The sequence below is a fragment of the Xenopus tropicalis genome, chromosome 1 (assembly GCF_000004195.4).
Source record: "Xenopus tropicalis strain Nigerian chromosome 1, UCB_Xtro_10.0, whole genome shotgun sequence".
NCBI classification, from domain to species: domain Eukaryota; kingdom Metazoa; phylum Chordata; class Amphibia; order Anura; family Pipidae; genus Xenopus; species Xenopus tropicalis.
Genome location: NC_030677.2, coordinates 2,884,151 through 2,956,239, shown reverse-complemented (window position 1 = coordinate 2,956,239; position 72,089 = coordinate 2,884,151).

The window sequence follows — 72,089 nt, the reverse complement described above, 5'->3', positions numbered from 1 at the left end:
GGATTCATTCAAGTTTGGAGGCTGTCTTTGGGCCGGGTTGGAGCTGCAGAGTGCCATTGAGCCCTATGGGAGACTTTCCTTGGGCCGGGTTTGAGCTGCAGAGTGCCATTGAGCCCTATGGGAGACTTTCCTTGGACCGGGTTGGAGCTGCAGAGTGCCATTGAGCCCTATGGGAGACTTTCCTTGGGCCGGGTTGGAGCTGCAGAGTGCCATTGAGCCCTATGGGAGACTTTCCTTGGGCCGGGTTGGAGCTGCAGAGTGCCATTGAGTCCTATGGGAGGCTTTCCTTGGGCCGGGTTTGAGCTGCAGAGTGCCATTGAGCCCTATGGGAGACTTTCCTTGGACCGGGTTGGAGCTGCAGAGTGCCATTGAGCCCTATGGGAGACTTTCCTTGGGCCGGGTTTGAGCTGCAGAGTGCCATTGAGCCCTATGGGAGACTTTCCTTGGACCGGTTTGGAGCTGCAGAGTGCCATTGAGCCCTATGGGAGACTTTCCTTGGGCCAGGTTGGAGCTGCAGAGTGCCATTGAGCCCTATGGGAGACTTTCCTTGGGCCGGGTTGGAGCTGCAGAGTGCCATTGAGCCCTATGGGAGGCTTGCCTTGGGCCGGGTTTGAGCTGCAGAGTGCCATTGAGCCCTATGGGAGACTTTCCTTGGGCCGGGTTTGAGCTGCAGAGTGCCATTGAGCCCTATGGGAGACTTTCCTTGGGCCGGGTTGGAGCTGCAGAGTGCCATTGAGCCCTATGGGAGACTTTCCTTGGGCCGGGTTTGAGCTGCAGAGTGCCATTGAGCCCTATGGGAGGCTTTCCTTGGGCCGGGTTGGAGCTGCAGAGTGCCATTGAGCCCTATGGGAGACTTTCCTTGGGCCGGGTTGGAGCTGCAGAGTGCCATTGAGCCCTATGGGAGGCTTTCCTTGGGCCGGGTTGGAGCTGCAGAGTGCCATTGAGCCCTATGGGAGACTTTCCTTGGGCCGGGTTTGAGCTGCAGAGTGCCATTGAGCCCTATGGGAGACTTTCCTTGGGCCGGGTTGGAGCTGCAGAGTGCCATTGAGCCCTATGGGAGGCTTTCCTTGGGCCGGGTTTGAGCTGCAGAGTGCCATTGAGCCCTATGGGAGACTTTCCTTGGGCCGGGTTTGAGCTGCAGAGTGCCATTGAGCCCTATGGGAGACTTTCCTTGGGCCGGGTTGGAGCTGCAGAGTGCCATTGAGCCCTATGGGAGACTTTCCTTGGGCCGGGTTGGAGCTGCAGAGTGCCATTGAGCCCTATGGGAGACTTTCCTTGGGCCGGGTTGGAGCTGCAGAGTGCCATTGAGCCCTATGGGAGGCTTTCCTTGGGCCGGGTTGGAGCTGCAGAGTGCCATTGAGCCCTATGGGAGACTTTCCTTGGGCCGGGTTGGAGCTGCAGAGTGCCATTGAGCCCTATGGGAGGCTTTCCTTGGGCCGGGTTGGAGCTGCAGAGTGCCATTGAGCCCTATGGGAGACTTTCCTTGGCCGGGTTTGAGCTGCAGAGTGCCATTGAGCCCTATGGGAGACTTTCCTTGGGCCAGGTTTGAGCTGCAGAATGCCATTGCCACAGCTCCAACCTGTCCCAAGGAAAGTCACCATACCGAAACTTGAATGAATCTGAAACTTTCCTACTCAGCGCGACAATACGATTTTGTTGCTCTCTTTTTTACAAAAAAGTCACGCAAATGAATGAAAAAGTCACAGAAAATATGTAAAAGTTGTAACCTAAATACAATTTTTTTGTATTCGGACCTGTTGTACTTTGATGAATGTGCCCCAAAGTAAATCTTGGAAAACTTTTTTTCTGAATTAAAAAAAAATTGATGCTGAGTGGGGATTGTATTATTTCCAGTGTTAAGATGCCATGAGTGCATATTAATACACTTTTTTAGCCTAAAATGGTCTTGATGGGTCAACTTAAACTGAGCAACCTGCCCCGTAGTGAGATAAGAACACTATATAGCCAATTAATAACTTCCTTCCATTGATCATCATCCAGAAAACCCCAGGTCCCGAGCATTCTGGAAAACGAGTCCAATACCTGCAGTTATTAAAGTCTTGATAGACCACTAAACATATTGTAGGCAGTGAAGCCTAACAGACCTTCTCAGCAGTAAATGGACATCATTAGAGATTGACATCGTCTTTTGTTAAACAGTAAATTCCACAGATATTAAAAGGTTCAGAGATCCCAGATATTGTAATACTTACATGTCTACTGTGATGTCCACAAAACACTTGTAGAAAAGACATTGCTTCTCAGATATTATATATCATTATATTTTACTTTTTTATTGTAACTTCTAAATAGCTCAGCCCACTTTCCCTCTCATAATGGTCAGACTATCAATGTAATCTGTATGCCTGATATATACTGTAACCTTCTTATACTGAACTGAGGATTATGTTGGTGTTTCATAAACAGGAGCTAACAGTAATAATGTTATTGTACAGTTACACCGATATCTAAGGAACGTGCGCTTCCCCGAACCTTGTGGAACAGAAATAGATTTCAGCAAACTCAACAAATCTCCTGTGATGTATGAAATTCTAAGTTGGCCTCTTTATTTGGACTCCAAAACCAGTCAAATAACAGTTGGTCAATATTTCTGGACAGCTTCTAAAAGTTTTCTTTACATTGATACACAAAAGATATTTTGGAAAAAAAACACCAATAATCAGGTAGGAAAAAAAAAATCATATGATGCTTGTCATTAAAAATTCAACACAGCCCACTGGGGCCCCGTGTAGCAGCGCTGTACAGTAGAATGCATTAATACAAACAGGGTGTTAAGATAATAGATAAATACAAAGTATAATAATAAATACAGATAAATACAGCTGCAATAAGTTAAGAGTCAAAGACACAAGAGGAAGGAGGTCCCTGCCCCGTAGAGCTTACAATCTATATGGGAGGGGTAACTAACAGACACAAATAGGCAAATATAAGTGCTGTAGGTCACAGTGGGTGACACTACAATATAAGTGCCAGTTCCCAGATCAGGTGCTGGGCGAGTGCTCCAAAAGGGAGTCTTTAACCTTAGTTTTAAAAAGACTGGGGGAGGATTCTCTCCGGAGGAAATCAGGGAGGGCATTCCAAATGTAGGGGGCAGTCAGGCAGAAAGGTTTAAGACGGGAAACCGCAGTAGTAGTGGGGGGCGCAACCAAACGATTGCTCTGCGAGGAACGAAGGAGTCGGCCGGGAACATACGGAGACACAAGGGACGAGATGTAGTGAGGAGCAGAGGAATGGAGGGCTTTAAAGGTTAGGAGAAGAAGTTTGTAGGATATTCTTTGTTTGATAGGAAGCCACGATAAGGACTTTAGCAGGGGAAGGGCCTGAACTCTCCTGGATGAGAGGAGGAGAATTCTGGCAGCAGTGTTTAATATAGACTGTAGGGGGGAAAGATGGGAGTTAGGGAGGCCGGTTAGTAGCAGGTTGCAGTAGTCCATAGGATAGGATGAGAGCATGCATGAGCAGCCTGGCTGTTACAGTAGAAAGGAAAGGACGGATTTTGGCAATATTGCGTAAGAAAAAGTGACAGGTTTTGACAATGGAGTTAATGTGGTTAGAAAAGGAGAGACTGGAGTCAAAGATCACCCCCAAACAACGCGCCGAATCGACGGGGTTGATGAGGGTGCCATCAATAGAGATAGAAAAGGGGGGGTAGGACCAGGCTTAGGCGGAAAAATCATTAGTTCAGTTTTTGTTAGGTTGAGTTTGAGGTGGCGTTGGTTCATCCAGTTAGAGATAGCCAGGAGGCAGTTAGGGATTTGAGTCTCAGTTTCAGCTGTTAATGAAGGGGTCGACAGATAAATTTGGATATCATCAGCATACAGATGGTATTTGAAGCCAAATGAACGGATGAGATCTCCCAAAGACAGCGTGTAGAGGGAGAACAACAACGGCCCAAGTACAGAGCCTTGAGGTACCCCCACATTAAGTACAGAGCCTTGGGGTACCCCCACATTAAGTACAGATCCTTGGGGTACCCCCACATTAAGTACAGAGCTTTGGGGTACCCCCACATTAAGAGGAACTGGAGATGAGGTTTTATTAGCATAGGAGACAGTGAATGAACAGTTAGAGAGGTAGGAAGAGACCCAGGATGCAGCCTGACTGCGGAGACCAAGCGAATGCAGAATTTGCATCAGGAGGGAGTGGTCAACCGTATCAAACGCAGCCGATAGATCTAGGAGGATTAGTACGGAAAAGTGACCTTTGGCTTTGGCAACCTGAAGATCGTTTGTAACTCTGCACAACGCTGTCTCAGTAGAGTGCGCAGGCCGAAAACCAGATTGCAGCGGGTCTAATAAATTATGGTAATTGAGAAAGTTAGTAATACGGGAGAAGACAATACGCTCTAAGATTTTGGAGGCAAGCGTAAGAAGTGAGACAGGGCGGTAGTTAGAGAGGCAGGACTGGTCCAGCGTGGCCTTTTTTTAGGATGGGCTTGACACAGGCCTGTTTGAAGGAAGAGGGGAAGCTTCCAGAGGTCAGAGAAGAGTTAAAGATGTGAGTAAGAGCCGGAGTAAGTTCAGGAATGCAGTGTATGAGCAGAGAGGAAGGCATAGGGTCAAGAGAGCAAGTGGTGAGCGGAGCAGACAAAAGAAGGTGGGAGACCTCGGAGACAGTTAAGGGACCAAAAGACATACAGCAGGGGGCTGAGGAAGGAGGAGCTGGTCTGTATTAGTAGAGGGGGGAATCTGATTGCGGATGGACTCCACTTTGTTCATGAAGAACTCAGCAAAATCCTGGGGAGAGTGCATAGGGTGAGGTAATGGAGTCTGCGAGGGACGCAGAAGGGTATTGAAAATAGAAAACAGGCATCGCGGGTTGGATTTATTGTGGTTTATGAGGGTGTTATAGTATTCCTGTTTAGCCTTCAACAGGGCAGAATTGAGGCAGGCCAATAGGAATTTATAATGTATAAAGTCTGCTTGTGTACGGGATTTCCTCCACATACATTCCGCAGACCTCGCACAGGAGCGTAAGAATTTGGTGTGCACATTCAGCCACGGGCGTGGGTTATGGACCCGAGTACGCTTAGGCTGATGGGGTGCAAATAGGTCAATGGTGGAGGCAAGTATACTGTTGTACTTGTTAACCAGGGTACCAGGGTCCGACATCTCATCAAAGGAGGAGAGACTGGACCTGAAAGAGGAAGCTAAGGCCGGGAGATCTACGTCGCGTGTATTTCTAATTAATACAGTGGGGGAAGGAGAGTGAGAGATAGAAAATGTAACCAGGTGATGGTCAGAGAAGGGGAAGGGGACACTGTTAAAATCAGACAGGGACAGATTTTTAGTAAAGACTAAATCCAGAAAGTGGCCATCCTTATGAGTCGGAGCGTTTGTCCCACTGCTGGAGCTCAAAGGAGGAGGTTAGGCGGAGAAAACGTGATGGCCAGGGTTGCGAGGGATCATCAATGTGGGAGTTGAAATCCCCAAGGATTGCAGGGCCGTCAGTAGAGAGGAAAAAGGAGAGCCAGGTTTCAAAATCAGAGAGGAAGGTAGCAGGGGAGGAGGCTGACAGGGGCCTGTAAATGACAGCCACCCGTATGGAGAGAGGATGGAAGATTTGAAGTGCATGCACCTCAAATGAGTTAAAAGAAAAAGCTGGGGGAATAGGTGCAAACCGGCAACGGGGGGAGAGGAGAATTCCAACTCCCCCACCGCGTCCAGTGGTCCGGGGGGTGTGTGAGAAAGACAGACCGCCATGAGAGAGCGCAGCTTCAGTGCCGGTGTCATTCTGTAACAGCCAGGTTTCTGTTAGAGCGAGGAGATGGAATGATTTAGAACAGAACAGATCGTGGATTAGTGTAGCTTTGTTAGTCAAGGAACGGACATTAAGAAGGGCACAGGAAAACGGAAGGCAGGAGGAGGGAAGAGTGGGAACCTGAATAAGATTAGAAACAGCAGAGCGACAGGTTTTAGGCAGGGGGGCAGAAGGCCGAGGACGGATATAAGTAGGTATGGAGCAGGGCCCGGGGTTTGGGGAGACATCCCCTGCAGCCAGTAATAGTAGGAAGAGGAGTGAGAAGACGTGAGCAGAGGATTTGAAGTGATTGCGCCTCCGCATACGGACAGTAGGTGTAAGAGAGGGGGACAGAGGTGTAAGTAGTTATAGAGGGTAAAGGAGCCGGAGTATGTAGATGGGAGCAGGGAGGAGGAGCCGGAGTATGTAGATGGGAGCAGGGAGGAGGAGCCGGAGTATGTAGATGTAGCAGGGAGGGGGATATGTGGATGGAGTATGGACAGGCAACAGGAGGGTTAAAGGAAGAGACAACCTTAGGGAGCAACATGCATACAATCAACAGGAATGAAGTGATTGTAGTCATTTTGAGGCGAAGTCCCAGATGGAGTATGTTCAATGCTGTTCCAACTGCTGTCCAACTCTGTCTAACTCATTAAAGTATACTTAAATTTGCTATACTTTAAGTTGCTATACTGCCAAGCTGCTACCCCCAGCCAAGCTGCTCCCCATCTACTAGGGTGTTCTGCTGCCATTCTTTAAACAAAATGAGCGGAAAAGGGCATCAATAATATAATATCTGATTACATTAAATTGTTATAACATTGCTGATCCCTGATATCCCATAGGTCATATTGGACTGGAAATGAGCAACCTAAGCCATATCTAAGTTTATAAATAAAATAAAAGTACAAACACGCAGAGTCCCTTCAGTTGTATGTACTTTGACTATATAATGCTTATAATGAGAGGCTCATTATATCTTTGTATAATATATGTGGCTACATGGCTTCTCTCACTTTAAATTTTCAGGGCTCACCCTCTATAACTGCCCAGCATAGCGCTCAGAAGCTGAATGTTTCCTTGGAGAGACCATATTAGATAAACAGATATGGAGATGGTCTTTCTCTACCAAGGAGGATACACTGGGTAGGCGCAGCATATGAAGATCCTGGAAAGGGTATAGGCAGGCTATGGCTTAGAGCAGTGATCCCCAACCAGTGACTCAGGGGCAATATGTTGCTCCCCAACCCCTTGGATGTTGCTCTCAGTGCCCCCAAACTAGGTAGTTATTTTGGAATTTCTGACTTGGGGGCAAGTTTTGGTTGAATTTTGTTTTGAAAAACAAGATTTGCTACCAAATAAAGCCCCCTGTAAGCTGATAGGGTGCATAGAGGCCCCTAATAGCCAATCTTAGCCCTTATTTGGCTCCTCCATGAACTTTTATGGTGCTTGTGTTGCTCCCCAAGTCTTTTTACATTTGACTGTGGCTCACGAATATGAAAGGTTGGGGATTCCTGGCTTAGTAGAATGGGTTCCAGGAGACGTCAGACCCATTGTAACTCCAGGACCACAGGGGTTGAGGGGCTGTTATTAATAATAATAATAATAATAATAATAATAATAATAATAATAATAATAAAAATAAGGAGCACCAGTCTCACTCTATGTAAGGTGGATTCTGTAAAGCTTCCCGATGGCCTGCCATCCGTAGTACAGACATGGGAAACCCTATTTTGTTTCCAAGGTTTTTCCAACCATGACTAAACTCACATTAATGAAAAGCACAAATGTTTTGTTATTTATTAAACCGAAAAATGTGGACACCAAAATGCATAAAAAATGTGAATACTTCAAATTGTGAACTTTACATCACTTTCATAGCATGAATGGCTCCCAAAGTTTTTGGAAAAAATCAAAGGATTACAGGATTACAAAAAAAATTCCTAGGGCAGCTCCCGTTAACTTTTATGTAACCTCATAAGCTTTTAGATGGTTTATAGTGTACAGTTGGGCTGACATGGTTCCGACACATACAATTTGTGTTTTTTAATAGAAAAAAAATAGCTGTTGCCGGACTACAAATCCCAGAATAATGTAACATATAATGAAGGGTGACTAGTTGATATATAACAGCTGGATAATTACTAATGCAGTAAATATTATTTTTGTTCTGATTTTGTAGATTCTAAGGTCCCAGTGCTCTACAAACTGCCTCCCTGGATACAGGAAAATCCCAAGGGAAAGAGCGCCGCCCTGCTGCTATGACTGTGCCAGATGCTCCGATGGAGAAATCTCCAACTCAACTGGTAACTAGTAATGTTGCAAACACTCATGCCCTCCAACACCCATCAATTTTTTTAATAAAATGTAACAATTTCTTCAATCAATTATAAGCCAAGATCTGTCCAAATCTTTGCAACTCAGGAAGGAAAGCAGCACATATTTCAGAGTCTAGTCCTCCATCAGTCTTTGTCTTGAATACATTAATATTAAAGGTTAACAAATAGAATACTCGGTCTGGAAACAGGAACCTTTAGAATGTGGAATTGGTAGACTAGACATACAGATAAAGGATTTTCTGAAACATTAGAAGATCATAACCCTGACCACTATACAAAAAGAGATGGGGACGACAACCCCAGGGACACCGGGTGTTACCAACAGTTATGCCATTTCCAAGCCTTGGAGTGGAACAGACCATTAGCAGACAAGGAAAAATAATAATAAACACCAGTTTACTAAAGCTCCCATTATCCATATTATACAATCTAATACTCCAAAACTAAGAATCCCCTCTATCACAATACTACAAATGTTGGGAACCAGAATTGGACATTCAAGGGAAGCCTGGTCAAAAGTGTTCAAATCACTCCAAAGATTCGGTTTTCACCTGGACAGCCCAGTTTTCAGAAGGGTTGCCTGTATGAAAATTGCTTGTCCAGATTTCCAAATTAGGAAGGGTGACTAGTTGATATATATATTTTAATAACTAACCTTGATAACATTATTCTTTGCTTGCAGATATGGAAAACTGTATAAAATGTCACATCTATGAGTGGCCAAATAAGGAGAAAACCATGTGTATTGAGAAGCAAACTGAGTTCCTCTCATATGGAGATGATTCCCTTACTCTGGTCTTTATTGTCCTCTCTTTGGTGTCTGTTTTATTAGCGACAGTTATACTGGGAATCTTTATTTCATTCCGAGACACCCCAGTAGTGAGAGCCAATAATCGCAATCTGAGCTTTATTCTGCTTGTCTCCATCAAGCTGAGCTTCCTCTCTGTGTTTCTGTTCCTCGGTCACCCTGTGGATATAACCTGCGTTCTCCAGAAAACAACTTATGGAATCACTTTCTCCATAGCGATGTCGTCTGTCCTGGCAAAGACTATCTTGGTATGGATTGCTTTCAAAGCTTCCAAACCTGGCAGTCCCTGGAGAAAATTGTTAAAAGGCAATCTGGGACATTATATTGTTGTGATTTGTTCATTTATTCAGACACTTATATGTTTTATCTGGTTGGCCCTTTCTCCTCCATTTGTGGAGCTGAACATTCTGTCTGATCCTGGAAAAATCATCATTCAGTGCAATGAGGGCTCAGTAGTTGCCTTCTACATTGTCCTCTCCTACATGGGACTGTTGGCATCTGTGAGCTTCATTGTAGCTTTCTTGGCTCGGAGCTTACCGGACAGTTTTAATGAGGCCAAGTACATCACTTTCAGCATGCTGCTCTTCTGCAGTGTTTGGATCACAATGATCCCGGCCTATCTGAGCACCAAAGGCAAATACATGGTGGCAGTGGAAATATTTGCCATCATCTCTTCATCCTGTGGCCTTCTCTTCTGTATATTCCTACCCAAATGTTACATTATTATGTTAAAGCCAGAGATGAACACAAAGCAATATTTACTGGGGTATAAGAAATAAAGAACTGTAGAGGGCAAAGTAGGTTTATTTGATGCCATTTATATAAGGGTAATGATGTATCTTTAGACTCTGCATTTGCATGTAATAACAATACATTTTAATAAAAAAAAAAAATAGTCTCAAATGCTCTTGGAAACAAGTAGAAAAGTATGTGTACCCAATATGTTATTAGGTAAAAGCTCTGTGTTACAGGGATAATTGGCATCAAGTTCATTGTGATATTATCACCTTTAGGGGCTGATTTATTAATGATCATATTTTCTCCTGCAATTCTTATATTTTTTGGCAATAAAGATCCAAATTCTTCTTTTAAAAAATGTAAATGTTTCACCATTTCTTATGGGCCAAATCACATAAAAAGCAAATGTAAATCTAAAAGCATGCAAAGTTATGTAGATATTTGATATTTTCGGCTTTGGGGGGGGAGCTATTCACGTAAATATGTCAAGTTGATGTAAATGATGAAGAGTTCACCATTCGAGGCTTTGGCTTTTTAGATTCATTTTTCCGTAATTCCGTGATTTTTTTATATTGTTTTTTTTTTTAATAAATAAGGAAACATTTGCGCTTTTCCAAAATATGAGTTTTGTTAAGGTTGACAAAGCACCTCTAAAACTGCACAACCTTTGATAAAAAGACCTTCATGTGTGATCTTTGGGTGATCTCTGAAGTGTGTGCACTTATTGATACATGCCGGTTATAGGAACCCTGGAATTGCCCCGATGTTCAGGGTGACGGCAGCTGCCAGGGAGCGATTGCTATAATGCATACAAAGCTGGAACCAAACCTGCTACCACACAATGACACTGCTTTGTGGGAAAATCTGGAAATTCCCTTTTCCAACAGTAACTTAAAGGAGAAGGAAAGGCAAAATCTATTAGGCACACTATTAAATAGTACTACTATTGCTGTGTAAAATCGCTATATTCCTGGCTTGCCTAATGAAAGATTTACAGGGATACACATACTAGAACTTACATGCTTGTTTCAGTGAACGGCGCCGCCATCTTATCCAGCATGTCTGTATGGGCTGAAAAGCACAAGCCGGCTCCCTGCTCCTGTCACAAAGTTTCTGCAGCTCCACAAAACCCCCCCCCGCTCCTGCCACAAACCCCCCCTCAAGTTCCACAAACCCCCGCTCCTGCCATAAACAATCGGCGCTCACAGCACCAGCTGGAACCCTTCCCCCTCCTCCTGCTGCTGCTTGTGAGAGAACTCGGCAACGCTGCGTTGCCATGGCAACCGGACGCTTCTGCTCTCTGCCAATGCGCTGCCTGTAGAAACAAGTCCTCAAGTCCTGGAAAAAGCGAGACATTATGGGAATCTTCTCTACCCAGCTCAGCATTTTTTTCTCTGTTTGGCTTCTGATCGGGTGAAGTATGGGGAGACTTAAGGGCACTATTGAGACAACTGGAGGTATGCCTGCAGCTTGGGATTAACTCTTTATTAGCCTTTCCTTCTCCTTTAAGAGATGTATGTGGGATATAATGCATATTTTTGCCCCCGCCCTATCCAGACACGGCATTCCCCTCCCTGGGTTTGTGCACCTGCAACTGGATTCAGGATAAAGTTTAGAGAAGGGAAGTACAAGGTGCAAGATGAGACATCCCAACCCAGAGACATTACTTGATGGGACAGGAGCCCAAATACTTGTGTAAGAAATACATATTGTAGCTTCTCAATTTATATATATGAAGGGATGAAGAGCTTCTCTTGCATCCATGGCTTCCATCCCTGTATTTATGGGATGTACAAGTGAATTCAGGATAACATGGGGAGCAGGGCCGGAACTAGGGGTAGGCAGAAGAGGCAGCTGCCTAGGGTGCAACGATTTAGGGGCGCCAGGCAGGAGCCTCTCCTGCCGACCCCTAGTGCTAATTTGTCATTGCCTCCGCCGCTTGTCATTCGCGGCGGAGGCAATGACCGATCTAACCGCCCCGCCCCCCCTGCACATCTGCCTGTGCATTGGCGCGCATGCGCCGTTCGGGGGCGGGGAGGTGGGCGGAGTTAGCAGACCGGGTTGCCTAGGGCGCCCGGTTGGCTTGGCCCACCCCTGATGGGGAGCAGGAAACACAAACACTTTTTAGAAGTTTGATCATTACAAGGATTTCAGGAAATCATTATCATTAACTAGTTAAGTTGTTGTACTAAGATGATTCAAAGTTCCTTACAACTCATCGTTCTTGCTCTACTCAATACCTACTTACATTTAGCTTGCCTATTGGCTGACCAATCCAGGGTTAATTGGAAATTGATTCAGGCAGTGTATGATTGTAGGGCAGAGAAAAAATTACATGGTAAAAACCAAGGTGACAAGACAAAAAGGCTGTGGATTTGTTGTGATGGCCCTAATACTGACAATTCTTTGGGGCAGATTTATCCAATCACGAATGGGAAAAATTCGGATTGGATACGCAAATTTCCAAAGATCAAAAATATCACGAAAACGCTTACGAAAAAATCGCATTAGTCATGACAATATCGTATTGGCGATCCGAAAGTCACAAAATTTTCGTACCGAACTATTGTGAACAGCGGGAAAACCTTTACTGATTTTTTCACGCAAGCGCCAAAAAAGTCGCGGAAAATACGATTGGACCGATCGAACGAACGCTCAGAGCATTCGTGGATAAGTAAATGTGCCCCTTAGTATAGTTCTAAATATTAGTCTAGGAATGATCATAAAAACAAATATTTGTCAACATAAAATGCCTAGATTTTCTATAAAAACAAACATCTGGTGTTTGTCGAAGTGAAACAGGGACAGATATGTGCATATTAATATTTACATTGTATGGTTTAGTTACATACATGTAGCTGAATGTACAAAAATTGGGGATTTTCGAATGTAAACGCAAAATCTTCATAGGAACGATGCAAGCATTATCAAGCTAATGCTTGTATTTATAAAATGTCGAGACAATGCTTGCATCGTTCCTATGAAGATTTTGCGTTCACATTCGAAAATCCCCAATTTTTTTGAGTTGCAAGGATTTTTAGATGCAAAATCTCTTTGTGCTTTTTGTCAAAGGCTGTTTTAATAAATAACTTGGCATTCGCGGTTTTAGTGAAAACGGAAAACTTGTTTCAGAAACCACTAATATCAGAATGTTGATAAATAACCGCCAAACGTAAAATCTCTGATCCATACGTAAGATTTGCATAAGAGGCACATTATCTGTATTTGTAATGCTATTGATTAACACTATAATGCAAGATGTTCATATATCACTTTATTTCAGTGTATTTGTTGCTAGAATGTATACGTTCTGTTAATATTATAATTTATTTAGTGCTGAATGCGTTTTTAAGTTATGAATAACATCTAATTTAATAAAAGACTTTCCAACAAAAAATACAACTCAAATAAATGAATTTTAATAATATATCATTCTGGGTTTATTTGTAGAAAGCTGAAATGGACATGGGGGCTAGAAATAATACAATTACAGATTCTACGCACAGCACAAGAGAAATATCACCAGGCAGAGAATATATATAAGGAGACTGATTCGCAGATACTTTTCCATTATCAAAGGAGCAATAGGTTTTCTGTAACAGAGAACAAATCTTATGATTGTGGTTCTGTACAAAGCAATGACAAGTGCTTCATGGTCTTTTACCAGAGATATTTCATTGGCTCAGATGAGAGTGCTGTTCTGCCTGGCAGTGATATGGGTGAGACCCTGCAGTACTGAGCTGAGTGGGTCAGACTCACCGTGCCGTATTCCCCTGACCAAGCCTAAGTATGAATACAAATACTTTAAGGATGGAGACATCATCATTGGAGGAGTCCTCTCTGTGCACGCTGGGGTGTATCATATACCAGATAACGATGTGAAATACACACCTCTCTGCATACGGTAAGGGTTCATCTTCATTCCACAAAATATGTTCCTTATTCTGATTGATTTGCAAGATTCATAAAACCTATTTTATACCAGGACAAAATTACATTTTCACCACAACAATTACAAGAATTTAGACTTGGCTTTACAAATTTGTCATGGTCACCAAACAAGTGGATCTTTACAGGCAGGGTCAAACATAATTTGGTAAATCTATGCATATTGGGCATCAAACTGTTTAGTAGACCCCGGTCAATCATTTTTAGAATGTTTTGTGTTGATATGTTCAAATGTTCAATGTACAAAATGAGGGGTTATATAATGATGTAAAATGCAAGCTTTGTGACGATTTTCAGAAATTTAATAAAAGCCACTTTACCATAGCTTTGTAGTTTGGTAGTTTGTAGTAGGAAGATGTATTTACCCATTTTGGTTTCGTCAGAATGTGTACTCACAGAAAATATATGGTTTTCTAAGGTCTCCAAACTACACATATTGGGAGCTTATTATGCAGTGGCCAGAGCATCAGACATGAAAATTCATATGCTCTATTTTTATTTGGGTGCCTCTGTACCCTACAGTTTGGTAAATCTATGCATATTGGATAGCAAACTGTTCAGTAGACCCCTAATGTTCATATTTAGAGTGTTTTATGTTGGCAGAATGTGTATTTTCTGGGGTCAACTTATTTATTTCCCACTTTTACCAAAAAAATACACCACCTGATTTATATGTTATGAAATATGTATGCACTAGCTTCATTTTGGGGTCTCTAAATACCAGATACTTTGGTGATCCTATGCACAATGGGCATCAAACTGTTCAGCGGACCCTTGGCTTTCATATTTAGGGTGTGTTTTCTTGGTACCTAATGCTATGTGGGAGATAAGGTGTTTGAAAGTGGAAGCTTTGAGGCAATTTTTATGTATTTCATGAACACCGTCAATTTTGGGAAAGCATTGCAACTCCACAGTTTGGAGAAGAAAAATATCTTGAATTCACCCAAATAAGTAATTTCCAAAATATATGGTTTTGGGGGGGATCAATGTATATATTTGTGTTTTTACCCCACAAAAATGCAGTTAATGTGTTGAACTCAGCAGCTAAAGTAACCCCTTTTGGGGTTTCTAAATGCCAGATACATAGGTGATCCTATGCACAATGGGTACCAAACTGTTCTGTGGACCCTTGGCTTTCATATTTAGGGAGTATTTTCTTGGTACCTAATGTTATGTGGGAGATAAAGTGCTTGAAAGTGGAAGCTTTGAGGCAATTGTTTTTATTTTAGAATTTTTATAAATTTTTAATGAAACAGTTCAGAAAAGCATTGTTGTTTGGTACTTAGGAGTTGAAAGACATGGTTTCCCATTTTGGATTCGGCACAATATGTATTTTTCAAAATTAAATGATTTCCTGGGGTAAACCATAACATTTCAAGATTTTTGGCTTTGGAATCTACAGTACAGTATTCTGCTGTAATGCTTTGAAAATCTAGTAATTTACTGCTGGGAGTTTTTGATCTATAGAAGTCAGAAATCTCCATAAAACGATACATATCAGGTATTGGCACTTTCTGAATCAGTTGAATTTTTGTCCATAGAATAAAATATTTTGCTGGAATAAATCCCTATATCATAAAAAAAGAAAATTTCCGGAAGTAAAAATAGAGAAAAATAAATAATATATAGTTTTCCTACTTAAACTAACCCCCCCCCCAGTAAATGCCTCTAAAATGAGAGAGCACAAAATGTTCCAAAAACGTGAATGTTTTTTATTAATTTAAACAGAATTTCTAGTCACTAGTATGTAGTCTCCCCAAGGTCCGTGCTGGGACTTACTGTTAATCAGTACAACAATTAGTAAAGTTTAAAAACCCTTTCTACATAATGCTACACTAATATTCATGATATTTTCCCAGCCCCAATTCTAATTACTACCAGGATATAATTTCCTTGTTGTTTGCCACTGAGGAAATCAACAGGAACCCTGATCTGCTGCCCAACGTCACTCTGGGATATCATGTATATGATTCTTGTTTGGACCCAAGTCTTGCTATAGGCAATGTACTGCAGATATTATCAGGCCCAGGGGAAATGGTGCCTAATTACTCCTGTGGAGACTATGGGAAAGTTGCTGGATTTATTGGAGATCGCTCAGGTGTCACATCCCTGCCTATAGCCCAGTTACTGAGCCCATACGGATACTCACAGGTTCGTTGGCTCATTATACACTATTTTTGATTACATACAATCCAGTCTCTTCCCTATTCTGCTTATGTCTTAGGGGAGTATTTACTAAAACAATAACTGCAATTTTTTAAACTTGTCGCTTAATAATCTCAGTTTTTTTGGATTATTGCACAAAAACCACAAAGCAAAAAAAAGAAATCTTCCAGTTGTAAAAAGGACATTTGTCATTGGCTTCTACATGATTTTGACAGGTTTTGGCTGGTGGGTTTTCAAATTATGACTTAATAATAAATAATACATAAATTTCAGAAAAGTCACAACTTTTTTAATGCAACTTTTTCAGGATTTTTAGGGACAAAAATAATAAATAATAAATAAATAAATGCCCCCCTAAGTGTGTTCCATCTGAATCTGGCTGGCATCATTCAGGAAGTTTCCATTACAGCCAATGTGCGGCAGCAGAACGTGTTCTCCATTTCACTGTGTTTACTGCCAACCCATGGCAAGTGTAAGGTAAATTGCCTTTGTGACTAGAAATATGGTGACACAAATGAGTAAAATCAGTTATCCTCTGGAACAGATTTATCAAAATATGAGTTTAGAGCTTAGTACATAAAAACTCACCATCGTTCTATTCCTATGGGATTTATCAAATGGTAACTTAACCCATTGATAAATATTCTTCTTAAAATCCCATTGGAATGAATAGAACATTGGTGAGATTGTATTTATTAAACTCTAAGCTTACATTTAAATAAATCATCCCCTAAGGGGCATATTTACTATAACTCAAATGTTTCTCTCTTTTTTTTATTTTAAACTTGACTAAACTCACAATCATGACTGTCAGGCATTTGCTAAAAAAATCAGACCAAATAAGAACCTGTGAGAAAAAGTTTAAACTTTTTTGACTTGTCACTCAAAAACCTCAACTTTTTCGACTTGATGTCCAAAAATGGCATCAAAAAGCTAAAGCTTGAAAGTTTTGAGCCAAAAGAAGGCTCTTCAAGGAAAGTGAAGGGACATCTGCCATTGACTTCTACATGACCTCGGCAATTTTCCAGATCTGGATGCCATTTTGGACATAAAAGTCGCAACTTTTTCGGCTTTCAGCGACAAAAAGCCTGAAAAGAAAAAGTTTCGGTATGGTAAATCGGCCCCCCAAGTGTCTAATTCCCATGGCTTTTTTTTCAATCTATTGGGTGTTGACAATTTTGTAAATGAAGTTGATTATTCCATTTTTTAAAGTGATACTGACACAAAAAAACTACTTTTCAAAATATTACATATATTACATATGTACATAAAAAGTTGCCTATAGGTTGCGTTGATAATTTTTCACTGACAGGTTTGCTTTTGCAAGTTATTGTCCTGAAACCTGACTGTTTTGCCAACCTGACTGTCCCTTCTCAGCCTGTCAGTTATAGCTTCTAATGCCAACGGCCTCCTGCTGCACAAATATGGCCGCCCCCTCATAGAGGAACATGGGGGATCAGAAAGCTAATGTAACAGCACTGGGCATATACTTTTAAGGCAAAATCATAAACAGCATGCTAAGACATTGTTATAATATATTTAAACAGTCATTTCTGGTGTCACTTTCTCTTTAAGGGCTTCCTCTGAATCATTTCAAAGTAAGTAAGGGATTAAGGAAGTATTGGGTTAAATACAGGTATAAAAACACTCCCCAGAAGCCATTTGAGTTTGGCAAATACAGATTATCCTGGAATAATTCCAGACCTGATTCCTCTGCTTTCTCTTCATTAGTGATGAGCGAATCTGTCCCTTTTCACAAAAAATTCGCTAAACAAGGAAAATGTTGCACATCTAAAAAAATTGTTGCGTGTGGCAATACATTTGACACGAGAGACAATTCTTTTAATGAGAGAGAAAATTCTTTTTGACACAAGATAATTCTTTTGATGAGAGACAATTCTTTTTGACGCGAGAATCAATTCTTTTGGTGAGAGAGACAATTCTTTTTGGCGTGAGACAATTCTTTTGATTAGAGACAATTCTTTTTGATGCAATGGGCAATTCTTTTGATGAGAGATAATTCTTTTGATGAGAGACAATTCTTTTTGACGCGAGAATCAATTCTTTTGGTGAGAGAGACAATTCTTTTTGGCGTGAGACAATTCTTTTGATTAGAGACAATTCTTTTTGATGCAATGGGCAATTCTTTTGATGAGAGATAATTCTTTTGATGAGAGACAATTCTTTTTGATGTGAGAATCAATTCTTTTGGTGAGAGAGACAATTCTTTTTTGCGCGAGACAATTCTTTTTGGGGTGAGACAATTCTTTTGATTAGAGACAATTCTTTTTGATGCAATGGGCAATTCTTTTGATGAGAGATAATTCTTTTGATGAGAGATAATTCTTTTGATGAGAGACAATTCTTTTGATGAGAGACAATTCTTTTGATGAGAGACAATTCTTTTGATTAGAGACAATTCTTTTTGACGCAAAGGGCAATTCTTTTAATTAGAGACAATTCTTTTGATGAGAGACAATTCTTTTGATTAGAGACAATTCTTTTTGATGCAAAGGGAAATTCTTTTAATTAGAGACAATTCTTTTGATTAGAGACAATTCTTTTTGATGCAAAGGGCAATTGTTTTGATGAGAGACAATTCTTTATTGCGCAAAACAATTCTTTTGATGAGTGACAATACATTTGATGAGCGAGACAATTCTATTTTGATGTGCGACAATTCTTTTGACGCTCATGACAATTCTTTTGACATGCGCAACAATTTTTGGACGTGCAGTGAATTTTTTCCGCAGCGACTTTAGACGTCCGTTTTGTGAAAACCTTCAGCAATGGCGAAATGTGAAAATGTCGCAAATCCATGCTTGGCAAATTTGATTGCTCATCACTACTCTTCTTGTTCCTTTTTTTCAAGAAAGGCAACATCAAAGGGCAGAGGAGCAGGTACTCAAGGCGCTACTGCCGCACTCACAAAGGATCATTTCCTTTCCCTCAAACAAGGCAGAGTGAAGAAGATTAAAGCAGGACTTTAACCTCATTGGCCATTTTCTAAATTGCCTGGGAGCCATTGACTGCACTCATATTCCGCTTGCACCACCTAGATGTCATCAGAAGTGCTACCGTAATAGGGAGAGAACCCATTCCATCAATATCCTGGTGGTGTGCGATTCCCACCTGTGGATCATGCATCCGTGTTGCCACTATCATGCGTCAGTCGGCTCTCTACGACCGATTGACCCTAGAGGAAATGCCGCGGGCCTGGCTGGTGGGTAAGCACTTTTTCAACATCAGCTTCCAAGACTCACATCAAAGGGACGTGCTGCATTGGAGGCAATGTATGTGACTGCTAGTTATGTGACTGCTAGTTACAGTCTATTGATCATGGCAGCACACCTGTCACTCATATTTGCATACAATTGGCCTAATATTATTTTATTTCTAATTGCAGTCAGTTGTTAATAGTAACAACATTCACATCCAAATTCTGCCCCAGGCCAGTTCCCCTTGTTTGTGTTTGAATTAATTATTGAAAATTCAACATGTGAGCGTGAATATTCATACCTTTCATTGACAGACTGACCAGACATCTTGGGACTCATAGTTTTGTAAAGCTATTGTTTGTTTAGAGTTGTCTCTTTCAAATTAATGGACTATGGTGCTCAAGTTGCACTTCTGATGCCTCAATCACTGGGGGAGCTCGTCTTTATTCCCCAATTAAGGTTTCAGAGGTCATTGTTGTCTGCTCCATTTGTGGCACAGCATCATGGCTTACCTGCAGACATCAATGAGGATCTCGAACCTGAAACCTGTAAAAACACATAAACCAAGACCACAAAACCCCCAGAAATTTGTTCAAACTTTACATAACCTGCCAAATTTTGTAAAATGGGTGTGGTATTTAGGGGGTGTGGTCACAACATGGGCAGGACCAAACAATTTTGCCACGCTACATGCAGCATTTCTTTTTGTCCTTGTTTACATTTTTAAAATGTTGGGAGTTATGGTTGAATGTATCAATCACTTGATCACAATTTACTTCATATGTTTAAGTTGCCCTTGATAGTGTGTGAAAAATGTGTTTAAGTAAAAGAATGTGAACCAAAAGACAATGATGAAATGTTTGTTTAGCAACTGTGTGTCTTTAGAATAAATGCTGGTGTGTGCCAAGTGCAATAAGAACTCTTGTAGCTGCTAGGCCCTGATATGTAGGGATTTCAGGGGGCTTACAGTTAAGGTGTAGAACAGTTATTTGTGACACCAATCAGATTGGCCATTACCATCTGCTAACCATGATATTTATTAAAATGTACCCAATATGTTCCTTTCTTACATATACAGAGCCACCGATTGTGATGTGCTGGACCTATCTAATGGGACATCTTCTGGTGTAAGTAGACAGACTTACAATAAAAAATCAATGATCTGAAATTGGGAGTCATTTTGTTGGTTTCTGGGATCCTGCTGTGTCATGTTTGCCTAGCCCCATTGCCTTCTTCTGGTTTGGAAACTGTGCCATATCAGATCGTAAGTCTCTTCAGTGGATAGTGAGGACAGCTGAGAAGATCAATGGGGTCTCTCTTCCCTCTATCGATGATATATACACCATGCGCTGCATCTGCAAAGCCATTAGCATTGTGGCTGATCGGTCACACCCCTCACACTCATTCTTCACCCTTCTGCCATCTGGAAAAAGATACCGAAGCATTAGTGCAATCACATCTAGACTGTGTAATAGTTTTTATCCACAAGCCATCCGCCTTCTCAACTCAATGGACCGGTCACACATAAAAATCACTCAGACGAACAGAATAACATCAGGTCTGAATTGACAAACACTGAACTGCTCTTTGCAATCTGCAATTATTTGCACAATATTTTTAATTTATTTATGTGGTTATTTTTATATCTTATATCTTATGTTGTGTTGCATGTATGTAGCATCTTGGCCCTGGAGGAACGCTGTTTCGTCTCACTGTGTACTGTACTGTATATGGTTGAAATGACAATAAAAACCTACTTGACTTGACTTGACTTCTTTTGCTGCTGCCTTGGCTACAGAGAAGCCCAAACCTCAGTTATGTCGCTTGGACATGTCACTCACATGACCCACCTTCTGGGAGACGGACCTACTGAGCAGAACTGACAGATGTTGTTTGGCTCTGACATTCCAGCCATTGCTGCTAGCTGCCACATTTGTGTGCCTACCACTTACTCTGCTTTAACAAACAAATTAATGTAGTTCATATAAACATTTATTTTTTTAGGCTATGTCTAATTGACACCAACAACTGGACTTCCCAGTAGGATCGGACTGTCCCAGGTCCTGGCTATCTAATCCCCTTGCAGTTGCACAACTCTTATGCTAAGACAGCGCTAGTCTAAGGGGACCTACAACAATGGCTGGGTAGGAATTTCCGGGTAAGTGACTGTGTTTAGCCTTGAACAGACTTCTTTTTTTAATTTTTTTTTTAGAAAACTTCCCATATCCCCTTGGCTCACAGTGGAAGAGGACGGCACACTGCTGAGACTGCTGTTTGCTGCTGATACTCAGATGTGACTCTTGCCCAGCGTGTGTCAAATCCCATTGCCTGTGTTCCCTCCAATCAGTGGCCCCTTACTGACTGGAGCAATAACTTTTACCCCTACACCTTCTCGTCTTTCCCAACTAAATGTATCTATAAAATGATCATCTTGACCAAAAATAAAGAAAACATTACACATTTTAAAGTAAAATTGTTCATGAAAAATAATAATAAATATGAAATGAATACTCAAAACATCCATCAAGATGACTGACAACAAATGTATATATTTTTTTTAATATTTTGAACATTTCCACAAGAAATAGTTACCCTATTCCCAGTCTGAGCATGATTTTCAGCCTATAACAGCCCCCCTCAGTTCAAGACAAGCGTGGACAAGGTCTGGCATAAGAGTCCAGCTTGGTGTTCTAAAAAATATAAACAGTGCATAGCTATAAGAATACATTGCAGAAAACTGCTAAAGGTACTGCTTTATTAAAAGACTAGCCAGATAATATTTACGTGGAGACTGAATGGGGTCTGGTACATCTGCCCCACTGGCATCCAGGGCTACTTCAGTGCCTCTGGCTCAGGTCTGTCAGCTGCTGCCTCTACAGGGTCTCTTGCCTCCCCTGGGCTGTGGGCCTTTGGAGCGGCACTTGAGCTACAAGTTCACAAAAGGAAAAAGTAAAGGAATGCTTAACAAGGTTTGGAAACAAAGGACAAAGCCAAAACAAATGTGCAAACAATATTCTGGATTGTCCAGTGATTCCACAAGAACGAAAAATAAACAATAAAAAAGCTGGAGGTAAAGCACTTTCCATTAATGAAGGTGGTGTGATCCAACCACAAAAATGAGGCCTAACAGCTGCAGTTCACGTGATCTATTTGAGGGGCAACAAGGGTACTAGTAAGTCTCTTATGTTGAACCCAAGCTGCAAGTTCAAAATTAAAGGGTTTCTTTAAAAAATTGTTTATGTGGAGGTTAAAATCCTAATTCAGCTATATTGGGGTGCCATTTTGGCTTTGACTTAACTGTATCACATCTCTGTAGCGCTGTTGTGCCCAAAGGCTCAAGCAATATTAAATAGGTGCCTTCAGTATAAGTAACAAGCCATAAGTAACAAGCCAAGACATTTCAAACTGATAAAAACATGATTTACAATTAAAAAATAAAAAAATACGTCTCCTGCATCCATATATTTGCCAGGCAGCCCTCCATAGACCTCCTTACTAACGACTTACTAACCTCAAAAGGTTTGAGAGGAGGCTGGGTGTTGGCCCTCCTGCCTTCTGGATCTTTGATCTACAGGCCACAGACTTCTTCCTGATGGGTCTCTTCAAGTTGCTGAATTGAGTTTACACCATATATCCATCATTGATCCGACAGGACTCAGCACCAAACAACAAGTCCATCATTCCAGTACCTCATTAACCAGTGCAGAATTTTCCTCACTAGTAAATCAGGGGCTGATTTTCTGGCTGGGGCCCTGCTGCCTCCTCCTCTTCTTCCTTCCTCCTCCTCCTCATTCCCTAACAAATACCTTCCCCCTGGGGCTCAGGACTTGTCTGAGTGGAAGCCTCCTCTTGGCCCCCCTCAAACAAGTCCCGAGTCTCCCTCCCCAATCCATCCACTCCCCCCCTCCTCCCACCACTCTTCTTCCTCTCCCCTTTCACTTCTGGCCATGTCTCCTCAGAAAATATTGGTTTTGGCAGCACTCCTACAAAGCCCCCTTCCTCTTTGCTTTCCAAAATGCAAGTGAGGAAAATGAGTGTCAATGCTCCTAAAATGCCCAATGAAGGACTTCTCGTTTGGGGAAAAAAAGAATTAATGAAATGAGGTCTGTTTAAATTTCATGAATTTCTCCATTTTTTTTTAGCAAACTGCTGCATTTCCAAGCATTTTTTTAATAAAATGATATGTCATTCGTGATTTTTTCAAGAAATTACGATAAATTCGATACATTAAATTTGGGATTTTCAGAACCTAAACTTGATTTTTCAGTGCGAGCATTTTCATTAAAAAAAGAATGATCATGATTTTAGAAAAAAAAGAGTCACATGAGTTTAAACGAGTTTAACCCTTTTACTGCCAGCTGTTTTAGTCAAAGCGGAAATTGTATCGCCAGACAGTTTTTTAACATTTTGCACTGTTTCCCTTTAGGGGCCTTTCCTCTGGGTGACTTTTAGTTTACCCAGAAAAACAATATATCGTTTTTTTCAGGACAACCTAAGCTTTCAAAATATGGTAGAATTTTTGTGTAATTCCAATTATGTAACAAGATATAGGCTTCTAAATGTCTAAAAATGAAAAAAAAAACAACAAATTTTCCATAATATACACACATACTAGAAACAAAAATTATTTTATGCATGAATATACAACTGATTTGGAAAGTTCCATGTCTCCTGAACATGCCAATACCAAATATATATAGTTCTATGGAGATTTCTCACTTGTATAGGTCAAAAACTCCCAGCAGTACACTACCAAATTTCCAAAGCACTGCGCCAGAAAGCAGCATACTTTAGATTTCAAGGCCAAAATTTCCACTAACAGAAGGTTTATCCCAGAAAATTATAGCAAAATTAGAAAGAACAGATTCTGGGGAATCCAGAATAGGCACAACTGTCTGTCTACTCCAAACTATCAAGTCGCAATGCTTTCCTAAAGTTATTGTTTTTTATCAAAATTTGTGATTTTTTTTAAAAATCACTTCAAAGCTTCCAGTCTATAGTATCTTATCTCCTACAGGTCATAAAGTAACCAAATAAAACACCCTAAATATGAATGCCAGGGGTCCACTGAACAGTTTGATGCCCAATATGTATAGGTTTACCTAAGTATGTGGCATGTATGGGCCCCAATGTAAACATACCCCCATATTATCAATCATTTCTGTCATTTCAGCTCAGGCAAAATCAACACATTTACATCATTATATGTGGGATAAAGCTAGTATAAAATACGCTCACCCCAGAAAGCCATATATTTTTGGAAAGTACACATTCCCCCGAATCTAAAATGGGTACCCATGTTTTTCTACGCCAAAGTATCAAGCCGCACAGCTTTTCTAAAGTTAGCAATTTTGATGACATTTCCAAAAATCCCCTTAAAGCTTCCACTTTGCAGCATCTTATTCCAAGCATAGTGTTAGGTACCAAGATAAAATGTATAGGTTTACCTAAATATGTGGCATGTAGGGCCCCCAATGGGAACATACCCCCATATGATCTATCATTTCAGCTCCTGCAAAATCAACACATTTGCATCCTTTATGGGGGATAATGCTACAAAAAACTACACTCACCCCAGAAAGCCATATATTTTTGTAAAGTACACATCCCCCCGAATCTATAATGGGTAAACATTTCTTTTTGCTCCAAAGTACCAAGCTGTAAAGCTTTCCTAAGTTTGCAGATTTTTATGACATTTCAGAAAATCGCATAAAAATGTTGCAATTTGCCGCATTTATCTGTCACAATTTCTTGATAAAGATCAGATAAAGACAAATCACCCCAAATAGGAACACCTATGGTCTACTGAACAGTTTGATGCCCAATATGCATAGATATACCAAAGTCTGTGGTATGTACTGACCCCAAAATGAAAATAGCGCATATGGATTTCTCGCTTGCCAGCTCAGCTTTTGCACACAGAGCCCCCTGTCAGTGTATTATGTGCCAAAACTTTCCCTAACTATACAGAGACCCCCAGAAAACCATATATTTTTGGAAAGTACACATTCTGACAAATCCAACAAAAGTAAAGAGTCCTTTCTACACCAAAGTACCAATCTGCAAAGCTTTCCTAAAGTTATTGGTTTCTATGACATTTCAGAAAATCGCCTAAAAATATTGCAGTTTGCCGCATTTATCTCTCACAATTTTTGCATACAAAGGCAAATCACCCCAAATAGAAACACCAGAGGTCCACTGAACAGTTTGATGCCCAATATGCATAGATATACCAAAGTCTGTGGTATGTACTGACCCCAAAATGAAAAAAGCGCATATGGATTTCTCGCCTGCCAGCTCAGCTTTTGCATACAGAGCCCCCTGTCAGTGTATTATGTGCCAAAACTTTCCCTAACTATACAGAGACCCCCAGAAAACCATATATTTTTGGAAAGTACACATTCTGACAAATCCAACAAAAGTAAAGAGTCCTTTCTACACCAAAGTACCAATCTGCAAAGCTTTCCTAAATTTATTGGTTTCTATGACATTTCAGAAAATCGCCTAAAATGTTGCAGTTTGTCGCATTTATCTCACACAATTTCTTGCGTACAAAGGCAAGTCACCCCAAATAGGAACACCTAAGGTCTACTGAACAGATTGATGCCCAATATGCATAGATATACCAAAGTCTGTGGTATGTACTGACCCCAAAATGAAAATAGCGCATAAGGATTTCTCGCATACAGAACCCCCTGTCAGTGTATTATGTGCTGTAACCCCCCTATCTATACAGAGACCCCCAGAAAACCATATATTTTTGTAAAGTACACATTCTGATGATTTCAAAATAGGTAAAGTTATTTTTGTACACCAAAGTTACACCTGGCAAAGCTATGCTAAAAACAGATCAGGAACACTTATACAGGGATAAAAATGCGATAAAACCACACAAATTGTGCAAATCAGTGAAACAACAAATTAAGTCACACAACAGTGTAATTAGTGGTCAGAATATCTGATCCAATAGTCACCCTGTCAAAAGAAACAGTTTTTAGGGAAACTAAAAACAAAGTGGTAAAGTGAAAAAAACAAAAACAAAGTGTTTGTGTATGCATGTGTGTACATGTGTAAAAGTTGTGTGACAATGTGTAAGTGTGTACATGAGTGTATATAAGTGTGAAAAATGAAAAAAAAAACTGCTAAATTGTGTGCTGTAAGTGTGTGAAAATGTAGGTAAGTGTGTATAAATGTATGTAAGTGCGTGTGTAAGTGTGTAAGTGCAAAAAAAGATCAGCCTTACCTGTCCTGAAGATCAGATCGCTGCTCTGTCCTACTTCTGCAGTCCTGAGAGCAGGAAGTCAGTGGGCCGGCGCTGGGGGGAAAGAGGAAGCAGGAAAAAGCAGCAGACGCGATGCGATCACGTCTGCTGCATGTAAGCCAGTCATGCGACGATCGCATCGCAGGACTGACATGACAGCACCCCTGGCTCATGCCGCCGCTGCAGAGAGAATCCTTCAATCTGCAGACGATGTATGGGACACGTCGTTGGCAGTTAAGCCCTTTTATTGCCACGACGTATCCCATACATCGTTGGCAGTAAAAAGGTTAAGGGGCAGATTTAGCAAAATGTGAGTTTAGAGCTCAGTACATAATGGGGTGATTTATCAACAGTCGATTTTGATTTTTTTCTCGATACTAGTATTTTTGCATTTAAAAAACTTTAATTCGAGTTATGATTTGGCAATAAAGCCAAAAACACGAATGTAAAAATTTTCCATGTAAAAGATTACAAGTTTCTACAGAAGCCAATGGTAATTGTCATAGGCAAAGTCAAGCCATGAACTTGAAAAACTTGAGATATTCCTGTTTTTTATTCAAATGAGATTTTCTTATTAATAAATAAGCGAGCATTCGATATGCAGGTTTTTTTCGATTTACAAAAACAAACTCAAATTCACAAACCCGAAAATTGATAAATAAGCCCTTACAACTATAATATATATTTTAAAGTTTTCCCCATTTTTATCCCAGTTTATTGAATTCTGTTTATCGTTATTTCTTTAACTTTTTAAAGCCATGTTCCTATGTTGCAGATCAGTTATGGCGCCACAGACCCAGCGCTGAATGACAGAACCCTATACCCACACTATTTTAGTACAGGACTGAATGAGCACATTCAGCACATTGCTATAGCAGAGCTGGTGGAACGTCTGGGTTGGACCTGGGTGACCATTCTGGCACCGGGTGATGACCACGGTGAAGTTGAAAGTAAGAACCTCAGGAACGAGATCACTAAACACGGAGCCTGTGTGGACTTCATTGGCCGTCTAACAGAAGATGAAAACACAAATATAGAAACATTAAAGAGGATACAAAAATCTTCTGCAGAGGTTGTTGTCTTGTGTGGGGGGCTTTTTATCCAATCTTTATTAACCCTTGCAGAGACTATAATAAAAGACAAGACTTTGGTCGTTCCACAAACGTGGCTTCAGTTTTATTCCCACATGCTATTTAATGGCAGCCTCCTTTTCAGTTTTGCAAACATGTTGTGTTATAAGGGAAGTGACTACAAACCGTACGCATTGGATGTTGAAAAAAACATTTTATATAAAGACCTAACCTTTTATACACATGGATGTCTGACACAGGATAAAGAGAAGGATGATTTATTTCAGCGGGTTTATGGGGGAGAATTGATGGATTGTTCTGATTTACAAATAGAAGATTGGCCACATGAACCTATTGACCAAGTGTACAGAGCAGCAACGGGATTGGCTCAGGCAGAACATATCATGCTTTCCTCATCTGGAAAATCCCATAATAAAGATATCCCCAAATATATTCACAGGGAACAGGTAACAAATATGATTCATAAACACCATGGTAAGAAGGTAAATCTATAGCACTGAATATGCTGCACGTGTGAATTATTTTATTGCAGATGCACTAAATCTAAGCTTCAATTTTAGTTTTGCTTAGAGACCAGGATTTCCCCTCTTACAGGTATGTGATATTAGGGTAGGATATTGTTAAGAAAACAAAGCTGTGCCCAAAGAATTTTTAGTCAATCCAATTCAAATATGCAGATTAAGTCTTATTCATTTTGAATATGAAAACGATGGTACCAGTTTGATTTGGACTTCAGTTGTGTATTAGGCAAGCGTTTAAGTATGAGATTAGTACTTATGCCTATGGCTTATGGGTAGTGATGAGCGAATCTGTTCCGTTTCGCTTCGCCGAAAAATTAGCGAATCTTTCAAAAGATCCGCGAAACGGCGAAAAATTTGCGAAACGGCGAAAATGTCGTGCGACAAAAAAAATTGTCGCACGCGGCTATTATTTTGTCGCGCGGCTATTGTTTCGTCGCCCGCAGCTATTGTTTTGTCGCACGGCTATTGTTTCGTCGCCCGCGACTATTGTTTTGTCGCACGGCTATTGTTTCGTCACACGCGGCTATTATTTTGTCGCGCGGCTATTTTTTCGTCGCCCGCGGCTATTGTTTTGTCGCACAGCTATTGTTTCGTCACCCGCGACTATTGTTTCGTCGCGCGGCTATTGTTTCATCACACGCGGCTATTATTTTGTCGCGCGGCTATTGTTTCGTCGCCCGCAGCTATTGTTTTGTCGCACGGCTATTGTTTCGTCGCCCGCGACTATTGTTTTGTCGCACGGCTATTGTTTCGTCACACGCGGCTATTATTTTGTCGCGCGGCTATTTTTTCGTCGCCCGCGGCTATTGTTTTGTCGCACAGCTATTGTTTCGTCGCCCGCGACTATTGTTTTGTCGCGCGGCTATTGTTTCATCACACGCGGCTATTATTTTGTCGCGCGGCTATTGTTTCGTCGCCCGCGGCTATTGTTTTGTCGCACGGCTATTGTTTCGTCGCCCGCGACTATTGTTTTGTCGCACGGCTATTGTTTCGTCGCACACGGCTATTATTTTGTCGCGTGGCTATTGTTTTGTCGCACGACTATTGTTTTGTCGGACGCGGCTATTATTTTGTCGCCCGCGACTATTCTTTTTTGACGCCGGCGACAATTTTTGGATGTGCGGCGAATTTTTCTGTGGCGAAATTTTTCATCCGTTTTGCGAAACAATCCGCCAATGGCGAAACGCAGAAATTCGCCACGAATCCATGCCTGCCGAAACTTTTCGCCCATCACTACTTATGGGGTATTTTGTCCACCATAGAGTTTTAGCCAGAAATAAAATAATCCAAATGACTAAAAAATATATCAACACTTGCAAAACATGAGAAATGCCCTGCCGATGGCTTACAGAAAGGTACCACTTTGGGAAAACTGAGCAGTATCAGCCTGTTATCCCCTTGTAATAACAATATTACAACCCTATGGGGCACATTTATCAAAGTACGATTGAGTCCGAATGCAAAAAATTTGTATTTGTCCATACTGTGCGTATTTTCTGCGACTTTTTCGTACATTTGCGTGACTTTTTCGTACTTTGTGACAGAATATGTGAGACAAAATTGTATTGTCGCGCCAAGTACGAAAGTTTCGAATTCATTCAGGCTTCATTATCGTGACTTTTCTTGGGCCGGGTTGGAGCTGCAGAGTGCCATTGAGCCCTATGGGAGACTTTCCTTGGGCCGGGTTGGAGCTGCAGAGTGCCATTGAGCCCGATGGGAGACTTTCCTTGGGCCGAGTTGGAGCTGCAGAGTGCCATTGAGCCCTATGGGAGACTTTCCTTAGGCCGGGTTGGAGCTGCAGAGTGCCATTGAGCCCTATGGGAGACTTTCCTTGGGCCGGGTTGGAGCTGCAGAGTGCCATTGAGCCCTATGGGAGACTTTCCTTGGGCCGAGTTGGAGCTGCAGAGTGCCATTGAGCCCTATGGGAGACTTTCCTTAGGCCAGGTTGGAGCTGCAGAGTGCCATTGAGCCCTATGGGAGACTTTCCTTGGGCCGGGTTGGAGCTGCAGAGTGCCATTGAGCCCTATGGGAGACTTTCCTTGGGCCGGGTTGGAGCTGCAGAGTGCCATTGAGCCCTATGGGAGACTTTCCTTGGGCCGGGTTGGAGCTGCAGAGTGCCATTGAGCCCTATGGGAGACTTTCCTTAGGCCGGGTTGGAGCTGCAGAGTGCCATTGAGCCCTATGGGAGACTTTCCTTGGGCCGGGTTGGAGCTGCAGAGTGCCATTGAGCCCTATGGGAGACTTTCCTTGGGCCGGGTTGGAGCTGCAGAGTGCCATTGAGCCCTATGGGAGACTTTCCTTGGGCCGGGTTGGAGCTGCAGAGTGCCATTGAGCCCTATGGGAGACTTCCCTTGGGCCGGGTTGGAGCTGCAGAGTGACATTGTGCCCTATGGCACAAACTTAGAAAATATGCAAATTTTTTGTATTCGGAAACAATCGTACTTTGATAAATGTGCCCCTAAGTGTATATTTTAGGGGCATATTTACTAAAACTCAAAAAAAAATGAAAGCTTTAAAGTTTCGAATCAAAAGAAGGATCTTCCAGGAAAGGAAAAGATTATTGACTTCTACAAAATCTTAGCAAGTTTTAGCCTCAGCATGATCAGATTTAGACTTTTACTGTATCAACCCATAGTAAATCTTGGAAAACATTTTTTCAGGAAAAAAAAAATGGTGCCCCCCTAAGATTATAGGATGCAATTTGTAAAATTTGGGGGGATTACATTATTTCCGGTGTTAAGATGCTAGGAGTGCATATTAACATACTTTTTAGCCTAAATGATGTAATATGGTCTTGATGGATGAACTTAAACTGAGCAACCTGCCCCATGGTGAGATAAGAACACTATATAGCCAATTAATAACTTCCTTCCATTGATCATCATCCAAAAAACCCCAGGTCCCGAGCATTCTGGAAAACGAGTCCAATACCTGCAGTTATTAAAGTCTTGATAGACCACTAAACATATTGTAGGCAGTGAAGCCTAACAGACCTTCTCAGCAGTAAATGGACATCATTAGAGATTGGCATTGTCTTTTTTTAAACAGTACATTCCACAGATATTTAAAGGTTCAGAGATCCCAGATATTGTAATACTTACATGTCTACTGTGATGTCCACAAAACACTTGTCGAAAAGACATTGCTTCTCAGATATTATATATCATTATATTTTACCTTTTTATTGTAACTTCTAATGAGCTCAGCCCACTTTCCCTCTCATAATGGTCAGACTATCAATGTAATCTGTATGCCTGATATATACTGTAACCTTCTTATACTGAACTGAGGATTATGTTGGTGTTTCATAAACAGGAGCTAACAGTAATAATGTTATTGTACAGTTACACCGATATCTAAGGAACGTGCGCTTCCCCGAACCTTGTGGAACAGAAGTCGATTTCAGTGAGCTCAACAAATCTACTGTGATGTATCAAATTCTAACTTGGCCGATTTATTTGGACTCAGATATCAGTCGAATAACAGTTGGCGAATATTATTGGACAGCTTCTAAAAGTTTTCTTAACATTGATACACAAAAGATATTTTGGAAAAAAAACACCAATAATCAGGTAGGAAAATGTTCATATGCTGTGACTTTGTAATGCTGAAAAGAAAAACTGAAACTCAGCCCCCTGGGGCCCCATCCACTAGGGTGTTCTGCTGCCATTCTTCAAACAAAATGAGTGGAAAATCAATAATATAACATCTGATTACATTTAAACTGTTATAACAACACTGATCCCTGATATCCCATAGGTCCCCCACTCATAGTGGACTGGAAGTGAGCAACCTAAGCCATATGGGAACACATCTCAGTTTATATATAAGTACAAATACGCAGAGTCCCTTCGGTTGTATGTACTCTGTCTGACTATACAGTTTAATGCTTAGAATGAGAGGCTCATTATATCTTTGTATAATATATGTGGCTACATGGCTTCTCTCACTTTAAATTTTTAGAGCTCACCCTCTATAACTGCCCAGCGTAGAGATCAGAAGCTGAATGTTTCCATGGAGAGATCATATTAGATAAACAGATATGCAGATGGTCTTTCTTTTCCAAGGAGGATGTACTGGGTAGGCGCAGAATATGAAGATCCTGAAAAAGGTATAGGCAGGCTATGGCGTAGAGCAGTGATCCCCAACCAGTGACTCGGGGACCTGGATGAGTTCTTGAACAAGCATAGTATCCAAGGCTATTGTGATACTAATATCTACAGTATTAGTGGGTGTATATATAGTTTATTTATGTGAGTGTATAGATTGGTAAGTATAGGTTGCGTGTGCTGGGTTTATTTGGAAGGGTTGAACTTGATGGACTCTGGTCTTTTTTCAACCCTATGTAACTACATAACTATAACTATGTTACTTACCAACCCCTTGGATGTTGCTCACAGTGCCCACCAAACCAGGCAGTTAATTTTGAATTCCTGACGGGGTAAGTTTTGGTTGAATAAAAACAAGATTTGCTACCAAATAAAGCCCCCTGTAAGCTGATAGGGTGCATAGAGGCCCCTAATAGCCAATCACAGCCCTTATTTGGCTCCTCCATGAACTTTTATGATGCTTGTGTTGCTCTCCCTGGCTTAAAGGGACAGACAGAGAATTCTTAAAGTATGTAGAATGGGTTCCAGAAGTTAAAAGACCAGATATCAGACCCATGGTAACTCCAGACATACAGGGGTTGAGGGGCTGTAAATAATAATAAGGAGCACCAGTCTCACTCTATGTAAGGGGGATTCTGTAAAGGTTCCTTGACCTAGTGGCCTGCCATCCCGTACAGACATGGGAAGCCCTATTTCGTTAAACTCACATTAATGAAAAGCGTAACCAAAAAATATGGACACCAAAATGCATAAAAAATGTGAATACTTCAAATTGTGAACTTTACATCACTTTCATAGCATGAATAGCTCCCGAAGTTTTTAGAAAAAAATCAAAGGACTACAAAAAATTCCTAGGGCAAGCTTTTAGATGGTTTATAGTGTGCATTTGGGCTTACATGGTTCTGATTAGTGATGAGCAAATCTGTCCCGTTTCGCCATAAAATTCATAAAATGGCAAGAAAATTTGCGACTTTTTTGCTGATGTGAGTAAATCCGGCTCCCTGTTCTCTGTTCCTGCAATTGGAGTTGGGAGCAATAAGCACAGTTTCCCAGCACTGAACAAGTCTGTCCCTTTATCCCCATGTCTGATTCCTGTGCCATATAATGAAGGGGGGGGGGGGAAATCCAATTTTTTAAATTTTAATGAAAGAACCACAAAAAATTGCGTAGGACAGCTCCCATTGACTTCTACATAAGGTCACAAGCTTTTGAAGCAAAACAGAAAATTATAAGTTCATGTAAACTTGCTGAAGGATACAAATAGCTGTCAACCTAAATTATAATGTAACCCCTGAACCCCCTTTTTTACTAGTTGATATATAACAGCTGGATAATTACTAATGCAGTTAATGTTATTTTTATTCTGATTTTGTAGACTCTAAAGTCCCAGTGCTCTACAAACTGCCCCCCTGGCTACAGGAAAATCCCAAGGGAAAGAGCGTCGCCCTGCTGCTATGACTGTGCCAGATGCTCAGATGGGGAAATCTCCAACTTAACTGGTAACTGGAACTGTCTAGCGATGCCTAGCTTACAAGGATAGTTACACAATTAATTGTGTGTTGGTCAATGGTTCAAATATGTACTTTTTGGTGAAATATGCATCTTCTTTATTCTAATACCCCAATACAAAAAGTGAACCCTCCAACAACCATCAAACTTCCTGGGATCACCCAGAGCTGTCAACCAACCCCATGTCATGAGGGAGATAATGATCCAGTTCTGTTTTCTTTTTTTGGCCTGAATTTCTCTTCACACTAATTGATAACATGCAATAAGGTCTCAAAAAGGCCTGGAGTGGATCATTATCTCCCTCATGACTTGGGGGTGGTTGACACAAACAAACAGTGGATACTGAGGGATCATACTCACCGGATTCAGGCTTTGATAAGAAGTGTCATCATATATGTTTATTTAAGCAGAAGTCCCCTAATCCTAAGAATGGAGGCTAAATTAGCACCATATTTTTCTTCCCAGTAAGCACCAGTTTAACCTGCCCATCTTTGGGCATAAAACAGGAGCCAATTCAGCACAGGGTTAGATTCCAGTAGATAGCCAGCAGGATAGACCAAACGAGTGAGGAGGGTGATTCTACAGATGCATCCAAGTTTCTTTGCAATATTTTCTTGTTATGTCTCTTCCTGTTAAATCAGACGAAAAAAAATTGCCACCAGGTGGGGCATGGGCTATGGTGTTTTCTAATCTTGATACCAAATGTATTCTTTGCTTGCAGATATGGAAAACTGTATAAAATGTCACATCTATGAGTGGCCAAATGAGGAGAAAACCATGTGTATTGAGAAGCAAACTGAGTTCCTCTCATATGGAGATGATTCCCTTACTCTGGTCTTTATTGTCCTCTCTTTTGTGTCTATTTTATTAGTGACAGTTATACTGGGAATCTTTATTTCATTTCGAGACACCCCAGTAGTGAGAGCCAATAATCGCAATCTGAGCTTTATTCTCCTTGTCTCCATCAAGCTGAGCTTCCTCAGTGTGTTTCTGTTCCTCGGTCGCCCTGTGGATATAACCTGCATGCTCCGGAAAACTTCCTATGGAATCACTTTCTCCATAGCGATGTCGTCGGTCCTGGCAAAAACTATCTTGGTATGGATTGCTTTCAAAGCTTCCAAACCTGGCAGTCCCTGGAGAAAATTGTTAAAAGGCAATCTGGGACATTATATTGTTGTGATTTGTTCATTTATTCAGACACTTATATGTTTTATCTGGTTGGCCCTTTCTCCTCCATTTGTGGAGCTCAACATTCTGTCTGATCCTGGAAAAATCATCATTCAGTGCAATGAGGGCTCAGTAGTTGCCTTCTACATTGTCCTCTCCTACATGGGACTGTTGGCATCTGTGAGCTTCATTGTAGCTTTCTTGGCTCGGAGCTTACCGGACAGTTTTAATGAGGCCAAGTACATCACTTTCAGCATGCTGCTCTTCTGCAGTGTTTGGATCACAATGATCCCGGCCTATCTGAGCACCAAAGGCAAATACATGGTGGCAGTGGAAATATTTGCCATCATCTCTTCAAGCTGTGGCCTTCTCTTCTGTATATTCCTACCCAAATGTTACATTATTATGTTAAAGCCAGAGTTGAACACAAAGCAATATTTACTGGGGAATAATAAATAGAGAACTGTAGATGGCAAATTGGGCTTATTTAATGCCATTTATATAAGCGTAATTATGTATCTTTAGACTCTCGATTTGCATGTAATAAGAATAAATTTTAATAAAAAGAATAGCTTCAAATTCTCCTGGAAACAAGTAGAAATGTATGTGTACCCAATAAATGTTATTAGGTAAAAGCTCTGCATTACATGGATAATTGGCATCAAGTTCATTGTGATATTATCACATTTAGGGCTGATTTATTAATGGTCATATTTTCTCCTGCATTTCTTATATCTTTGCAATAAAGATCCAAATTTTTCTTATAAAAAATGTAAATGTTTCACTATTTATTATGGGCCAAATCACAAATGTAAAAATTCCCCATCTAAAAGCATGTCAAGTTATGTAGGAATTAGTGAATGCTGCCCTAGGCTTTTTTGTGTGTGTTTTGAGTGTTTTTGTGTGATATCTTCAGTTTTTGGGGGGAGCTATTGACATAAAGATGTGAAGTTGATGTAAATGATGTAGAGTTCACCATTTGAGGTTTTTGCTTTTTATATTCATTTTGAAGTGATTCTGTGATATTTTTAATTGCTTTTTTTAATAAATAAGGAAACATTTGCGCTTTTCCAAAATATGAGTTTTGTTAAGGTTGACAAAGCACCTCTAGAACTGAACAACCTTTGATAAATAGGCCTCCATGTGTGATCTTTGGGTAACTATTGTGTGTGATCTTTGAAGTGAGTGCACTTATTGATACATGCTGGTTATAGGAACCCTGTATTTGCAACGATGTTCAGGGTGACGGCAGTGCTAGGTAATGGTACAAACTAATAGAAACAGATATATAAGTATGAAATTGAAGCTAAATACATAAACATTCTCCCACTTTAGATTCATACATATGGGATTTTTAGAACAGTATTTATAAAATGGTGAACTCTTTTACCTATTGATAAATATGATCATAATCACTTACCTTTTACCCTGGGCTGGTGCAGCTGTTAGGAGAAAACTGCACCAGCCCGGAGTAGCTGCCAGCGAGCAATTGCTATAATTCAGCAGTTCTCAACCTGTGGGTCGGGACCCCTTTGGGGGGGTCTTAGGAATAATTTTAAGGTTGGGGTCACCACATTTTATAAATATAGCAATATGTAATGTATATATAAAATGTAGAGCTCATGCTTGCATCATTTGTATGAAAATTTCGAGTTTACATTTAAAAATCCCAAATTTTTTGAGTTGAAAGCATTGTTAAAACTTTAAAAAAAAAATGGTGTTTAAATCGACGTTTGTTTCCATGAATCCTCTTTATTTTTCCCAAACAGGAATTGCTCCAGCAGCCTTTTTAGGAGCATTGGCACTCATTTTTGGAAAATGATTATGTGTTTAAATTTCACTTGAAACTGGGTGAAACCGAAAAAACAATGAGAGGATTAACTTCCACTTGAAGCTGGGTGAAACCGAAAACAATGAGAAGATTGACTTCCACTTGAAAGTGTGTGAAACCGAAAACAATGAGAGGATTAACTTCCACTTCAATCTGGGTGAAACCAAAAACAATGAGAAGATTAACTTCCACTTGAAGCTGGGTGAAACTGAAAACAATGAGAGGATTAACTTCCACTTGAAGCTGGGTGAAACTGAAAACAATGAGAGGATTAACTTCCACTTGAAGCTGGGTGAAACTGAAAACAATGAGAGGATTAACTTCCACTTGAAGCTGGGTGAAACTGAAAACAATGAGAGGATTACCTTCCACTTGAAACTGGGTGAAACCGGAAACAATGAGAGGATTAACTTCCACTTGAAACTGGGTGAAACCGGAAACAATGAGAGGATTAACTTCCACTTGAAACTGGGTGAAACCGAAAACAATGAGAGGATTAACTTCCACTTGAAACTGGGTGAAACCGAAAACAATGAGAGGATTAACTTTCACATGAAGCTGGGTGAAACCGAAAACAATGAGAGGATTACCTTCCACTTGAAACTGGGTGAAACTGAAAACAATGAGAGGATTGACTTCCATTTGAAACTGGGTGAAACCGAAAACAATGAGAGGATTAACTTCCACTTGAAACTGGGTGAAACTGAAAACAATGAGAGGATTACCTTCCACTTGAAACTGGGTGAAACTGAAAACAATGAGAGGATTACCTTCCACTTGAAACTGGGTGAAACTGAAAACAATGAGAGGATTGACTTCCATTTGAAACTGGGTGAAACCGAAAACAATGAGAGGATTAACTTCCACTTGAAACTGGGTGAAACCGAAAACAATGAGAGGATTGACTTCCACTTGAAACTGGGTGAAACCGAAAACAATGAGAGGATTGACTTCCATTTGAAACTGGGTGAAACCAAAAACAATGAGAGGATTAACTTCCACTTGAAACTGGGTGAAACCAAAAACAATGAGAGGATTGACTTCCACTTGAAACTGGGTGAAACCGAAAGCAATGAGAGGATTGACTTCCATTTGAAACTGGGTGAAACTGAAAACAATGAGAGGATTGACTTCCACTTGAAACTGGGTGAAACCGAAAACAATGAGAGGATTGACTTCCATTTGAAACTGGGTGAAACTGAAAACAATGAGAGGATTGACTTCCACTTGAAACTGGGTGAAACTGAAAACAATGAGAGGATTAACTTCCACTTGAAGCTGGGTGAAACTGAAAACAATGAGAGGATTAACTTCCACTTGAAGCTGGGTGAAACTGAAAACAATGAGAGGATTAACTTCCACTTGAAGCTGGGTGAAACTGAAAACAATGAGAGGATTAACTTCCACTTGAAGCTGGGTGAAACTGAAAACAATGAGAGGATTAACTTCCACTTGAAGCTGGGTGAAACTGAAAACAATGAGAGGATTACCTTCCACTTGAAACTGGGTGAAACTGAAAACAATGAGAGGATTGACTTCCATTTGAAACTGGGTGAAACTGAAAACAATGAGAGGATTAACTTCCACTTGAAACTGGGTGAAACTGAAAACAATGAGAGGATTAACTTCCACTTGAAGCTGGGTGAAACTGAAAACAATGAGAGGATTAACTTCCACTTGAAGCTGGGTGAAACTGAAAACAATGAGAGGATTACCTTCCACTTGAAACTGGGTGAAACCGGAAACAATGAGAGGATTAACTTCCACTTGAAACTGGGTGAAACCGGAAACAATGAGAGGATTAACTTCCACTTGAAACTGGGTGAAACCGAAAACAATGAGAGGATTAACTTCCACTTGAAACTGGGTGAAACCGAAAACAATGAGAGGATTAACTTTCACATGAAGCTGGGTGAAACCGAAAACAATGAGAGGATTACCTTCCACTTGAAACTGGGTGAAACTGAAAACAATGAGAGGATTAACTTCCACTTGAAACTGGGTGAAACTGAAAACAATGAGAGGATTAACTTCCACTTGAAACTGGGTGAAACTGAAAACAATGAGAGGATTACCTTCCACTTGAAACTGGGTGAAACTGAAAACAATGAGAGGATTACCTTCCACTTGAAACTGGGTGAAACTGAAAACAATGAGAGGATTGACTTCCATTTGAAACTGGGTGAAACCGAAAACAATGAGAGGATTAACTTCCACTTGAAACTGGGTGAAACCGAAAACAATGAGAGGATTGACTTCCACTTGAAACTGGGTGAAACCGAAAACAATGAGAGGATTGACTTCCATTTGAAACTGGGTGAAACCAAAAACAATGAGAGGATTAACTTCCACTTGAAACTGGGTGAAACCAAAAACAATGAGAGGATTGACTTCCACTTGAAACTGGGTGAAACCGAAAGCAATGAGAGGATTGACTTCCATTTGAAACTGGGTGAAACTGAAAACAATGAGAGGATTGACTTCCACTTGAAACTGGGTGAAACCGAAAACAATGAGAGGATTGACTTCCATTTGAAACTGGGTGAAACCGAAAACAATGAGAGGATTAACTTCCACTTCAATCTGGGTGAAACCAAAAACAATGAGAAGATTAACTTCCACTTGAAGCTGGGTGAAACTGAAAACAATGAGAGGATTGACTTCCACTTGAAACTGGGTGAACCCAAAAACAATGAGATGATTAACTTCCACTTGAAACTGGGTGAAACTGAAAACAATGAGAGGATTAACTTCCACTTGAAGCTGGGTGAAACCGAAAATAATGAGAGGATTAACTTCCACTTGAAGCTGGGTGAAACCGAAAACAATGAGAAGATTATGTTCCACTTGAAGCTGGGTGAAACTGAAAACAATGAGAGGATTGACTTCCACTTGAAACTGGGTGAACCCGAAAACAATGAGAAGATTAACTTCCACTTGAAGCTGGGTGAAGCTGAAAACAATGAGACGATTGACTTCCACTTGAAGCTGGGTGAAACCGAAAACAATGAGAAGATTATGTTCCACTTGAAACTGGGTGAAACTGAAAACAATGAGAGGATTAACTTCCACTTGAAGCTGGGTGAAACCAAAAACAATGAGAGGATTAACTTCCACTTGAAGCTGGGTGAAGCTGAAAACAATGAGACGATTGACTTCCACTTGAAGCTGGGTGAAACCGAAAACAATGAGAAGATTATGTTCCACTTGAAACTGGGTGAAACTGAAAACAATGAGAGGATTAACTTCCACTTGAAACTGGGTGAACCCGAAAACAATGAGAAGATTAACTTCCACTTGAAGCTAGGTGAAACTGAAAACAATGAGAGGATTAACTTCCATTTGAAACTGGGTGAAACTGAAAACAATGAGAGGATTGACTTCCATTTGAAACTGGGTGAAACTGAAAACAATGAGAGGATTAACTTCCACTTGAAGCTGGGTGAAACCGAAAAACAATGAGAGGATTAACTTCCACTTCAAGCTGGGTGAAACCGAAAAACAATGAGAGGATTAACTTCCACTTGAAACTGGGTGAAACAAAAAACAGTAAGAAGATTAACTTCCACTTGAAACTCGGTGAACCTGAAAACAATGAGAATATTAACTTCCACTTGAAACTGGGTGAAGCTGAAAACAGTAAGAAGATTAACTTCCACTTGAAGCTGGGTGAAACTGAAAACAATGAGAGGATTGACTTCCACTTGAAACTGGGTGAAACCGAAAACAATGAGACGTTTGACTTCCACTTGAAACTGGGTGAAACCAATAACAATGAGAGGATTAACTTCCACTTGAAACTGAAAACAATGAGAGGACTGACTTCCACTTGAAGCTGGGTGAAACTGAAAACAATGAGGGGATTCACTTCTCATCGAAAGTTCAAGTACAGGCTTTCACTGATTATTTTATTCCTTTACTATTCTAAGCCTCCATAGGACTCAATGGCACTTGACAGATCAAACCTGCCAAATTTTTTTTCTTTTGACAAAAAAAGTTAACTAAACATTATAAATCATGGGAGTTATTTTCAAAAAATTCAAATTTTTCAGGAAACAATAATGAAAAATCAAGTTCTGGGGAAAACCCATTCATAAATCTTGAATGTATTTAGAAGTAAGAAAAAATCCAACTTCAAAATCAAATAGCAGCTCAGGCAATTTAAATTTAAAGAACAATTATACAGATAGTAATTCTAAAAATCAGTCTGGAAGTCCCCCGGGTGCCAGTGCCTATATTCATTCTACTGTGCAAATCCTCTCTCTGCTCTCTATAAAATGAGGGTTGGATGAGCCGGGCCCCTTACTCTGTTCTACACACACAGCCCAACCCTGGGGCCCCTGTGTCTCTCTGTGCCACTGACTGTTACTGGGGCAAATCCTCTCTCTGCTCTCTATAAAATGAGGGTTGGATGAGCCGGGCCCCTTACTCTGTTCTACACACACAGCCCAACCCTGGGGCCCCTGTGTCTCTCTGTGCCACTGACTGTTACTGGGGCAAATCCTCTCTCTGCTCTCTATAAAATGAGGGTTGGATGAGCCGGGCCCCTTACTCTGTTCTACACACACAGCCCAACCCTGGGGCCCCTGTGTCTCTCTGTGCCACTGACTGTTACTGGGGCAAATCCTCTCTCTGCTCTCTATAAAATGAGGGTTGGATGAGCCGGGCCCCTTACTCTGTTCTACACACACAGCCCAACCCTGGGGCCCCTGTGTCTCTCTGTGCCACTGACTGTTACTGGGGCAAATCCTCTCTCTGCTCTCTATAAAATGAGGGTTGGATGAGCCGGGCCCCTTACTCTGTTCTACACACACAGCCCAACCCTGGGGCCCCTGTGTCTCTCTGTGCCACTGACTGTTACTGGGGCAAATCCTCTCTCTGCTCTCTATAAAATGAGGGTTGGATGAGCCGGGCCCCTTACTCTGTTCTACACACACAACCCAACCCTGGGGCCCCTGTGTCTCTCTGTGCAACTGACTGCTGGGAAATACTTACAATGGGATACACTGTACTTATAAGGGATGTAATGATGAGAGGCAAAGCTCCATCTAAACAGCTGAAAGTGCTGATTTACCTGACAGTGCTGTGTGTGGGGCCCTGCAGGGCTCGGAGCAACAATCCTGCCTGTTATCTGCCCATGATTAAATACATGGAGGAATATGAATACCTACAGGAGGGAGACATCATGATCGGAGGGGTGCTGACTGTTAGCCAGACAAATCAAGTGGGCAAGAATAGAATTCTGGGATGTGAAACGTAAGTCCTATTCTATTCCAGTACTGTAAGGCAGAAGGGGGTAACACACAACTCTCATTGGTTTCCAAACAATAGTAAAACAAAATGTGTTAGCAAATGAATTGTAAGTCTTATTGGTTTATATCTGAGGCAGGTAAAGGCTGTTTGTTTTCTTTAGATGCAGGGAATAAAATAGAAAATACAGTATTTTAGTTCTGTTGCTCTTGGTACTCTGGGCCATTATATAATTGATCTACCTATTAAGATACTATTGTTTTGCACAGACAATGAGGCAGAGGGAAATGAACTATAGGGCTGACTATGAAGATTTTCATTCATCCAGGTCATGGTATATCTAGTATAAATAAATCTAAAGCAACTGGACTTGTTTGGTAATCATTGAAGACGTTTCACTACTCATCCGAACAGCTTCTTCAGTTCAACTGACTGGTATGGGAAGCCCTCAGCATATGTACTTAACAAGTCCATTTGCTTTAGATTTATTTATACTGGATGAACTATAGGGCTGTACAAGAGGTGAAGAGAGCCCTGCCCAAAAGAGCTTACAATCTACAAGGAGTAACATATAAAGCAATCAGTAACCGATACAGGAGGGGAAGGGAGCCCTGCCCCAAAGAGCTTACACTCTACAAGGAGTAACATATAAAGCAATCAGTAAACGATACAGGAGGGGAAGGGAGCCCTGCCCAAAAGAGCTTACAATCTACAAGGAGTAACATATAAAGCAATCAGTAACCGATACAGGAGGGGAAGGGAGCCCTGCCCCAAAGAGCTTACACTCTACAAGGAGTAACATATAAAGCAATCAGTACCCGATACAGGAGGGGAAGAGAGCCCTGCCCAAAAGAGCTTACAATCTACAAGGAGTAACATATAAAGCAATCAATAACCGATACAAGAGGGGAAGAGAGCCCTGCCCAAAAGAGCTTACAATCTACAAGGAGTAACATATAAAGCAACCAGTAACCGATTCAAGAGGGAAAGAGAGCCCTGCCCAAAAGAGCTTACAATCTACAAGGAGTAACATATAAAGCAATCAGTAACCGATACAAGAGGTGAAGAGAGCCCTGCCCAAAAGAGCTTACAATCTACAAGGAATAACATATAAAGCAATCAGTAACCGATACAAGAGGGGAAGAGAGCCCTGCCCAAAAGAGCTTACACTCTACAAGGAGTAACATATAAAACAATCAGTAACCGATACAGGAGGGGAAGAGAGCCCTGCCCAAAAGAGCTTACAATCTACAAGGAGTAACATATAAAGCAATCAGTAACCGATACAAGAGGTGAAGAGAGCCCTGCCCAAAAGAGCTTACAATCTACAAGAAGTAACATATAAAGCAATCAGTAACCGATACAGGAGGGGAAGGGAGCCCTGCCCAAAAGAGCTTACAATCTACAAGGAGTAACATATAAAGCAATCAGTAACTGATACAAGAGGTGAAGAGAGCCCTGCCCAAAGAGCTTACAATCTACAAGGATTTGCAGTCAATTTGCTAAAATAGATGCTAATTTGGATCCATATTGGCACATTTCATGTAAGTTGTTGGTGCTGCTTAATGGGGACCCGCTATAACTTGCTACATTCATAAATGGAGACACTTACTGGGAAGAAAGATATCGTATTTCTGAGTAGAAAAGATGTTACCTGTTTCCAGTGCAGTAAAATTATACTCCAAGATATTAGCGGCCATTTGCCTTGTAAAGTCCATGCAATGAACAATGCAGGCTTACAAAGGCAGCACTTACTTTCATAAAAAGTCCTGCTTGGACTGAACCCTGTAACGGTTAAACTGAACTCAGGCGCAGCTGGAGCAGAGTTTCTATGGAAACCAGCACCGCCATCTCTTCATTGGCTGCTAGACTGGAGGGTGTCTTTGGTAACCTGAGTTTTTTTGTGTGGGGTTTACAGGTCATTTAAAATAGTAAAATAATAAAAATATTTACATTATTATTATGGCAGAAAGTATACATTGATAGAACAGATTTTTAAATTAAAGAATTTCTTTCCCCAGCCCGAGTCCCCAGACATACCGATATCTTGTGGAATTTCTCTTCATTGTTAAGGAAATGAATGATAATCCGGCCCAGTTGCCCAATGTGACCCTGGGGTACCATATACACGATTCCTGCGGAGACACACAGGGGGCGCTGATAAGTCTATTACAGATATTATCTGGTACCAGGGAGCCGGTTCCCAATTACTCCTGTGTGGGAAAGAGAAACATTGCTGGGTTTATTGGGGATTTACAATCTGAACCAACTATATCTATGGCACATGTTCTGGGTGTGCTGGGCTATTCCCAGGTGAGAAACAGAATCCCATCATAAAATCCCGAATTTATATGATTAGTAATTAAAGGAACAGTAACACCAACAGGTGAAAGTGTTTTAACATAATTAAAATTGAATGTAGTTTTTTTCTCTAGATCTTCTTTATCCTTATCTCAATTCTGTTTGGTGCATCTTTGATCCCCATTGTGTAAATCCTGTATATGTATCTATATCATAGTTGTGTCTTTGTTTTATATTATTACATTAGACCCTGTTTATGGCTTTTTTAAATGAACACTCCTCATATACTTACTGTTAGGCTTTGGGGTTTGATCCCAGGACCTCTTGGGTGTTGGCTGTTCTCCCTAACCATTGAGCCGCCAGCAAGAGGCGATTGCTCGGTGTTTCCATTCACCTGTATCCTGGGATTCATGACACCACCCCAGCAGCCTTATTGGCTGACTCTGCCCTATTTAAGCCCAGCCCTCCTCACACACTTTGCCTGAACATTGGTCTAACATTAAGCACTGGGGCCTGTCCCTAGTTTGTGTCCCCTGTTCTGCCTCCTTGTCTTGCTTCCTTGCTCCTTCACTACTTAGTCTTGCTTCCCTCGCTCATCGCTCCTGTTCTCCCTGTTCTCGCTCCTCACTCCTGTTCTTGCTCCTCGCTCCTGCCTTTGTTCCTTGCTTCTCCTGTCCTGTCCAGTCTACACCCACTCCATCCTATCCTGTCTGGTCCTATCCAGTCTACGCCCACTCCGTTCCATCCTGTCCTGTCTGGTCCTGTCCAGTCTACGCCCGCTCTGTCCCATCCTGTCTGGTCCTGTCCAGTCTACTCCCGCTCCATCCCATCCTGTCTGGTCCTATCCAGTCTATGCCCACTCCATTCCATCCTGTCCAGTCTGGTCCTGTCCAGTCTACACCCGCTCCGTCCCGTCCTGTTTGGTCCTTTCCAGTCTACTCCCGCTCCATCCCGTCCTGTCTGGTCCTATCCAGTCTATGCCCACTCTGTTCCATCCTGTCCTGTCTGGTCCTGTCCAGTCTCCGCCCGCTCCGTCCCACCCTGTCCTGTCTGATCCTGTCCAGTCTACACCCGCTCCATCCCATCCTGTCCTGCTCTGTCTGGTCCTGTCCAGTCTACGCCCGCTCCATTCCGTCCTGTCTGGTCCTGTCCAGACTACGCCCGCTCCATCCTGTCCTGTCCTGTCTGGTCCTGTCCAGTCTACACGTGCTCCATCCTGTAACAGCCCCTGCCTCAAGGACTCACCTTCCCATCTCCCACTCGTAACACTTACATTTTTATACACACTGAGAAATCAACAATGGCTCCTGTTCTTTATGTAAGCTATTCCTTCTGTATCCCTAATGAGTAAACCCTATGCTCAGTCCTTGCATTACAGGGATAGTTGTAAGTAGTGTACTTTGGATTAGAAGAAGAATTATCTGTACCTACCAACATGTCCATCATGGGGGTTTTACACTGCTTGAATGGTAATTTGTCATCTGAAGAAACCATTGGCCAACGTTTATTTAATGAATCTTTTAGAAGTAGCCCAGAAGAGTGAGCCTGGACCAGGTGGAGCAGTGCGAGGCCATGACAAGGGGGTGAATAGGGACCCAAGGAAGGTGTAATATAGGATGATGGGAGTTGTAGTGCTAAGGGAATAAGTGGGAGGAGAAGGAGGCAGTATAAATAGGAAGATAAGGAAGATGAGAAATCACAAGCTTGTGACAGCTGAAGGGAACAAACAGCGTTCCCACCCGCCCACCCTGTAGTAAGGGATTTGGGAGGGTAGGCATAAAGGGGTATTGTTTGTCAGTCACAGCTTAAGGCGTGGTGGGGCTGCCCTAGGGGGAGCCGAAAAGGGGCCAAATAGATTAAGGTACAGGTGCTTTTCTGGTGGGAAAGTTTGGTTGTGGAGGCCTAGTCACAGGCTTGAAAGGGTTCTTCAAATGTCTATGGTTAATATAAGGATAAGTTATTATAATGGTAAGAATTGTAATGCAGCCTCCAGTGGCTAAATGTTATGTAACCTATGTTAAGTTAATTTGTGTAATTTGTATTGGAATGAAACATTGATTACAATTTGTTATGTTATAAATAAAATAAGCTGCGGCCTTTCCACCCAAAATGCAGGTTTGTGTTTGGTGTTGTGGGGGTGAACGGGGGTGTGGGTTGTGGAAAAGGGGACCGTTATTGCAACCTCCCCATGTCATGATGACTGGCTGTGTTAAACTGAGGAATAAAGTAAAAATGTTGATCTGTGTCCTTCATTTTGAGTTTTTTTTTAATGAATTACTGTTAAATGTCATTATGATGTAATTTTGGTGGCAAATCACATAGCAAACACTGGGTATTTAGTTGGGGAGTATGGGATTATTATCCTGACAAAGATCTTGGTTTAGACCAGGGATCCCCAACCTTTTTTACCCGTGAGCAACAATCAAATGTAAAAAGACTTGAGGAGCAACACAACCATAAAACGTGTTCCTGGGGTGCCAAATAAGGGCTGTTATTGGCTATTTGGTAGCCCCTATGGGGACTGGTAGCCTACATGAGCCTCTGTTTGGCAGTACATCTAGTTTTTATGGAACTAAAACTTTCCCAAAAACCAGAAATTCAAAAATAATCATCTGCTATGAGGCCACTGGGAGCAACATCCAAGGGGTTGGGGAGCGACATGTTGCCCCTGAGCTACTGGTTGGGGATCACTGGTTTAGACTGAAAGGTAGAAGCAGGGCCGGATTTCTCTTCTGGGCGCCCCGAGGCCACCCCTCTTGGTGCCCCCCCCGTGCGCATGCGCAAACGCTCGCCCCCCGGTGTGCATGTGCGAACGCAGCCGCGAGTGCGCATGCACTGTTTAAACTCCCATACGGAGCAGTGGGGAGAGGTCCCGACTGCTCCGTAAAAATTTTCTTGCAGCAGGGTGGCATGCCGCCCCTAAGCTTCTGCCGCCCTAGGCCTTTGTGGCCTCTCCACAAATCCGGGCCTGGGTAGAGGGGCGTATGGAACCTTTGGCAGAATTCTTCACTAACACTTTAACACATTAATTCCACAGGACAATCATACACTTAATGAGTGGCTGTAGCAGAGTGACTACAGGGAATTTGGGATTTGCCAATTTCTACAGACAATTTATTAAAAACTATTCTACTCTCATGGCTCCAATCACTGCCCTTACTAAGAAAGGTGCCGACCAAAGTATGTGGTTAGAAGAGGCCCTGACAGCCTTCAAAATTCTAAAAGAAGCTTTTATTTCTGCTCCTGTACTCCAGCATCCTGATACTGCCCTTCCTTTTCTGGTGCAGGTGGGTGCTTCTGGGATTGGCGCAGGAGCAGGTCTATCTCAGCCTCACCCAGTTACCAGTAAGGTTCACCCTTGCGGATACTATTCTCAAAACTTTTCTCCTATGGAGATAAATTATGACATTGGTAATTATTGCCCATAAAATAGGGAATTATTGGCCATAAAATTGGCATTTGAAGAATGGAGACATCTCTTGGAGGGGGCTAAACATGTGGCTATAATGTTTACAGACCATAAGAATCCCCTGTATATTAAGTCTGCTAAGCGCTTAAATCCTAGACAGGCCAGGTGGGAATTATCCTTTTCTCATTTCAATTTCATTATAACCTACAGTATAGACCTGGGGAAAGACATGTCAAAGCAGATGCCCTGTCCAGAAGCTTTGACTCCAATCCTCCTCCAGGAGAGGTGTCAACCTGATTCTATTAGCTGCCCTGAGTCTGGATTTACATTCCTCCTAATGTATCATTGGGAAAATTATTTGTTCCAGAAAACCTTTGTGAGGCTGTTTTGTTAGAAAACCATGATTCTTGGGTAGCTGGGCATCCAGATTGCAACAAAACCCGTTCTATTCTGTCCCGTACTCTCTGGTGGCCAATTTTAAGACAGGATGTTGGTAATTATGTTGATTCCTGTCCAGTTTGTCAACGCTCTAAATCTTCCAGATCCTTGGCTCAGGGATTGCTATAATCACTTCCTATTCCTGAAAGACCATGGGCTCATATTTTCATGGATTTTATTGTGGATTTACCTTGTTATTCCAAGGGGAATACTATTATATGGGTGGTAATATTTTTAGGCTCCATGGTGCTCCTCTGAATATAGTTTCTGATAGGGGGTTCAGTTTATTTCAAGGTTTTGGCAGGCTTTTTGTTCACTGAGTACAGGATTGTCCTTCTCCTCGGCTTATCATCTGCAGACTAAAGGGCAGACAAAAAGGACAAATCAGTCTCTGGAGCAGTACCTCAGATGTTATGTCTCCAGTAATTATTATTATTAACATTTATTTATAAAGCGCCAACATACCCTGCAGCGCTGTACAATAAGTGGGTTCCATACATTGGACATACAGAGTAACATATAAAGCAATCAGTAACTGATACAGGAGGGGAAGAGAGCCCTGCCCAAAAGAGCTTACACTCTACAAGGAGTAACATATAAAGCAATCAGTAACCGATACAGGAGGGGAAGGGAGCCCTGCCCAAAAGAGCTTACACTCTACAAGGAGTAACATATAAAGCAATCAGTAACCGATACAGGAGGGGAAGGGAGCCCTGCCCAAAAGAGCTTACACTCTACAAGGAGTAACATATAAAGCAATCAGTAACCGATACAAGAGGGGAAGGGAGCCCTGCCCAAAAGAGCTTACAATCTACAAGGAGTAACATATAAAGCAATCAGTAACCGATACAGGAGGGGAAGGGAGCCCTGCCCAAAAGAGCTTACACTCTACAAGGAGTAACATATAAAGCAATCAGTAACCGATACAAGAGGGGAAGGGAGCCCTGCCCAAAAGAGCTTACACTCTACAAGGAGAAAGGGTTGAGACACAAGGTGTGGGAATGGGCATGACCAGAGTTGTGAGAGGGGGGGCACAGGGTGTTGCTAAACTAGATTAGGGGAAGCTTCTCTGAATAAATGCGTTTTTTTTACAGATCTCTTGAAGGCAGAGAGATTGGGAGAAAGTCTGACAGTTTGTGGGAGCGAATTCCAGAGAAGGGGGGCAGCCCTTGCAAAGTCTTGAATGCGAGTGTGTGAGGGGGGAATGAGAGAGGAGATGGGGAGCAGGTCAGTAGGGGGGTAACAAGCGGGTTGGATGGTACCTAGAGATGAGTTCAGAGATGTAGGGTGGGGCAGAGTTATGGGCTGCTTTAAATGTGAGAGTCATTAGTTTGAATTTTATCCTGGATGGTAGGGGAAGCCAGTGCAGGGATTGGCAGAGTGGCACGGCAGAGGGATTGGCAAAGCGGCACGGCAGAGGGATTGGCAGAGTGGCACGGCAGAGGGATTGGCAAAGCGGCACGGCAGAGGGATTGGCAGAGTGGCACGGCAGAGGGATTGGCAGAGTGGCACGGCAGAGGGACTGGCAGAGTGGCATGGTAGAGGGATTGGCAGAGCGGCACGGCAGGGATTGGCAGAGTGGCACGGCAGAGGGACTGGCAGAGCGGCACGGCAGAGGGATTGGCAGAGTGGCATGGCAGAGGGACTGGCAGAGTGGCATGGCAAAGGGATTGGCAGAGTGGCACGGCAGAGGGACTGGCAGAGTGGAATGGCAGGGGGACTGGCAGAGTGGCACGGCAGAGGGACTGGCAGAGTGACTAGCAGAGTGGCACGGCAGGGGGACTGGCAGAGTGGCACGGCAGAGGGACTGGCAGAGTGGCACAGCAGAGGGACTGGCAGAGTGGCACGGCAGAGGAGGAGCGGTTGGAGAGGTGTATGAGCCTGGCAGCAGTATTCATTATGGACTGGAGAGGGGACAGTCTTTGGAGGGGAAGGCCAATTAATAGGGAGTTACAGTAGTCCAGGCGGGATATTATAAGAGAGTGAATAAGAATTTTGGCAGCATCTTGGGTAATCAGTCCCTTTGGGCTGATTTCCTTCCGTGGGCTGAGTTTGCATTCAATAATTCCACTCACTGATCCACTGGGGAATCCCCATTTTTTTGTTATCATCCTAGAGTTTTTTCCTTTCTATTTGTTCTTCTGATGTCCCTGCTGTTAATTCTTAAGTTGACCATTTCTCTAAGATTTGGCAAATTCTAGATTGTTCCTGAGTGTGTTCCTGTTCTGTTTTCCTGTGTTTTGACTCCTGTCTGTTCCTGACCATTGCCTTATTGCTGCCTGAACTGACCTTTGCCTGTTTCTTGACCATTCTTCACCTTTCAATTTTGTCCTGCGCTTACTGATTGTTGCTGACTTTGGCCTGTTCTTTGACCACGTTAACCTGTTCCCTGTTTCTCCTGTCACATGATTTGGTTCCCCTGCCTGCTCAGAACTCTCGCCTTGGGTCTCTCACTAAAAGTCCTGGTGGCATCCAAGTAGCGAAGGGCTCCTCCTGACATGAAAGGCAGCTGTTAAAGGCAGAAGTGTCAGCTGTTCTGGCTTTTGGGATATCGATCGGGACAATATAGTGTTCTAGATTGCACTATTGTAGCTAATCTATTGGCAATAAACTGCCTCTGTAGCCTTCCTTCTTCTTTAACTACATCCAAACTAAGAGCACACAAAGATGCTGGGTCATCAGCCATTACATGGAATGAGGTGTAATGTTTACTTCTGCATATCTTCCACTTGAAACCTGCTTTTTCTATGAGAGAGCTCAATTTTTCATGTAAAAAATGTGTAAAGCGGAAGTAATTTTTTTATATTACATTAGTATTATTCCTTATATACATTTTCTATTAAAACTTATAGATCCCCTTTAAATGTTCTTTGTATATTGGAGTTTCATTCCCCCCTTGAGATAGCACCAGGAAAGTCTCCTTATTAGAAAAATTGAGGCAAGTTGGTTAAATGGTATAATTTGTGAAGATAATCTAGGCCAGTGCTGTCCAACCCGCGACCCCCCTCTCTGTGGCCCCCCACCTGTCTGGCTGCTTTGATGGATTACCTTTGAGTAAGCATTAAATGGTATCAGTACTGAGATTAACTGCCCCCCTGCATGGTTCTCACCTCAGATTCAGGCTGTAGTCCCTCTGTATTGTTTAAAAATGTAATCCCCTGTGTTTTTCACACCTTTTAATCTCTGTATTGTTCCCCCCTGCAGTGTTCACACCTCAGGCTCAGGCTGTAATCACTCCCATTGTTCACTTCTTCACACCTCAGACATAGGTACTGTAGGCAGAGTATGGCACATACAGCCAGCATAGGGCAGGTAGAGTATGGCACACACGGGCAGCATAGGTCAGGGAGGGTATGGCACACACAGGAAGGGTAGGGCAGGCTGAGTATGGCACACACAGGAAGGGTAGGGCAGGCTGAGTATGGCACACACAGGCAGGGTAGGGCAGGCAGAGTATGGCACACACAGTCAGGGTAGGGCAGGCAGAGTATGGCACACACAGGCAGGGTAGGGCAGGCAGAGTATGGCACACAGAGGCAGCATAGGGAAGGCATTGCATGGCACACACAGACAGCATAGGACAGGCAGAGTGCTGCCTGTGTGTGCCATACTCTGCTTGCCCTATGCTGCTTGTGGGAGGTGAACCTGGCAGGGGTTTGTTGTGGGAGTTTGTTAGCAGTTGGAAATAGCCATTAAATGGTCCCTAAGGTGTGTAATTATGTACTGGGGGTTGCTCTGCTATCCACAGGGGAGGAGGAGGCATATGGAATTTAAGGGTATATCTTAATATGACATACTTCTTTCACATATGAATGACAGTTGATATCCCCACAGTAAGGACCAAGCATTTGGGATTTTGCTGTGCTACCACCATTGTGATAAAATAGGTGTGGTTTGAAGTGGGTGTGGTTTCAAAAAGGGGAGTGGTCAAAACTGGCTTCAATTAGCGGCCCTCCACCATGTATGCTAGAGAAATTCCGGCCCTTGGCACCGTAGAAGTTGGACAGCACTGATCTAGGCCTCTACAAGGCCTCTAGTAGGACATCTTTAGCTAATTTGTCACTGCATAACAGCGCTGTGTGTTCGAGGAGGCTTGAGAATAGTTCATTTAGATACAAATGCAGTTTGGGCAGAAGGTGTGAGAACAAGGACATCATGGCTTCATTTTCTCTCCTTACCTTCAGATCAGTTATGGTGCTACTGATCCCGTACTCAGTGACAGATCTATTTTTCCATACTTTTTCCGGACGGTGCTAAGTGATGAGGAGGAATATATTGTTTTGTGCAAAGTATTGAAACATCTCGGCTGGACCTGGGTTGGGATTGTTCAGATAAATAATGACAGCGGGTACAGAGATTATCAACTGCTGACAAAACATCTCCCCAAAGAAGGCATCTGTGTTGAGTTTGTAGTGAAGATGATGGGTGATCTAAAAAGTTTTAATATTGTGAAAAAAACCTCTACTGGTGTAATAATTATATGTGGAGAGATTAATTTTGATCATTTTGGCAGATTCATAAACTCATATTCATTGTTCAGAAAAAGGACATGCATATTTTTATCCAAATGGTTGAATCATATCGATGCGTTACAATATTCGTCCGGTGTATTCACAGGCACTGTGTCACTCATGCACACCAGATTAAATGGCCACAATGACGGCAAATTCAGAGAGTTCTCAGACACTTTCCACCCATCTAAATATCCAGAAGACAAATTGTTGGAAAATATTTGGTTAGAGGTTTTTTCCTGTTTCTCAAAAGATGAGAGTAAAAATAGTTTTCAGGAAGCATATAATTATAATTTTCTTCATAACTGCTCAGGAGAGGAAAGACTTACAGATATTCCTAATTATCTTGGTGCTTATCACTCTGGCAGCCTCGTTCAAGCAGTGGACATGTTGGCTTTGGCACTAGAAGATATGCAGGACTTCCTTACTAAGCAAACGTCTGAGAAGCACAGATGGATGTACCATTATAACCACCAGGTAGGGCTGAGCCTACCCAACCCAACCACCGTACTGTAACTTGAGACTGGCTGTACGGATATGGGGTATAACTGGGGAGGGAATAATGTTTCAGATACACAATTAACGAGGGCTGTAAAACTAAAAAAGGATTTTGCTACTTTGTACTGACAATAATGCCTATTTAAGAACTGTTCAACAAAATGTTATAAACAAGTGAAATGAAGCCCCACATTCTATTAGGTAAGAGTAGTGTGTGCAGAAACACAAATGGTGGGAACTTTGCTCATAGTGCAGATATGACAATCCTTAAAGGAGACATATCCTATTCCACAAAAACCCCACTAACCCCGCCCATCTGTTCCACTTCCTGCTGGCTGAATTCTCTGTATGAGCTGGGGAGCCGGCGGCCCTCCGTACCCTGCACTGTAGGATAGGAACCAATCAGCAGCTAGGCTGACTTGATAGGGAACTGAAGCCTGTCATTGCTTGCGGGAGTGCAGGGCTGTGATTGACTCTCCCCCTCCTAATGTGCTTCTGGCAGGAACTGTTAGGACACGCCCACTCTTCATTTCACACTGGACAGAGAAGCCAGAGGATCTATAGGGAGCTCCAGTAGGGGCCATTGTTACAGATAGGGTTAATGTTTAGCCCAAAGGGAAACCAGCACCGTATATTATTCATAATTGCCTACAGGGTTAGGGTTTCTTCCATTTATCCAATATGTCTCCTTTAACATCCCATTGGAGACACTGCCACCAAAAATTGCTGTGGATTCATTTTTCAGTGTTAGAAATACCATTCTGGCCTGCCGTAGCAGACAAATGATGGAGAACAGTCTTTAGAAGACTCATAAGTGCAAAGATTTATTAAAAAATAATAATTGTCACAAAGGTCAAGAACTCCTTACATGATCTAAAGAAAACTAAATAAAAATAAAGTGGCTTTCTAGAAAAGAAATGTCAGCTTTAATTCTATATGGCCCCAACCCCGGTGGTAATGGAAGAAAATTGGCCTTACTATTCCTTTGACCCACCCTGATTTGTGATTTGAAAATCAAATCTAGAAAAGAATAAAGCCCCTTGGGCCTAAGGGACATTTAACCTTTTAGGACATTTGAGAAATGATAGGTTCTTGAGATCAATTTAAACAATTATGGGATGGTTAGCCCCCATCCATGTCCCCATCCCTCAACTTTAATAGCCAAAACGTTCTCGTTTCCATCATCATAGTTTATTTCAGTGTCACTGATCTTACAGGAGAGAATGGATTAGGGGTGAAGTAGACTCTTAATCCCTTGCCGTTGAGAAAAGACTGATCCAACAGCAATATCAGAAGCAAAAACCAATATCATATTCAACCTCCTTGAAGCACTCCCATTCCATAATGATAAAAACACCTTTATTTCACATATGGCACAGATACAGCAACATTTCAGACCTTGGTGGTCCTTTCACAAGGGGACAAAGTATAATTTGAAACAATTACAGATTCCTTAAATACCTGTGTATAACATTGCCCTCTAATGGTCCTCACACAATTATACACATTATATTAAAAATACATGTATCAGGGTTTCACCAATCCATACAAATATCTTAATAAATGACACCGATAAAGGAGACCATACTTGGATTTATTATTCCACTTGTGCCTGTAGATTCTTTGGTGATCACTAGAGATAAAACTTGGAAAGAAGAAATTAAAATCTATTAAATATTTTAAAACAAGAGTTCTCCTTACTCACACTGCATCAGCAACAAGCAGTAGAATGATGCTCGGAAGTGGGATAAGGTCTGCATCACTCATGTGGATCAGGGTCCCCCAAGAAGGAAAGGAGATCCCAGGAAGGACAATATACATTTAAACAGGAGATTTGTGAGATGCTCTATAGAACTATAGATAATATTGACTTCAACGTGTTTCGCAATTTTTTCTGCAGTTTCGCAAATTTTTTGGCAAAGTAAAACGGGAACCCATTGGGTGAGACCCAAGAGGTTTGCCAGTCTTTCCCACCAGTACCAGGAAGGGTTCCTATGGGTGCCTTATTACCAGCAAATGGGTGCCCTTTGTATGTTTCAGTACAAACCCAGTTGTGTGTGCCAGGAAAGGGTTGTATTTACATGTAATGATGCTGGTTTTATGTACAGAGGGCAGTTCTCCATTTCTCCATTAGTGTGTTTACTAATGCCACCTTTAAACATACACTAAGCTCTTTGTATCTTGCACTTTGTAGTTACATCCCTACCTAAGGAATGTTTTCCATGCAACCAACAGAGGCCAAGAATCATCTTCTAATGAAAAAGTAGAGTTTCCTAGTCAATATGACATTGTGAATCCACGCCTTGGTCCCGGAGACAATTGGACCTGGAATGTAGTTGGACATTACACACCTTGGGCTTCAGTAGAGCAAAGATTAACGTTAAAAATAGAGAAAATTATATGGAACACTAAAAACAATGAGGTAAATAAAAATGTTTTATCTTCAATTTATAAGGAAGGGTGGGCATGTATGCATGGGAGGGGTTGGCATGTATACATAGGAGGGTGGGCATGTATTCATTAGAGGGGTGGGCATGTATTCATTAGAGGGGTGGGCATGTATGCATGGGAGGGGTGGGCATGTATGCATGGGAGGGGTGAGCATGTATCCATGGGAGGGGTGGGCATGTATGCATGGGAGGGGTGGGCATGTATCCATGGGAGGGGTGGGCATGTATGCATGGGAGGGGTGAGCATGTATGCATGGGAGGGGTGAGCATGTATGCATGGGAGGGGTGAGCATGTATCCATGGGAGGGGTGAGCATGTATCCATGGGAGGGGTGAGCATGTATCCATGGGAGGGGTAAGCATGTATCCATGGGAGGGGTGGGCATGTATGCATGGGAGGGGTGAGCATGTATCCATGGGAGGGGTGAGCATGTATCCATGGGAGGGGTAAGCATGTATCCATGGGAGGGGTGGGCATGTATGCATGGGAGGGGTGAGCATGTATCCATGGGAGGGGTGGGCATGTATGCATGGGAGGGGTGAGCATGTATCCATGGGAGGGGTGGGCATGTATGCATGGGAGGGGTGAGCATGTATGCATGGGAGGGGTGAGCATGTATGCATGGGAGGGGTGAGCATGTATCCATGGGAGGGGTGAGCATGTATCCATGGGAGGGGTGAGCATGTATCCATGGGAGGGGTGAGCATGTATCCATGGGAGGGGTAAGCATGTATCAATGGGAGGGGTGGGCATGTATGCATGGGAGGGGTGGGCATGTATGCATGGGAGGGGTGAGCATGTATCCATGAAAGGGGTGAGCATGTATCCATGGGAGGGGTGAGCATGTATCCATGTAAGGGGTGAGCATGTATCCATGGGAGGGGTGAGCATGTATCCATGGAAGGGGTGTGCATGTATCCATGGGAGGGGTGAGCATGTATCCATGGGAGGGGTGAGCATGTATCCATGGGAGGGGTGAGCATGTATCCATGGGAGGGGTGAGCATGTATCCATGGGAGGGGTGAGCATGTATCCATGGAAGGGGTGTGCATGTATCCATGGGAGGGGTGAGCATGTATCCATGGGAGGGGTGAGCATGTATGCATGGGAGGGCTGGGCATGCATGGGAGGGCTGGGCATGCATGGGAGGGCTGCACCGTTGTTAATTTTTGTTCTGGACCGAGAAAATTATTTCTATATTTTTTAAATAATGGTGCATTTTACAACTTTTTAATATATTAGACATGATAACAAGTTGGAACTGTTTAACATTACCATCTGCTCCTACACCCGTGTTAGTGGCATGGTTGGCAATTTGCACATGCACTCAGCAAACTGACTCCTAGGGGCAGATTTACTAAAACTCCATAATTTCTAATGTTTTACATTTTCGACTTAATTCTTTTTTCCAAATGTCTGATATTTACTTAAAAAAGTCGCAAGGAAAAGTTGCTCTTCGAAGAGTCGTAAAATAACTAAACTTTTACTAATTGTTGCTACGAAAAACCCAGTGAAATCTCTAAAGCTTTGAGACAAAAATAGGGAGGGGACCTCTGCCATCGACAGATTTTTAGACGCTTAGAAGCATAGTAAAAGTGTTTTTTCTCTGTGACATTTTAAACAACAACATCCGAATCGAGTTTAAACTTTAAATTCTGATGGGAGGGGGAGGAGGAGAGGGGAGGGGAGAGAGGAGCAAACTTAGCAGACTCATGCCCATGACCTGAAGGATTTTTCTGAGCGGAGGAAGTCTGACACAGAAGAACATGTGTACACAAAGGAAGAAAAGAAATCCTGTGTTTGTGTTGAAAGAGGACTTTCTATGAGTGCTTATGGTTTTATTTACATAGTATTCTGACTCCTATTGCGGTGATAATGGCTGAGTTTCCCCCGAGACCCCTCTCCCTGGGCTTGTATGGAGCTGGGCACAACCACTGTGGGCAATCTGTGCAGAACTCACCAGCCACTTGGAATCCACAAAGGTTCTTCATTTGGAGCAGATGTATAAATGCTGGAGTGGATATACAAATATTGGAGTGGATGAACAAATGCCGGAGGTCAAAAAGAATATTGCTTTCCTAACCCCTGGGGTAGCTCCTTACACATGGAAAGCAGGAACAGGAATGGCATGATGGGAGGAACTGACATCACATATAACGAAGGGGAATGGGAGCATCTACAGACTTAGAAATAAACAACTTGCAATATGATCTTGGTCACTAGGTGGCGGTGGAACAATGTATATTTTAAACATAATAATACACAAATATTAACTGCTGGGGCAGCACACATAGACTTGCGTAACTTTTTTGAACTAAAGAAGCCACAAGGATTAGTGGTGAAACTTTTTTAAGAAAAGTCCAGTTATTTTAGACTTAATTCTACTAGATACTTTATATCATGACCTAGATCAGTGGTGTCCAACTTCTGTGGTACCGAGTGCCAGAATTTTTCTGGCCCACATGGTGGAGGGCCGATAATGGAATCCAGTTTTGACAACTCCCCCTTTTTTAAACCACAACCACTTTAAACCACACCCATGTTATCACAAGATATATTAAGACCATACCCGCATTAATGGTGGTAGCAAAAATCCAAATGGTTGGTGCTCACTATAAGGATATCACCCTTCACTTATATGTGAAAGAATTATATTATGTCATATTAAGACACACCCTTAAATTCATATGCCTCCTCCTCCCCTGTGGATAGCACAGCAAGCCCAGCATATAATTATACACCAAATACTTACCAAATACTAGCAAACTTCCAGAACAAATCCCTGCCAGGGTCACCTCCCACAGGCAGCAGAGGGCAGGCAGAGTATGGCACACACAGGCAGGGTAGGGCAGGCAGAGTATGGCACACACAGGCAGCATAGGGCAGGCAGAGTATGGCACACACAAACAGCATAGGGCAGGCAGAGTATGGCACTCAGAGGCAGGGTAGGGCAGGCAGAGTATGGCACACACAAGCAGCATAGGGCAAACAGAGTATGGCACACACAGGCAGAATAGGGCAGGCAGAGTATGGCACTCACAGGCAGCATAGGGCAGGCAGAGTATGGCACACACAAGCAGCATAGGGCAAGCAGAGTATGGCACACACAGGCAGCATAGAGCAGGCAGAGTATGGCACACAGGCAGCATAGGGCAGGTAGAGTATGGCACACACAGGCAGGGTAGGGCAGGCAGAGTATGGCAAACAGAGGCAGCATAGGGCAAGCAGAGTATGGCACACACAGGCAGGGTAGGGCAAGCAGAGTATGGCAAACAGAGGCAGCATAGGGCAAGCAGAGGATGGCACACACAGGCAGCATAGGGCAAGCAGAGTATGGCACACAGGCAGCATAGGGCAAGCAGAGTATGGCACACAAAGGCAGCATAGGGCAAGCAGAGTATGGCACACACAGGCAGGGTAGGGCAGGCAGAGTATTGCACACACAGGCAGCATAGGGCAAGCAGGGTATGGCACACAGGCAGCATAGGGCAAGCAGAGTATGGCACACACAGGCAGGGTAGGACAGGCAGAGTATGGCACACACAGGCAGCATAGGGCAGGCAGAGTATGGCACACACAGGCAGTTATAGTACCTGTGGGAGTGGGATGAAATCTGCAGCAAATTTACAGAGCCAGTGAGGATCTCAGGAAATGTTTAAAGTCCTCATTTCTGCAGTGCCTTTCTCTCTCCAGTCCTGCCTACATCTGTGACTTGATTGGTCAGTTTCACTGTCTGTAAAGAGAGCTGCACTCTATAGAAGCCACAAGAGGAAAGCTCCAATCAGAGTGCAACAGAACCGAAGCTAGCAGGAATGCAGGGACCTACTCACAATGTTAGAGGATTGAGCGATCTGGCAGCTTCCATTGATAAGCTATATATATGTATACAGTATATATCAACCAGACATTATTTGTATATATTCTTGTATATATTCTCACATTTATATTACTCTAAATTATTATTAGTCCCTATTTCTGTAAGGTCTATTAATAATATGTCTCTGCCCCTATATATTAGGTACCTATCTAGTGAGAAATGAGAGCAGAGCAGGCAGTAACCCTTCCAACACTTCCCCTGTGTCTCTCCCTATATATTAGGTACCTACCTAGTGCTACCAACCCCTATTTCTGTAGGGAAATGAGAGCAGGGCAGGCAGTAACCCTTCCAACACTTTCCCCTGTCTCTGTCCCTATATATTAGGTACCTACCTAGTGCTACCAACCCCTATTTCTGTAGGGAAATGAGAGCAGGGCAGGCAGTAACCCTTCCAACACTTTCCCCTGTCTCTGCCCCTATATATTAGGTACCTACCTAGTGCTACCAACCCCTATTTCTGTAGGGAAATGAGAGCAGGGCAGGCAGTAACCCTTCCAACACTTTCCCCTGTCTCTGCCCCTATATATTAGGTACCTACCTAGTGCTACCAACCCCTATTTCTGTAGGGAAATGAGAGCAGGGCAGGCAGTAACCTTTCCAACACTTTCTCCTGTCTCTGCCCCTATATATTAGATACCTACCTAGTGCTACCAACCCCTATTTCTGTAGGGAAATGAGAGCAGGGCAGGCAGTAACCCTTCCAACACTTTCCCCTGTCTCTGCCCCTATATATTAGATACCTACCTAGTGCTACCAACCCCTATTTCTGTAGGGAAATGAGAGCAGGGCAGGCAGTAACCCTTCCAACACTTTCCCCTGTCTCTGCCCCTATATATTAGATACCTACCTAGTGCTACCAACCCCTATTTCTGTAGGGAAATGAGAGCAGGGCAGGCAGTAACCCTTCCAACACTTTCCCCTGTCTCTGCCCCTATATATTAGATACCTACCTAGTGCTACCAACCCCTATTTCTGTAGGGAAATGAGAGCAGGGCAGGCAGTAACCCTTCCAACACTTTCCCCTGTCTCTGCCCCTATATATTAGGTACCTACCTAGTGCTACCAACCCCTATTTCTGTAGGGAAATGAGAGCAGAGCAGGCAGTAACCCTTCCAACACTTTCCCCTGTCTCTGCCCCTATATATTAGGTACCTACCTAGTGCTACCAACCCCTATTTCTGTAGGGAAATGAGAGCAGGGCAGGCAGTAACCCTTCCAACACTTTCCCCTGTCTCTGCCCCTATATATTAGGTACCTACCTAGTGCTACCAACCCCTATTTCTGTAGGGAAATGAGAGCAGAGCAGGCAGTAACCCTTACAAAACTTTACCCTCGTCTCTGTTCTCTCTTTTATTTTAAGATTCCAAGAGCTCAGTGCACAGCCAGTTGTCCCGCCGGCTTCAGGAAGGCAATACAGCCCGGGCACCTTACCTGCTGCTATGGCTGTGTCCTGTGTCCCGAGGGAGAGATTTCCAATAGAACTGGTATGAGTACTTTGCTTTATATATATCATTTTACCAATGTAACAAAAAGAGTATAAGGGGGAGTATAAACAAACATGTTGTGAAAAATATCAATATTTTTGCATTTTTGATGAGTTCAATGACACTGCTGACCTTTGTTACATGGGACCCATTGGACAGAGACTCCCAGGCATCCTTAGTATACCACTCAACATGTCATGATTAGTGATGGGCAAAATGTTTCATCAGGCATGGATTCACGGCGAATTTCCTCGTTTCGCCATTGGCGGATTGTTTCGCAAAATGGATGAAAAAATTAGCCCCGGAAAAATTTTCCGCGTGTCCAAAAATTGTCACCCATGTCAAAAGAATAGCCGCGGGCAACAAAATAATAGCTGCGCGATAAAATAATAGCCGTGTGACAAAATAAAAGCGACAATTTTTTTTGACACGCAACATTTACGCCGTTCTGCGAATTTCTCGCTGTTTCACGAATCTTTTGAAAGATTCGCGAATTTTTCGGCGAAGCGAAACGGGACAGATTTGCTCATCACTAGTCATGATATTCCCTAATGACCAAATTATTGGAAAATATGGTCTCTTAAGTTTATGATGACTCAGAATAGAATTTAATCTCTGGAAAAATCTACTAAGGAACTCAACCTGGATGATTTAAAAACAAGGTTCAGGAGGAATAATCTTTGTTCATCAGGAATGTCTCAAACCAGGCTCTCTGCACCATTTAATATCTGTAACTATCTCTCAAAAATTGGGATTATCTCTAAAGACTGAAGGTTTCAACCTGGAGAGACTCCACAGAATCAGGATTCCTTCCATTCAAAACCAAGAGCTGTTATTGCAGAGTTTTTGAACTACTCGGAAAAAAAAAACAAATTATTACAAGCTTACAAAAGAAAAACATTCCTTAAGATTGATGGCAAAAAGATACTTGTTTTGCAGGATTATTAAAAATGTTTTTCTTTAAAACAAAAACAATTCTCCAATACATGTGAAATGGCTAAACTTAACATAAACTTCTCTCTTTTCAAACTTCTGGCAACAAAGTTTTCACTAATTCGATGGAAGCTGCACATTTTGTTCTTAATTAGACAAACATTATTTTGGACTCCTAATGCTTCTAAAATGACAAAAAAAAATGACCAAATACAGCAGAAAGTTTCACCAAAATTGAAACGGAATCTCATTGATACACCACTCTCTAAAGGCCATAGAGTCCATAAAGAGAGAAATTCTAAGGAGTCCACCCAAAGATCCAAGATCTAGTTGAAGATCTCAAAATCTCCTAGAAATAATTCTTCACATCTATTTAATGAAAACAACATGATTCTGTAATTCTAAATTCAAATTATTCTCCAAAGGGTGATGTGCAGTGAATTGGGTGCCTTGTGCTTTTCTTCTTAAAAGAGAAGTGTTTATCCTCTATCTCCACAGGAAAAGTCAAATGTTACTTCTTTACAATTATAGCCCATTTTTTATGCAACCATGCCCAATATTTGCATTTTTTTGTGCATTTTTTTGTACATTCCTTTCTCATTTTTATTTTGTTTTGTATTTGGATCTTTAAAGGAGTTTGTTTAGGATATATTTTTTTCGGTTTATTTTCCATCATTTTATTTGGGGGTGGGTGTGGTTTAGCCATGTCCGTCATTGTTACACTGCTATTTAAATGCTTCATGATTTGTATGCTCTCTGCCTATGATAAAGTGCGCACGTGCACGAAACACGTAATGTTTTTAAATGGATTAATAAAGACTGAGTTTTAAGTGAATGTCCTTGCTGTCCGGTGCGCTTGGAGTCATCTCTTCAAAATATGTCTTACCTTCCCTGGCTAGGGGTTCGGGGAATTGAGCAACTGCACCACACTTGGACAACGGTGAGCTTTCTTGATTTGAGCTGAATTTACTGTGTTGGGATGTTTTGATTATTTTCCATTAGGAGATAGACCCAGGTTATATACACCCAGGTCTCTATTGTTCATTTGATACGAATTGATAAAATAATCCTAGCACTAATAGCTTTATTCCTTTATTGGATTTTTTACTCTTTTTGGTTTTGTGTATATTTGGGGTTCCTTTTTTTGTTTGATCTTTCTCATTTTTAACCTCTCTCACAGACAGTGAAAACTGCATCAGATGCCCAGACATGGAATGGCCAAACAGAAAGAGCACTCAGTGTACTGCAAGAACAGAAGAATTTCTTTCATACACTAAAATTATTTCTGTAATTTTTTCATCAGTCTCTGTTTTCTTCTTTCTTATAACCCTGCTGATACTAGGAGTTTTCATTTCATACCGAGACTCCCCCATAGTGAGAGCCAACAACCGGAGCCTGAGCTTCCTCCTCCTTGTCTCCATCAAGCTGAGCTTCCTCAGTGTGTTTCTGTTCCTCGGTCGCCCTGTGGATATAACCTGCATGCTGCGCATCATCACTTTTGGAATCACCTTCTCCATAGCTGTCTCTTCTCTCCTGGCCAAGACTATCATGGTTTGTGTTGCTTTCAAAGCCACCAAGCCAGGGAGCTCATGGAGAAAATGGCTGGGAGTCAAACTGTCCAATTCTGTAGTCTTGTTCTGCTCATCCATTCAAATAATCATCTGCATGACTTGGTTGGCCATTTCTCCTCCCTTTCAGGAACTGGACATTCACACTTCCCCTGGAACCATCATCATTCAGTGCAATGAGGGCTCAGCTATTGGCTTTTACTCAGTTATTGGGTATATGGGGCTTCTGGCAGCTGTTAGTTTTGTTTTAGCATTTTTAGCTCGGAGCTTACCGGACAGTTTTAATGAGGCCAAGTACATCACTTTCAGCATGCTGCTCTTCTGCAGTGTTTGGATCACAATGATCCCGGCCTATCTGAGCACCAAAGGCAAAAACACTGTGTGTGTGGAGATATTTGCCATACTCACCTCAAGCGCCGGCCTTTTAGCCTGTATATTTCTGCCCAAATGTTACATAATAATGTTTAGACCTGAAATTAACACAAAGACCCATTTATTTGGAAACATTTCATAACATTTCAAATATTGTTATTATTACTATTAATAATTATTTGTTTATCACGAGTGATGACACTAATAAAACTTGTCTTGGTCCACTCTGAATATATGTTATATGATAAATCTTCAATAAGACTCTACTCCTTTCCCAGGATTTTTAAATAGAAACCAATTTTCCAAGAATTTTAAAATGATTTTTAAAGATTTTTAGGGATATATAAAGTTTGTATGAACCGCACCATATGAAGTACCCATTGGCTGTGTAATGATATATGAATTGTGATTTCAATTTTAGCAATGATCGTGTATGTATTTATGAATCGTGATGGGCGAAATGTTTTGCCAGGCATGAATTTGCGGCAAATTTCCGCGTTTCGACATTGGCGGATTGTTTTGCGAAACGGATGAAAAAATTTGCTGCGGAAAAATTCGCCTCACGTCCAAAAAATCTCGCCGGCGTCAAAAAAGAATGGTCGCGGGCGTCAAAAGAATAGCCGCGCGACAAAATAATAGCCGCGGGCAACGAAATAATAGCCGCGCGAAAAAATAATAGCCGCGGGCGACAAAACAATAGCTGCGTGACAAAATAATAGCCGCGGGCGACAAAACAATAGCCACGCGACAAAATAATAGCCGTGGGTGACAATTTTTTTTGTCGCATGACATTTTGGCCATTTCGTGAATTTTTCGCCATTTCGCGGACCTTTTGAAAGATTTGTGAATTTTTCGGCGAAGCAAAACAGAACAGATTCGCTCATCACTATTTATGGATTCAGGTAGGCCGGCCAGCCAATTTTTTATTAGAATAATAAAGGTTGTAATACAGCAATACTTCTCAACACTAATACGCTAATATTTTGTCTGGTGATCAATACAGAATAGTAAGTTCAAGCGTACTTTTGTGATTGATATTATTAAATTCCCATGTGGACTTGTGTATCTAGGTAAGAAAATCCAAAAACTTAATATGCAACATTTACTCACTCAGTATAAGCAACCGTTCTAAACATGACGGTATTATTTATGTGTATGGGATGTATGAGCTTCCTCCTAGATTTTGAAAGACTGCTGAAATGATAAGGATTGAAATTAGGGATGGACCAAATCCCGGATTCGGTTTGGGATTCGGGCCAAATCCAGGCTTTTTTTGAAGGATTCGGTTTCAGCCAAATCCACGGTACCGGCCGAACTGAATCCGAATCCTAATTTGCATAAATTAGCATATGTAAATTAGCATCCGGAAAGGGTTAAATGGTCAGGGGAATTTTTTTAACCTCTTACAATCCTAATTAGCATATGTTAATTAGGATTCGGTTCGGGATTCGGCTGAATCTTCAGGGTGGGTTCGGGGGTTCGGCCGAACCCAAAAAGTGGGTTCTGTGCATCCCTAATTGAAATATACAATTATTGTACCAACAGTGCTGGAAACAATACCTGGCTTGGCCATAGGTACTGTACCACTAGTATATCAAGATGTGCTTCAAGATAACTAAGTCGTTTTTTATTTTAAAATCCCTGAAAAGACTCTAAACAACCCCCAAATAATATACTACTTCAAGTCAAATGTCTTTTTGTAGAGAGAAGGTAAAATCAGTAGCTGAAATGAGTAATTTCATTATTTAGCATGAAGCAAATCCTCTTTACGGTACACTGAGCCTTCCTTCTAGTTTGAAAAGAAAGCCGGTCAAAGAGGTGTCTACTGTGCTTGCTGCCCCCTGCCCCAATGAAAATCCATTAGGCATACACAGAAAAGAGAGAACTCAGAAATGAAAAGGGGTAAAGCCCCTCCATTTGATACCCAGAGGGTGTTTATATAGATCAGTGGTTTTCAAACTTCCTAATTCCTTTAATACAGTTCCTCATGTTGTAGTGATGACCCCCAACCAAAAAATTATTCCTAAGACCATTGGAAATATGTGTTTTCCAATGGTCTTAGGCAACTCCTGTGAAAGGGTCGTTTTGACCCCCAAAGGGGCCCCGACCCACAGGTTGAGAACCACTGATATAGATGGATAAATAGATAGACAGATACATTGTAAAGAGTAATCATGTTCCTTTCCTTCAGAGAAGAAAACCCAAACCCTTAGGGGCGGATTCACTAATGTACGAATCTGAATTACGAACTCCGATCATTTCTGATAATCGCAAATGTCATGAAAATTCTTTCCCTTTGAATATGAAAATTTTGGACTTACAATCCGAAAGTTCTAAAACTTTCATATTGAAATGATCGTTTGCAAAATGGCAATCCGATAGTCACAAATTTTTTGTATCCCAATGATTGTAAACATCGCAAAACCCTTTCTGACTTTGACACTTCAAAGCATGATGTGGGAAGCTTTCCATAGGGCTCAATGGCACTCTGCAGCTCCAACCCGGCCCAAGGAAAGTCTCCCATAGGGCTCAATGGCACTCTGCAGCTCCAACCCGGCCCAAGGAAAGTCTCCCATAGGGCTCAATGGCACTCTGCAGCTCCAACCTGGCCCAAGGAAAGTCTCCCATAGGGCTCAATGGCACTCTGCAGCTCCAACCCGGCCCAAGGAAAGTCTCCCATAGGGCTCAATGGCACTCTGCAGCTCCAACCCGGCCCAAGGAAAGTCTCCCATAGGGCTCAATGGCACTCTGCAGCTCCAACCCGGCCCAAGGAAAGTCTCCCATAGGGCTCAATGGCACTCTGCAGCTCCAATCTGGCCCAAGGAAAGTCTCCCATAGGGCTCAATGGCACTCTGCAGCTCCAACCCGGCCCAAGGAAAGTCTCCCATAGGGCTCAATGGCACTCTGCAGCTCCAACCCGGCCCAAGGAAAGTCTCCCATAGGGCTCAATGGCACTCTGCAGCTCCAACCCGACCCAAGGAAAGTCTCCCATAGGGCTCAATGGCACTCTGCAGCTCCAACCCGGCCCAAGGGAAGTCTCCCATAGGGCTCAATGGCACTCTGCAGCTCCAACCCGGCCCAAGGAAAGTCTCCCATAGGGCTCAATGGCACTCTGCAGCTCCAACCCGGCCCAAGGAAAGTCTCCCATAGGGCTCAATGGCACTCTGCAGCTCCAACCCGGCCCAAGGGAAGTCTCCCGTAGGGCTCAATGGCACTCTGCGGCTCTAACCCGGCCCAAGGAAAGCCTCCCATAGGGCTCAATGGCACTCTGCAGCTCCAACCCGGCCCAAGGAAAGTCTCCCATAGGGCTCAATGGCACTCTGCAGCTCTAACCCGGCCCAAGGAAAGCCTCCCATAGGGCTCAATGGCACTCTGCAGCTCCAACCCGGCCCAAGGAAAGCCTCCCATAGGGCTCAATGGCACTCTGCAGCTCCAACCCGGCCCAAGGAAAGTCTCCCATAGGGCTCAATGGCACTCTGCAGCTCCAACCCGGCCCAAGGAAAGCCTCCCATAGAGCTCAATGGCACTCTGTAGCTCCAACCCGGCCCAAGGAAAGCCTCCCATAGGGCTCAATGGCACTCTGCAGCTCCAACCCGGCCCAAGGAAAGCCTCCCATAGAGCTCAATGGCACTCTGTAGCTCCAACCCGGCCCAAGGAAAGTCTCCCATAGGGCTCAATGGCACTCTGCAGCTCCAACCCGGCCCAAGGAAAGCCTCCCATAGAGCTCAATGGCACTCTGTAGCTCCAACCCGGCCCAAGGAAAGTCTCCCATAGGGCTCAATGGCACTCTGCAGCTCCAACCCGGCCCAAGGAAAGCCTCCCATAGAGCTCAATGGCACTCTGCAGCTCCAACCCGGCCCAAGGAAAGTCTCCCATAGGGCTCAATGGCACTCTGCAGCTCCAACCCGGCCCAAGGAAAGTCTCCCATAGGGCTCAATGGCACTCTGCAGCTCCAACCCGGCCCAAGGAAAGTCTCCCATAGGATTCAATGGCACTCTGCAGCTACAAGCTAGCGAAACGATAGTCACGATACTGAAGCTTTAATGAATTCCGAAATTTTCTTACTTGTTGTGACAAATACGATTTTGTCGCACAAATTGTACAAATCCGAATCACGAAATATGATAATTTCTGATGATAGCAAATGTCACAAAAAAATTCTTCGTTTGAATACGAAAATTTCGTAGTTACGATCCGAAAGTTCTGAAATTTTCATATTGAACCGATCCTTTGCGAATGGCGATCCGATCGTAAACAATGTTTTTCATCAACTTCTGTTGAGAACTAGGGGGCGCAGTGTGACTTACATTGCACTTTTCATCTGGAGTTCATAAAGTTCTGAAACATAATAAAAAGAATACAGTATCTAGTAGAATTAAGTCTAAAACAACTGGACTTTTCTGAGTTTTTCTTGAAAACGTTTCCCCACTCATTCGAGTGGCTTCTTCAGTTCAAAAGACTGGTAGGGACACCCAATCACTATGGTTCCATTGAACTTAATCGTTGGCTGAAACTGACAGGTGTAAGAAGGTATGATCCAATCACAATGGTACCAAGATTCTCATTGATGAAGGTGTTAATCCTTCAAAGTACATGACTGGAAGTGTGAACTGTTGTCAAACCGCCTGGGTAAGGATGTCAAAGCGGCATTGTATGCTGATGACAAGCGGTGTCTCAGGCCCCCTTCTCTGTTCAGGGATGATTTTCGTATCCCAACGATCGTAAACAGTGTGAAACCCTTTCTGACTTTCTGGCACTTCAATACTTGTTGCAACAAATCTGATTTTGTTGTACTAATTGTCGCGCAAAGTATGAAAAAGTCACGTAAATTAACAAAAATATCATAGAAAATACGCACAGTTCTAAAACTTAGAAAAAATATGAATTTTTTGTATTCGTACTCAATCGTACATTGATAAGCATCAAAGTTCTATTCCACTCCGAGTCTAGTTGCATAGCCCTGCACTCTCTCCAGTTCAAAAATATCTTTCTTAAAGTGATAGTGAGATTTGCCATTTTGCTAGTTGCTAACCTAAGGCATATTAGGAGTTATAGGTTATGCAGCTTGAGAAAATTTAAACAACAGTGGGTCGTGAGGGGAGATCTAAAGCTTAACAGTAGTGCTGCATTTTGCAAGAAGACAGGATTGTGATTGGTTAGCCAATTTGCATACTAAATAGTAACTTAGCAGAAGTAAGCCAAGTTACAAGGAACTATGTATTATCATAGCATAAAAAAAATATATCTCTCTATACCTTGTAATAAGCATGGTACTAATTGTGTTTGTGTTTCTCTTTCCCCATTTATCCTGAATCCAGTTGTACTGCTTAAAAATGCAAAAGAATCCCCCAATGAGAATCCCAGCTGATGTGAGTAGATCCGGCTCCCTGTTCTCTGTTCCTGCAATTGGAGTTGGGAGCAATAAGCACAGTTTCCCAGCACTGAACAAGTCTGTCCCTTTATCCCCATGTCTGATTCCTGTGCCATATAATGACGGGAAAATGCCATCATTATCTCTATATGTAAGATAAAAAGAGGATGCCTGTACATAGAATTTACAGCCAATCAATTAATCATGTATAAGCATACAGTTTGGCAGGCATTGTTGCACTTTGTTAGAATAGAGAAATTCTAGGGAATTATATTCTCTCCATAGGAAGGCAAATTGTAGTGCAAATAATAGAAGAGATGAGGATGTAACATATATTGACATTGGTCAACCCTCTTGCATCTTTAATGAAGTTTTCAGTCAGTAGATTCTCATCGGTGAATTGGTTTCCATGTGTAATTATGTTTTTCATCAACTTCTGTTGAGAACTAGGGGGCGCTGTGGGGCTCACATTGCACTTTTCATCTGCAGTTCATAAAGTTCTCAAACATTATAAAGAGAATTGTTGGAGTAGAGAAATTTGATCTGTGCTAGAAAATGAGGAAACTTTGTGATGGTTCTTTATTTTAAGATTAAACAACTGTAATTAGTATTTCTAGAATAAAGCAGAAATCCCCCAGGCGCCGACGTCTATATTCATTCTACTGAGCAAATCCTCTCTCTGCTCTCTATAAAATGAGGGTTGGATGAGCCGGGCCCCTTACTCTGTTCTACACACACAGCCCAACCCTGGGGCCCCTGTGTCTCTCTGTGCCACTGACTGTTACTGGGGCAAATCCTCTCTCTGCTCTCTATAAAATGAGGGTTGGATGAGCCGGGCCCCTTACTCTGTTCTACACACACAGCCCAACCCTGGGGCCCCTGTGTCTCTCTGTGCCACTGACTGTTACTGGGGCAAATCCTCTCTCTGCTCTCTATAAAATGAGGGTTGGATGAGCCGGGCCCCTTACTCTGTTCTACACACACAGCCCAACCCTGGGGCCCCTGTGTCTCTCTGTGCCACTGACTGTTACTGGGGCAAATCCTCTCTCTGCTCTCTATAAAATGAGGGTTGGATGAGCCGGGCCCCTTACTCTGTTCTACACACACAGCCCAACCCTGGGGCCCCTGTGTCTCTCTGTGCCACTGACTGTTACTGGGGCAAATCCTCTCTCTGCTCTCTATAAAATGAGGGTTGGATGAGCCGGGCCCCTTACTCTGTTCTACACACACAGCCCAACCCTGGGGCCCCTGTGTCTCTCTGTGCCACTGACTGTTACTGGGGCAAATCCTCTCTCTGCTCTCTATAAAATGAGGGTTGGATGAGCCGGGCCCCTTACTCTGTTCTACACACACAGCCCAACCCTGGGGCCCCTGTGTCTCTCTGTGCCACTGACTGTTACTGGGGCAAATCCTCTCTCTGCTCTCTATAAAATGAGGGTTGGATGAGCCGGGCCCCTTACTCTGTTCTACACACACAGCCCAACCCTGGGGCCCCTGTGTCTCTCTGTGCCACTGACTGTTACTGGGGCAAATCCTCTCTCTGCTCTCTATAAAATGAGGGTTGGATGAGCCGGGCCCCTTACTCTGTTCTACACACACAGCCCAACCCTGGGGCCCCTGTGTCTCTCTGTGCTACTGACTGCTGCTCTGATCTTCTACTTTATATTGGGGTACACTGAGCTATATGGGGGTGCAATGCTGGGAGGCACAGCCACATACAAACTACTAAAAGTGCTGATGTATCTGATGGTTCTCTTCGTGGGACCCTGCACATCTCCGGTTCAGACCAACAAACCTGCTTGTCGTTTGGAGATGATTAAAGTAGAAGAGGAATATGAATATATTGGGGAAGGAGATATTATGATTGGAGGAGTGCTAACAGTGAGTTCCTCGCTTGGAGTAAATGACAGAGACATAACATTGAGGTGTATTCAGTAAGTCCAAATTCATACAAGTACAATGGGGAGGGATGGTAAAATACACAGGACTTGTTTTCTGCATGAGAAAAACATCCATACCAATGACCAATCACATGTAGTGAATCTGTGTAGCAGATCTGTCACATTCAGCTTTGCAAAACTAATTCATGGAACAGTGAAATTTTTTGTGTATGTATTTTTTCTCTGTAACCTTTTATGGGTATTTTTTTGTGCTTTTGGGCTACCAATAAAAAAAATTTACTTATATTTACTGCAGCACTGTCACATCAAAATTCAATGAATTGCATTTTTTGCTTTTTTTTTACTTCTACACACATGCCCTACATTATTAGAGAACCTCCTTTGAACTGCATAGTTAGAAGCAGAAGAGGAAAAGCAGTAACTGAGATCCACAACTTCCACTTGACTCAAACAGCTCCACAAACACCTGCTCTAGCAAAATCCAGTGGTGGATTAATGATATGTGTGGACCCCTAGGCTACACTTTGTACAAGCCCCCTTTCTAGGCTAGGCTGTATCTGTGGAGACAAATCTATGGGGTCCATGAGATCGGAAGGGGGGACACTCTTCTATATCTGTTTCACTTATTGTTTGCACTTACGTGCATATGGGCAGCCAAGGTTTATTGAAGATCTTCGCTTTCTATGCTTTGTCCAGCTCAGCACACTCAATGAGGTCACCAGTACACACTGAACCTGACCAAGCATAGAAAGAGGAGATCTTTGGTGAACCTTGGCTGACTCAACATGGCTTAGAGAGCTAAGAGCTTTGGTGAGCCTTAGGCATACACACACATCATAAGTAAAACAGATACGGAAGAGTAGAGCTGAGTAGATATGTAAGAGTAGAACTGAGTAGATGTGGAAGAGTAGAGCTAAGTAGATGTGAAAGAGTAGAGCTGAGTAGATGTGAAAGAGTAGAACTGAGTAGATGTGAAAGAGTAGAGTTGAGTAGACGTGGAAGAGTAGACTTGAGTAGACGTGGAAGAGTAAAAAGTGTAGTTGTAGAAGAGTAAAACTGAGTAGACATGGAAAAGTAGAGCTAAGTAGATGTGGAAGAGTAGAACTGAGTAGATGTGGAAGAGTAGAACTGAGTAGATGTGAAAGAGTAGAACTGAGTAGATGTGGAAGAGTAAAAATGAGAAGATGTAGAAGAGTAGAGCTGAGTAGATGTGGAAGAGTAGAGCTGAGTAGATGTGGAAGAGTAGAACTGAGCAGATGT